Consider the following 72,089-nt stretch of genomic DNA (forward strand, 5'->3'; position numbering starts at 1 on the left):
TAAGGTTTATTTATCAATATGTAGCTGAACCCACTTTATAAGCTCCTATTTTTCATCTGGTTTCTCTTCCTTTTTTCCAAATTTCCTCTCTTTTAGTGCTGATAAAAAAGGAAAAAAGAAAGAGAGAGAGAGAGAGAGAGAGAGAGAGAGAGAGAGAGAGAGAGAGAGAGAGAGAGAGCTTGCTTGGAAGAGAGGAGCCTGCTAAGAATTGACTCAAGTATAGGCGAGTCAAAACAAAAACTATCAATGTTGTACAAGTAATCTATTTTTTTTAAATCGTAGGTACAGCATTTATATTTCGTTTCTCTATAAAACATTTCCAAACAAAAACGATATCAATGACTGATTTTAAACTTATTTACGACTATAAATGAGAACCACTACGTTAGATCATGGATTGTTTACTGTGGTCTACGCGAAGTCCAGTTACTGTCCTTAAAATATTTTATTTTTCCTTGTTTCCTTTCCTCACTGGGCTATTTTCCCTGTTGGGCCCCCTGGGCTTATAGCATCCTGCTTTTCCAAGTAGGGTTGTAGCTTAGCAATTAATAATAATAATAATAATAATAATAACAGCGAGTTGCTGGGCTGTACCGTAGAATTTTACAAATAGGCTAACACAACATTGTCTTCTTTATGAGTTTCCCGACCCAGAAGTGCTTATTCAATTGACAATTTTGTCGTGTAATTCAAGTTGAAGAATTGCATTTTATCTAATATCAATATGAAAAAAGGTTTACCATCAGTAGTGAGTTCAAAGGAGACAGAATAGTTGTAAATTTCGTCTCTGCTTCGGTATTGCACATGTAAACACCGTCACCTTCAAAGGTAAGAGGTATATGGGCCGAGTTCTTTTCTTCCATTTTCTTCATGTTGCTTACCCTTTGATAAATAATGTATACCGTATGTTGTGTATCATTGCATGCTTTGCTTATTGATTGATATTTTTGGTATTTATCATGAAGGGAGCAGAGAACACAGCAAGGTAAGGTTGCTTAGTTCATTGGGTATTTGTATACAAGACCAACCTCTTCATATGCTGCCAAATTATGCGAAGCTAGGTATATTGTTTTCCTCTATTACTTTTTCATAAGTTAAAACAATTCGCCACATGGGAAACAAGTTAAAATTATAAAAGAACTATAGTATTATATAAAAAAAAAACTGGCCTAGTTTCCTCACTAAACGACCTGGAACTAGCATAGTTAGCAAAACAGAAGTTCGTGATGCCAGCATACATTTGATATAGGCCTACAGTATACTGTATTCAAAATATATATTGAATTGAAAGTGGCGTAATTACTCAAAACTGTCGCTATTTGTGAATTGTCAATTTTATGGTCTCACAGGGCCCAGGACTTTGCTAAATACCCCTAAATCCTTATATCTGATCATCTTCAGCCCTAGACCGTCTTCTTTACCTTGGTTCCATTTATTCGTATTCTTCCTTATTGCTATTTTATCATCTTAAATTTTACTTTATGGTGCACTAGTCAGGTTTATACTCGGTTACACCACATCGCCAAATGGCCTCCTAGGTCCCCAGCGACCTAAATCCCTAAATTCATATTTCATTCACATCTAGTTATTTTTCATTCACAGTTATATTTTGGTACTATCTCACACAACTTTGATACAGTCTCCATAACAGTCAGAGTTATGTGTCATTTATAACTTTAGTTCTTTTCATACAGTTGCAATTCCATTCTATTCACATTCTGTTCCATTCCATTCCTAAGGATACTCCAAAACCAAACCATAGTTCTCTAGTCTTGGGTAGTGCCATAGCCTCTGAACTATGGTCTTCCTCTGTCTTGGATTAGAGTTATCTTGCTTGAGAGTTCCCTTGGGCACACTATTCTATCTTATTTCTCTTCCATCTTATTTCTCTTCCTCTTTTTTTGTTAGTTATAGTTTATATAGGAGATATTTATTTTGGTGGTGTTACTGTTCTTAACATATTTAATTTTTCCTTGTTTCCTTTCCTCACTGGGCTATTTTCCCCGTTGGAGCCCCTGGGCTTATAGATTTATTTTGGTGGTGTTACTGTTCTTAAAATATTTTATTTTTCCTTGTTTCCTTTCCTCACTGGGCTATTTTCCCTGTTGGAGCTCCTGGGCTTATAGCATCATACTTTTCCAACTGTGGCTTTAGCTTAAAGCAAATAATAATAATAATAATAATAATAATAATAATAATAATAATAATAATAATAATTCCATCTTATTCACAAGAACAATTTAGTTTCGTTCTCAATCAAGATTCCATCTCGTTTACAATTATATTTCATTCATAAACCTGATCTGGAGAGAGAGAGAGAGAGAGAGAGAGAGAGAGAGAGAGAGAGAGAGAGAGAGAGAGAGAGAGAGAGAGAGAGAGAGAGAGAGACTTTTATCTCGTCAACCGTCTTATAAATTTTGTATAGAATGGCATGCGAATTTTTGTATGGCGAAGATCATCCTCATCTATTATATATTTCTTTTGTTCTTCTCAACGTCTCCATCCAAGACTTACACATTCCTGAACACCAAAATTATCAAACGAAACTAAGATATGAAAGGTACAGTGGTGCAGGGTTGCCAGTTTGGCCTTTTTAGGCCAAAAAATCGTTTGGCCTTTTTTAAAAATTGGCTGACCTTCAGTAATATGAAAAAATGCTGGTCTTAAATACTATATATTTGGCCTTTTTCTACTAATGGGATGGCCTTTTAAATCTTCTGTTTATTAGAAATTGGCCGTTTTCATTTAGAAAACCTGGCTGGCAACCCTGCAGTGGTGTAGAGGTAAAATATTCGCTAGCTTTTCCTACTCGCTCGCGATCTCGCTGAACCGGATTGTTCTTCAATATGAGTCTAGGAATGTAGCAATAGACTAAGAGAAGAGAGAAAGAGGAGGCACATAGGAGAGGGAATATGCGAAGAAAGGGATAAGGCATAGGAAGAGAACATTGGCCCATTAGAAATCAAATATTAACGGAACTAAATCACAGGTTGTTTACACGACATTCAGGAAAGCGTTTGCTCAGTAAACCTTGACTCTGAAGATATTTATAGCTTTGCTTTGTAAATTTATTGCATCCATTTAGTTCTCAGATTTCTAAAGTATAGCATTCCTTTACGACTATTTATTTAGCTTTATGATAGAGTAAATAGGAGAGAAAACTTATAATACCTCTTGTGTGAGATCTCAGTAACTCAAAAATAAATATCTTGAGTAAGATTGACATGAACAATATTTATGTAGCGCTATTAACAAACTCCTGGCTATATACAATAAAAATGTTAGATTTTAACTACCTAACGAAAAATAAACATCAGTGTATAATACAATGTATTATATGCATGCATAAATACTCACATACACACACACACACACACACACACATATATATATATATATATATATATATATATATATATATATATATATATATATATATATATATATATATATATATATATATATATATATATATATATATACATACAGTATGTCATCATTATTAGTCGTGACTAGTCCATTGCAGGACAAAGGCCTCAGCCATTTCCTTCCACTCGCATCTGTTTATGGTCTTCTATGCCAGGCTATACGCACAAATTTTCCCAGCCCGTCAGTCTATTGTACTGCACGTGTTTCATACATGCTCGTACACTATAATGGTTTTGCTTTTTATCTTATCACTCGCTCTTCCTTATACTTAATAAACCAGCCTATATAAACCTGATACCTCATATTTAATTTTGTTTTAATTTTTGTGACATTCTTACTCGCAAGTCCTGGTATTTAAGTTGGATGTCTGTTTAATAAAGTTTAGTATCATTCACCTTGCCTCTCAGCTATCACTTAACTAGCGCCTCGCACATCAGTGACCATCAGAGAGTCCAGTTCCCTCCTGATTTCCCCCCTCACTGTTTGATGATGCCGCCCTCCAACCCTGACTCATCTGTCAATGCCTCACCCATAGAACTATTACCCTTAACCAGTACAGAGGCATTTTTCTGGTTTTAGCGTGCCGAGATCCAGTTTCACGTGAAGGGCATGACTTGCCCTAGCAATAAAGCATACTATGTTCTCACGGCGATCCCTGAAGACACTTTCCCGGAGATCTCAGATTGGCTACTGCGACTAAGGATACACCACAATAGCGTACAACACTCTCAAAACATACCCCCTGGACCAGTACTTACCATCATCAGCCACCAAAATTTTCAGCTCAACAACTGTTGAGGGACCAAAAGGTTCCGCACACCCTCGGGAAAATGACCAGTATCACTCGCCTACAACCTGCCGCAGACGGCTCTCCTCGTAAAGTGAATCTACTTAGTGCCCTTTGGGTACGGTGACTACCCGAACCTGTACACACTGCCATACCGATGTTGATATTTTGCCTATGGAGGACCTGATGACCAAAGTTGACGCTCTTATGGACATCCACTTCACCACCTTCGGGACCTCCATCAATGCCACCACTCCTGATAAAAAAAAAACTATTCAACATTGACTGAAGCTGACGTGAATGCGGTGTGACACAGACGCCCATCCCGTGATGTATCGGAGCAGCGACAAAGCCACCCACCACTCACATATGCCACCTCTCTAGCCACTTAATGATGCACATTGGCGGCAGTTATGCTACTACCACTCCAGATTCAAGGCTGCTGCAAAGAAATGTGCAAATGGTTGTCAGCGTCTATAAAATGTGTAAATAGGTCATCGCTTGTGGCGACGGCCTCCCCTGTTACTAACCTTTTCTTTTTGCATGATGCAGGTACAGGCGTGCGATTTTTAGTAGACACGGGTGCTTGGCGTTCTCTTCTACCAAGGCCACTCTCTAGGACATGACATAGTCTTTCTAAGTCTGCAGTCTGCCAACATCCACCTTATAGCTGCTAACAGATCTGCGATACCCACCCATGGTTATGAAACCCTCACATTATTGTTTGGAAGCGCCAAATATAATTGGAAGTTTCTTGTAACACACGTCACATTGCCAATCTTTGGTGAGAATTTCCTCTCACATTTCCACCTCCTGGTTAATGGTCCTCATAGACAATTAGTTAATGCGGACTCTTACTCCTCGACACTTCTCAAACTCGTCCCATCTGTCCCTGCTCTCCAAATCAGCACAACCACGGATCCCTACGCCCACCTCCTCACATTGTACCCAAAAGTTTTCCGTACAAAACTTTGTCAAAGACCCAACTAGCATGATCAACTATTATCACTGTTTCCTACCAGTTATTACCGCCACTCTTAACCCCCTCTACACCTCCCTCAATGGCAAGCCAAAAGACCTGAAGTGGGGTCCCCTTCAAGGAGCGGCCTTCTGCAACACAAAAAAATGCCCGATCAACTGCTGCTGCTCTCACTTTTCCCAGGCCACATGCACCTCTCCTTCTCTCCACTGATGCCAGCTACGTTGCTATTGGTGCAGTACTCGAGCAGGTGGTCAACAGCTCGCTCCTCCCGTTGGCCTTCTTCAGTAGAAAACCATACAAGGCAGAATCGAGCTACTTTAAATTCAACCACGAATTGCTGGCAGTGCACTTGGTAGTCTGCCGTTTTTACCACTTCTTAAAAGATACGTCCTTCGTCATTTGCACGGACCACATACCTCTTCACTTGTTAGTCCAACGCCTGAAATGCCCGTCATTGCCAAAAAATCTCTCAGCCGTGGCTGAATACAATTACACCCCTCAACACGTCCCTGGGAAAATTAATCCTGTTGCCGATGCCCGTGTTGAGAAACACATTGACTGCCAATCACCTGGGATTGGATTACAATGGCTTGGCAGAAGCCCAACAAAAAAGATCCAGAGTACTGAGCATGTAGGACATCCTGCACATCCTTCCGCTGGGAAGGCGTCCCCCTCGACAACTCCAATGCCACCCTCCTGTGTGACGTCAGTACTTGTAGACCTAGACTGTAGATACCTGGTCCCATATGTTGACAGGTGTTTGATTTCATTCATGGCCTTTCACATCCCTCACACCGATCTACTGCATAGCTACTGAAGACGAAGTTCATTTGGCACGGCATTACTAAGGATGTACTTCATGTCGAACTTCAAAAGTACATCGAGACATGGATTCAGGAGAGGACACTTTTCCTCAACCTCACTGTTTTCCCCACATTCACGTCGATGTAGTAGGTCCCCTACCCACATCACAAGGACATCATTACCTGTTTATCGTCATCGACCGCTTCTCTCATTCGCCTGAAGCCATTCCCATAGAAAGTGCAACATCCGCCTCTTATACATCTGCCTTATTCATTGGATGGATAGTGAGTTTTGGTATCCCTGAGCATATTACTTTTGACAGGGGTACCAATTTCACCTCTCAATTGTAGACATCATTAGCAAATCTCCTGGAAATCGCCCTACATCAGACAACCACCTACAACCCTGCTGCCAACCTAAGTAATAAACATTTTCATCGCACCCTCAAAGTAGCTTTGATGTTCTGCTGCAATGACTCGAACTGGTTTACCCAGCTTCCCTGGCTCCTCATGGGACTAAATATCACTCCTGAAGATACCCTGGATGTCTCGGCAGCTGAAATAGTGTATGGCAAACTGTTGGTCGTCCCCGCCGATTGTTTCCTATCAGCAACCTCCTCCGACAATCTCTGGTGCTTATGCCATGTTATGGGAAATTTACTCCATACCGCCACACTTACAAGCCCCCAGCTAAGCAACACATACCGAGAGATCTGCACTTGGCAACGCACGTTTTCCTGTGCAGTGACATTAGCAAGCCACCGCTAACGCCCCCTTATACGGGCCCTTTCCTCGTGATTTGTCATACGCCGAAGGCTTTCTTCATCAACATTCAGGACAAAGAAGACTGGGTCTCCATTGATTGCCCAAAATCTGCATATCTCCCACCAGATGACCCACCTACAGTATGCTTTTCAAGAGCAGGGTGCTCTATTTCACATATATGTAATGTTATTTTTAGGGGGGAGCCATGCACCGCATATGTTTCATACACATTTGTACACTGTAACTGTTTTGCTTTTTATCTTATCACTCGCTCTTCCTTGCATTGTTAATAAACCAACCTGTATAAACTTGATAGCTCATGTTTAATTTTGTTTGAATTTTTGTGACGTTCTTGCCCACAAGTCCTGGTATTTAAGCTCCATGTCTGTTTAGTAAAGTTTAGTTGCGTTCACCTCGCCTCTCAGTTATCACCTAACTGGTCCCTTGCACACCATCGTCTTCTCTTCCTTCCCCTGCTTTTTGTACAATCTCTTAGGAACCCATTCTGTTACTGTATTCTTAATGTCCATCTGTAATCTGTCATTCTCATTATATGTCCTGCCCATGTTCATTTCTTTTTCTTACATGTTGTTAGAATACCCTCAACTTTAATTTCCTCTCATATCCATGTTGCTCTTTTTCTGTCTTTTGCTGTTATTCCCACCATTGTTCTTTCCATAGCTCTCTTATGTTCTAAGGCTTTAGTAAGGCTCCAAGTTTCTAATGCATAAGTTAATACTGTAAGGACCATCTCATTAAATACTTTTCTTTTTAGAGAAAGGGGCTTTTTAGTTTTCATAATATTTTAGTTACCGAAGGCTCTCCATCCCATGCTTATCCTTCTTTTAATTTTGGTATCATGGCCTGGGGAAACACTTGCTGTCTCTCCTAATTACATATATTCATTAACAATGCCTGGAGGTTCACCCATATCCATTATTTGTTTCCCCCTTCCTTTTCATCGAACATTATCTTAGTTTTACTCATATTCATTTTCAGTCCTATATTTCTGCTTACTCTATTCAAATCTTCTATCACCTTTTGCAGTTCCTCCCATGATTCACTTATTAGACCTATTTCATCTGTAAATATTCAATAACTTATATGATATATATACAATATGTATATGTACGTGGGCAGGACATATAATGAGAATGACAGATAATAGATGGACATTAAGAATAACAGAACGAGTCTGTAGTGATTATAAAAGGAGCAGGGGTAGGGAAAGAAAACGATGGATTGACGAACTAAGAAAGTTTGCGGGTGTGAAATGGCATAGAAAGACCACAAACAGACGCAAGGGGAAGGACATGTCTGAGGCCTTTGTTCTGCAGTAAACTAGTAATACTGTAGTTGATTATATATATATATATATATATATATATATATATATATATATATATATATATACATACACTTATAAACAATGATATAACACACACACACTTATATATATATATATATATATATATATATATATATATATATATATATATATATATATATATATATATATATATATATATATATATATATATCATATACATATAATATAATATAAATAATATATATAGATTTTATATATATGTATATATATATATATATATATATATATATATATATATATATATATATATATATATATATATATGTATGTATATGTATGTATGTATGTATATGTGTGTATGTATGTATGTATTAGAATATGAACTTTGCAAAATAAATGGGGTTATTTCTTTCATAAATACATATTTACAGATGTTAATACACGTAAATCAGAGAAAAATCAACATTAAAGAAGGTAAACAAAGAGCCATTGTTTCTGAAAAGAATGTTTGTCCATCCACACATGGCAATGATGAATGACATTTGCTAACAATAAACATATCAGAATGTATGTATAGGTAATAACTGGATAAACACTATACTACATTTTCCAGGTGTATGATTAATGGCAAAGTGTTTTATTTTTGATGGGGGAGTCCATTTATTCCTGCCCAGTCGCAGTTCTTAGTCTGCTCCAGACCATCTGATGATGCAGTACCACTCTGGACTGATGAGCTAGCTCACTCTCTCCTGACAAGTTCCAATAGAACGTTGCTTAAGAAGGCCTCTCCTTTTCAGTATCAAGGTAGTAAAGCTAGTTTCTTATCTGTGTAAATACTTATATTACTGTTTATAAGAAATATACTTATTACTGACTTACAGAATTGGAAATTCTTTGTCTTTTTTACTTTTTTCTGATGCAGTACCACTCTGGACTGATGAGCTAGCTCACTCTCTCCTGACAAGTTCCAATAGAACGTTGCTTAAGAGGGCCTCTTCTTTTCAGTATCAAGGTAATAAGGCTAGGTTCTTATCTGTGTAAATACTTATATTACTGTATATAAGAAATATACTTATTACTGACTTACAGAATAGGAAATTCTTTGTCTTTCTTACTTTTTTTCTGATGCAGTACCACTCTGGACTGATGAGCTAGCTCACTCTCTCCTGACAAGTTCCAATAGAACGTTGCTTAAGAAGGCCTCTTCTTTTCAGTATCAAGGTAATAAGGCTAGGTTCTTATCTGTGTAAATACTTATATTACTTTATATAAGAAATATACTTATTACTGACTTACAGAATAGGAAATTCTTTGTCTTTCTTACTTTTTTTCTGATGCAGTACCACTCTGGACTGATGAGCTAGCTCACTCTCTCCTGACAAGTTCCAATAGAACGTTGCTTAAGAGGGCCTCTTCTTTTCAGTATCAAGGTAATAAGGCTAGTTTCTTATCTGTGTAAATACTTATTACTGTTTATAAGAAATTTACTTATTACTGACGTACAGAATTGGAAATTCTTTGTCTTTCTTACTTTTCTGAAATATCTAGTTGGCCCATCTCAGTCTCCACATTATGGAAAAGATACGGTTTAGAACAGCAGTTGATCTTCAAAAAGATTAATTTTAAAATCAAGATATAATTTGAGAGAAGTTTTAATCCTGGTTTTAAAGGTATACAGTATCTTACCTGTATGAAATTGAATGTGTCTGTATATAGCTTCTCTGTATTTGTAACAGAGATAGAGCCAAAATAATTTGTCTTCATGTACCATTCTGAGAGTAAGAAGTCTGAAGAAAGGTACTATTTTTAAATCTTTGATTATTAACTTAACAATTCCTAGCGACTCCTGGATTTCCGTAATTTTATCCAATCATTGGTATGTGAGTACAAAGGTAAGCAGTAAAATATTTTCTGTAAAAATTGTATGATAACTATATAAGCACAAATTTTCCATAGACCCTCACCTCAAACAAAAGGTCAGTACAGTATACTCAATTCTATCTTTTTAATCAATTTATATTACATGCAATAAGAAATTATAATGATACTGTTATCATTTATTGCCAGTTGGGGCATCCATTTGAAATCAGGCGCCCTCCCCTATCGTCCATTTCTCGTTGCGATGAGTACAGTGTTATTACTCCCCTACTGTCAGACTTTGCTATTAGTTTTCTGTTTCAGTTTTCTTTGAACCTTGTAACATACCTTTATTTGAGAGGACAGTCTACTGCTCCCCTTTAGGGCTCGGCCAGACCAAGCGCGGCTAGCAGCGAGGTTAGCGGCAAGAAGTTATGGCGGCAAATTGAAACCTTAGGAATCTTATGTAGGTGGCCAGATAGGAGGTGCGGGAAGCCTCGCGTCTCCTATCTGGCCACCTACATAAGATACCTAAGGTTTCAATTTGCCGCCATAACCTCTTGCCGCTAACCTCGCCGCTAGCCGCGCTTGGTCTGGCCGGGCCCTTAGGTCTAGCATTACATTTTCTTTCTTCTATTTTTCCCAGCCTTGAGCTAGCAAAGATTGCCAGTCTGAAGAGTCTATGCTTTAAGAATACTACTAATAAGTGCACTGATAGAAATTTGCATTAAAAAGCGGTCAATGCCTGGCAACATTTATTCCAGTATTTTTACCATTTTAAAAACGGTTATATTGACGTAAAGGAGTGATATTACGGTCACCAACCCGTAAAACTTAATAAAAAAGTCTGGTAAGATTACGATCGCCTGTACTTTACTGGAATACGGCTGAGCGCAATATATTTTTACGGAGAATTTCAGATTAGAATTACGGTTTTTCTAACAGTGTATCATATTTTTCTTTTTAGCCAACGGCACTTTTGGAGTCCCAATATTCCTCATTCAAGACTGCCAAAAGTTCAGCAGTCCTCTTAACTACCAACTGTAGCACTTACAGTAGTACTGTTGGAGTCCCAATATTCCTCATCCAAGACTGCCAACAGTTCAGCAGTCCTCTGAACTACGAACTGTAGCCCATACCCAGCGCAGTAGTACTATTGGAGTCCCAATATTCATCATTCAAGACTGCCAAAAGTTCAGCAGTCCTCCGAACTACCAACTGTAGCCCATACCCAGCGCAGTAGCACTGTTGGAGTCTCAATATTTCTCATTCAAGACTGCCAAACGTTCAGCAGTCCTCTGAACTACCAACTGTAGCCCATACCCAGCGCAGTAGCACTGTTGGAGTCCCAATATTCCTCACTCAAGACTGCCAAAAGTTCAGCAGTCCTCCGAACGACCAACTGGAAAGAGATGATGGCTGCGCTCGCTTACCTCGCGGGCCTAGGTGCCTTAACCATGACTGTGATCCTGGAGACAGTCCGTCCAGCGAACGGCCTCTACGGAGTGACTGCCAACTGTATGCCGAGCTTCATATCTTCCCCCTTGACTGACGTAATAGAGTTGCCTTTATTCCCAGCTGATGATTATGTCGAGGTCAAAGTTTCCTCCAAGATCACGTGCGCTTCTGTGGCTAATGCAGAGGCGGCAGTTGCCTTCTCTTTCAAAGGTAAGTCTATATGATAGATGTGATTCCTCCATAGACACTTCATTTCTATTCGATGACATTTTTTTTTTCTTTTTTAGTTTTTTCTTCTTCTTTTTAGTTTCTTCTTCTTCTTCTTCTTCTTCTTCGTCTTCTTCTTCTTCTTCTTATTATTATTATTATTATTATTATTATTATTATTATTATTATTATTATCATTATTATTATTATTAATATCATTATCATTATCATTACCATTATATTATTATTATTATTATTATTATTATTATTATTATTATTATTATTATTATTATTATTATTCCCATATGTCGTTAGTTATCAAGTTTACAAAAATTAGTGTTGATATACATTAAAAGGTATACAAAGCTTAGTTTTAATATACATTAAAAGGTATACAAAGCTTAGTGTTGATATACATTAAAAGGTATACAAACCTTAGTTTTAATATACATTAAAAGGTATACAAAGCTTAGTTTTAATATACATTAAAAGGTATACAAAGCTTAGTTTTAATATACATTAAAAGGCAAACAAAGCTTAGTGTTAATATACATAAAAAAATTCAACAAAGCTCAGTATTAATATACATTAAAGATACACGAAACCATGTTTGCGTAACACCACCTTCTAGAATTAGTCCCTTATAAAGACATCTCCCTCCAGGTGGCAGCTGTGTTGTGTTCGCTTTAGGGAGTGGAACCTCTGCCCAGCATTCTTACTATCGCCTTATAAGTTTTCCACCTCTCGCCGACTTTGAAGAAGTGGCTCGGGGAAAGCCAACAATTGCAACGCCGCATTATGTAAAGTAAGTAGCCAAATTTACTCCATGTCATGTTTTTAACTCTATGGGTAGTGCCATAGCCTCTGTACCATGGTCTTCCACTGTCTCGGGTTAGAGATCTCTTGCTTGAGGGTACACTCGGATACACTATTTTGGCTTAGTTTTTATCTCTATGGGTAGTGCCATAGCCTCTGTACCATGGTCTTCCACTGTCTTGGGTTAGAGATCTCTTGCTTGAGGGTACACTCGGATACACTATTTTGGCTTAGTTTTTATCTCTATGGGTAGTGCCATAGCCTCTGTACCATGGTCTTCCACTGTCTTGGGTTAGAGATCTCTTGCTTGAGGGTACACTCGGATACACTATTTTGGCTTAGTTTTTATCTCTATGGGTAGTGCCATAGCCTCTGTACCATGGTCTTCCACTGTCTTGGGTTAGAGATCTCTTGCTTAAGGGTACACTCGGGCACACTGTTCTGTCTAATTGCTCTTCCTCTTGTTGTGTTAAAGTATTTATAGCTTATATAGGAAATATTTTAATGCTACTGTTCTTAAAATATTTTATTTTTCCTTTTTTCCTTTCCTCTCTGGGCTATTTTCCCTGTTTGGGGCCCCTGGGCTTAGAGCACCCTGCTTTTCCAACTATGGTTGCAGCTTAGCAAGTAATAATAATAATAATAATAATAATAATAATAATAATAATAATAATAATAAATGCAGTCGCATTTTGGATGTTCTTGTACCACTTGTGTTTCATACACACTCATACACTAAAATACTGTTGCTATTCTAAATTTCTTTCTCTCTCCTGTAATGATACTAGAAAAACCTGCTTCAGCTTGCCATTGCATGTTTTACATTGAAGTTTTTTGACATTGTTCACCTCAACTGTTTGTATATAAGCTGTTTGTTGAATAAGCCACAGTTAAATTCCCCTCGCCTTTCTCTTAGTACATAACAATATGTTGCCCCATTGCAGAAGAGAGCGAGACATAAAAAAGCAATAGCATTACAATGTATTAGCGTGTATGAAATACATACGGTACACTCTGTAGGGAAACAGGATCCTCATATGCAAAATCTCTGTTAAGGCCTAGTGTGTTCAGTGCACGTGATACAGTGTGTTGTGTGCATTACTGAAGGGTCTATACAGAGTTCCTTTGGCCCCTAGCTGCACCCTTTATATTCTTCTACTTCTCAGTTTTGAATTCCATCTTGCTGTCCAACTTCTAACTTTTACCCCATAGTGTAACTCTAGTTGTTTACCTTTAGGTGCACTTGATTGCTGATTAGCCTCACAGGCCCCAGTGCCAGGCTTTATAGCCTAAGTCCATAAATCTAAATCGACTAACAAAACTACCAAATGAAAAACGAGTTCTTAGTCAATATATAGGGTCAGAATTTACTTGTTAAACACAGTTCCCTTTTATTGTGAAACCTATTCTAAACTTCCTTTCCACAGCCAGTATCTTGCACTAGTAATGATAAAGTGACCTTTTTTTTTTTTTTAAATTAATCACCGTTTTTATCCTGCAGCCAGACTTCTAACTTGGCAGTTGATGGAAACTTAACGGATGAAACCATGTATCACTCCGCACTTGCTGTTAAACCTTGGTGGCAAGTTGATCTCACTGAGGACAGAATAATTTACCAAGTTCAGATCTTCCCGAGGCAACATCGAAGATATTTTAAAAGATTCGAGAATATGGAGGTAAGGTGTTGAAGTCTAATTTATTTAATCATTAGGAATGATAATCAGTTGATAGTTAAGAATGAATGAAATTTCCAAAATAAAGGAGTGTTATTGTGATAAACACCAGATTCCATGCACTACATGGTGTGAATTTTATTATCTTTTTAAGGACTATGATTTTGATCAATTCTTTGACCATTCCTACCCCATTTTTTGTGGATACTATAATATGAGGTTTGATTAGTCTGTGTTTGGATAGTAAAATAGTAATGTATTGGTTAGAATGATAAGTTTTTCATGATATTTCTTAAAACTTACTTTTTAGGGGCTGTCAATACATCTGGCAAGGATTTATTATTGCATACTAAGTAAGTCCATTAGTTCTGAGTAATAGAAATAATGCCAAAACTTAACTAGGGCCTATACCAACAAAGTTTGACTCCGTAAAATTTTCTGTAAATCAGGACATTTAACTAGATCTTGGATAAAAATACGTGCTTGTGTAAGATAAAGTTGGAATTAGAATGTACTCCCTGGATATTTACCTTTGCATGGTGTTGAAGGCATGTTGTAGAGAGACGAGCACACTAGGAGTAGGATTGTTGAGCAGGGTTGCAGACTCTTTTCTCCCTCCATCTTAGTGGAACTGTCAATAACTCAGTCTGTGGGCCTTAAATTCAAGTTGTGCTCATGGCTTGATATATTTTACTGGCTCACAATTCTAAATCAATACCTTACTAACTCTATAAGCTAGAAGTGGGAATTTAGGAGCCCTTAGATTTATCTGTTGAACCGTCAACAGAGTTTTCCTGGTACACCTTGGACCTGGAGAAGGAGCTTTGTTGCTTATCACGATAATCTGTCCCTTGTCTCAGAGATTCATTCTTCTTCTTCTTCTTTGTTTTATTCCCATTTATGGAGTCGCCGTTTTGAATGAGCCGTTTCAATCTATTTCCATCTTGCACCTCTGCTTCATCAATTCCCTTCTCTCTCAAGTCCCCCCACTACACATTCCCTCCATCTCCTTCTTGGTCTTCCCCTTCTTCTTCTACCTTGAACTTCCATAGTATGCCTCCCCCCACAATCCTCCTCCTTCCTTACTACATGTCCATACCATCTCAATCTTCCTTCCTGCACTCTCCTTGATATTTCTCTCCGATTCAATAGTTCTTCTTCTACCTTGAACTTCCATAGTACGCCTCCCCACACAATCCTCCTCCCTCCTCCCTACATGTCCATACCATCTTAATCTTCCATCCTGGACTCTCCCTGATATTTCTCTCCGATTCATTAATTCTTCTACCTTGAACTTCCATTGTACGCCTCCTCACACAATCCTCCTCCCTCCTCACTACATGTCCATACCATCTCAATCTTCCTTCTTGCACTCTCCTTATTATAGTACGCCTCCCCACACAATCCTCCTCCCACCTCACTACATGTCCATACCATCTCAATCTTCCTTCTTGCACTCTCCTTATTATAGTATGCCTCCCCACACAATCCTCCTCCCTCCTCACTACATGTCCATACCATCTCAATCTTCCTTCCTGCACTCTTATTGATATTTCTCTCCGATTCGTTAGCGACATTTAAAAACTTTAATCGTAACATCCATTTAGAGCCGGGTCAGCCAAATGAGCGGCATATTCCCGGGGAGGAATGGTAATGCGACAATCTCCATTCCTATTCCAGATTCGGGTTGGAGTGGCCTTCAAGGGCGATGGGGATCTATCATCCTACACTCTCCTCTGCTCCTACCTGAAGAAATACGACCCAGCAGAAGGTCACATTTTATGCTCGAGTTACAGTGGCATTGTTGGTAGATACATCAGCGTGCAGAAAGTTTTCCCTAATGCCACCTACATGGAGTTTAATGATATGAATGTGTTTGTCCTTAAGAAGTGATGGAAATCGAATGAACATATCTTTAAACACATACACACATAATTAAACACACACACACACACATATATATATATATATGTGTAGATATATAGATAGAACACACAGATATATATATATATATATATATATATATATATATATATATATATATATATATATATATACATACATATATATATATATATATATATATATATATATATATATATATATATATATATTTATTATATATATGTATACACACACATATATATATAGATATATATATATATATATATATATATATATATATATATATATATATGTATACACATATTAAATATATATATGTATACACATATTATATATATATATATATATATATATATATATATATATATATATATATATATATATAAACATACATACATATGTGTAATATACATACATACATAAATATGTCTCTGTCTATGTTGTGTTTATTTAAGAAGCTATAGCAATCTTTTATCTTGAATAAATGTAATAACATTTAGTACATTGAGTTATGAATATTAGTATAAAAGAGACTATCTCACAGACCACGTCAAGTTCCAAGTATTATAATAGAGATTCTCATTTTCCTTATTTTTGGAAAATTCAATTCAAATATGATCATCTTATGCCATTAAGCAAGCAAATGGATATTTGTATTCTGGATTTTTAAAATTATTATTTTCATCCCAAGCAACAATGATTCGCTAATGTATCATCACTTATTTCGTTAATTGTCTTTATGATGAAAAAATTAATTTTCTCTCGTGATTGAGGCACTGAGCACTGTATTTTCTTCTTCTTCTTCTTCTTCTTCTTCTTCTCTGTCCACATGTTTTCCCACTTCTGTGTGTGGTCGATGTTTCTGGTCAGCTTTCTCCATCTACCTCTGTCCCCCACTTCATCACCGGTTAATCCCTTTGATCGAAGGGCATCCTTGATACAGTCCATCCACCTTTGCTTTGGTCTCCCTCTCCTTCTCGTTCCCTGTACCTCCATTTCCATTACTCTCCTCCCATTATACTGTTCATCTCTTCTCGTGACATGACCATACCACCTCAGGCTACTGTATTTTAGTAACTTCAAAACATTTTTTTTCTTCATGTCAAGTTTGTAACAAAGATTTCTGCCTTATTTGCAAGTCTTTAATAAATTATTTAATGATTAGCTGGTTCTCAATTTTACTTTCAATAGTAAACTCCTGCAATTAAGTACAATGAAGTACAAGTACTGAAGCTGGTGGATACTGAATAATCAACTGTTTTGTAATATTAACTAAAGATAGGTACAACCTACCTACGAAATCAAACTAAATTCAATTTGTATTCCATATGAATTCATTTGTATAACCTTTAATATATAGAAATTAAGAATATTTTTAATATATACTAAATGTCTGTCTATACTCTATTTTATATTCCTTTGTATAACCTTCATTATATACTGTAGATGGGAACAATATTGTTTTAATATGTACTTAAATGTCTGTATATACTTTTTTTTTTTTTTTTTTTTTTTTTTTTTTTTTTTTTTTTTTTGCATAACTCAATTACAATGTAAATGTGAACAATATTACTGTATTACCATGTACTCAAATGTCTGACGTCAATGGGCCCAATAAATTGATTAAAACAAATATTGAAGCTGGGAGTCTTTACTAGCATGTTTGTTTCATGAAAATAATTACTATGATAAATATTGTGTAATTTAAATCCTGTGAAATAATTGGATACTTTCCTGTTATTGCCCCACCATTAATTACCAATATAACCCCAATATAATTTTTTAGGTTGGGCTAGGCTAGATTGGGTTAGGTTAGGTTAGGTTTGAATTTTATCCACCTACAAATTAAATAATAACCTACAAATAGTATTTGGGTTATATCGGAAATTAGTGGTGGGACAATTACAGGAAAGTATCAATAATCTTATGAAGTTTGTGTAAATTCGCTTTGTGTAATTTCGAAATTGTTTACTTAGAAAGTGTTTTCATTTGTAAAAAGTAGTTGTAACTTTTTTATTATTATTATTACCGGGGTTTTACTTTTGTTCTTAGGTTTTGTTCATCCTTTTGACGCATTTTTACATCAATAAATTGTTTGAATTTGAATTTTCAATTATAAAAACTAGAAACTTTTTTTTTTTTTTTTTTTTTTTTTTTTTTTTTTTTAAATTATCACTGGGGTTTTACTTTTGTACTTACGTTTTGTTCATCTATGTAAATTGTAGATTGAGTGGGCTGTCTTGCAAAACTAACAGCTCCTTTTGACGCATTTTTACATCAATAAATTGTTTCAATTTAAATTTGGAGGCTACATCCCATTGTTGCCAGATGGGATAGTATAAAAATCCCTAAAATTCGTGATAAAAAATCCTTAAAAGAACCTAAAAATATATATTCTCTTCTGTCTTAATCATGTAGGCTTTACTAATATAAAAATTACTCAATATACTTCATATAAGCGCAAGCAAACTAATTGCAACAATATAAAGGTTTACTCATCTTTGAGTCTTCATAGAAATTTTTACAATATCCCCGTCAGACACCCAAAATCCCCAAATCTAGGGACAAATCCCCATACCTGACAACACAGAGCTGAGTCAAAGTGGCAACCCTGCACTGAGTCAGAGACATGCATAACAAAGTTAGGTTAGACCGTTAGATGTCTTCTTCCGTCATGTCTAAGAAAAAGTACTCGTTCAGATTTGCCTTTACAACATTTAGAATGCATCCAGGAAGCTAAAATCACAGGCTGCATTATCTCTTGCACTTAGGGCACAGCTTGTACAACGTTTAAATCGTCAAGTAGCTACAATGTCCCATATTGATCAATATCTGCAATATATAGAAAAAATTTGCCAATGCAAGGTATAAGAATAAAACTGAAGCCCCGTCTTCACTGTATCTAGATTTCATTAAACATTCCTGTGAACCAAAGATCTAGGTAAGAAACAGAAATCTTGAGATTTTAGCAAAATAATTTACAGAATGATTTTCATGAATAGGCCTACTGTTGTTGCCTTTTTTATAGAATGATTTATTGTTAATTTGTTCTCTTCATTTATTTATTTCCTTATTTCCTTTCCTCACTGGGCTATTTTTCCCTATTGGGGCCCCTGGGCTTATACCATCTTGCTTTTCCAACTAGGGTTGTAGCTTGTATAATAATAATAATAATAATAATAATTAAGATATGAAAAGCGAAGCTGATCTTCGCAGATGTTTAGAAAATTGTGCAGAAATTGATACTTTTTAAACAGATATATTCATATTTTTTTTCTATATCAGTTAGAATATTATTTATAATTGAGTACCACTATATTTCTGGTATGGGGCGTTTACAGTACCTCATTTTCAATGTGTATTATTTAGAAAACTCAAATATAGATGGCGCCATTTGTCTTACAAGGACGTCAAAGTAAATATTCAAATCCTCCAAAAATACTTCACTTGTTCCAGTGTCCTTGAATCTTGAAAAACTCAAATATAGATGGCGCCATTTATTTTACAAGGACGTCAAAGTAAATATTCAAATCCTCCTAAAATACTTCACTTGTTCCAGTGTTCTTGAATCTTGAGAAACTCAAATATAGATGGCGCCACAAATTTCATAAGGGAACAAAATTTAATATTCAAATCCCAAAATTACGTCACTCCTTCCAATGTCTCTGAAACTTGAAATCCCCAAACATAGATGGCGCCACCTATTCTACAAGGACGCCAGAGAAAGTATTCGAGTCTCCAAAAATATTTCACTTGTTCCATCGTCCTTGAATATTATATTTTCCTTCAGCAAAGAAATTCCTTTGTCTCCATTTCTTCGCCATTTACTCACAGGATTGGATGGTGGCAGACTGGTTTTCCCATTTATTGAAAGGTAATTGTTTTATTTACGTATTTTTTATTTGGCGTTCATGGAAGTTTGTAATACTGTTTTACCGAAGTGATTAGAAAATTTGATCTATTCCTAGGTAGGCTTAGTGCATTTTAGTTGCAGTGATAGTCCTACTTTTGAAAGTTACTGGTTTACTAATGCGTAGTAGTGATTTTATATGTTAAACTATTCGAAGGAAGGATTACAGTGCATTTTATATTTTAGTAGCTGTGGTACTTTTGAAATAGTTGTTTACTTATTCTAATTGACTGCTTTTGTCGAATTAAAAAGGTTTTATTCAAGTGAAGGCTTAATGCATTTTGACCTTGGCTGCAGTGGTACTTCTGAAATATTGACTGGGTTACTAATGCCATAGACCAACGTAGGTCTGATTATCGGTTTTTGTCAGAATTATAAAGGTTAAAATATTCCAAGGGAGGATAGTGTATTTTGAAGATGTAACATTGGGATTAATGTTCCTATTCAGTTCTTAATTTGACCTCCAAAGTTTATCCAGATATACTGTTTTGTATTTTCCTCCGATTATTATAATTTCAAGAAGGTAATGTATAGAGAAGAAAAGGCTTGTTTTACGTTTATATATCGATTCCCCAGTATGTTTTCCCCACCCAAAACCCCGAGTTCCCACTGGGGGTCCCTCATTATCGGAAGATATAGATTTATATATATATTTCTTGAAACTATTCATTTGCGACGGGAACGAGTCATTTTCGAAGAGCGTAATTTTGTATATAAGAAAAAGTAGTTGTTTTCCTAGGTTGCATTGCCCTGTAATACACTACAATGAAACCCTTAATTTTAGTCATGCTTTAAGTAGAACTTTAAACGCATGTAAGTTTCTTTCCCGTTTCTTTCCCTTGTGAAATTAATTTGCCGCTAGTAAAAAATTATCATGCGCTTTTCTAAAGTTTTTGGAAGCAATCCATGTTAAAAAATTCATTAGTTCTAACAAACGTCTATAATCTTAAAATAACCTGAACTTCGTGGTTTGTAATTTTATAATTAAGGCAATGGTGGACTTTTGAAGTTTTCATTAATCTCTGGTAAAGGTTTCTACTAGCGAATCTAAGGTGTCATTATAGTAGTGTAATATGGAAGGATCTTGTGATTCCAATTTGACTTTATCTTTGCAAATGCAATATTTTGAATCCCATATACTAACAGAAACCTATCAACCGTTAGATATATATTAAAAAAAAATTGCTCCTTTTAGCACAGTCCATAGGAGCCTCCCTCCACATCGTAGTAATTTACTTATTCGAACAGAAGGGCTCAAGGTTTTATATTCTTTATTTGTTTACCATATTGGAATATATAATATAATTATAGCTCTTATTTTATTTAAATTTGGGAAGAAAAATTTTGATATACTTAGTCTGATCATTGGAAATTAAAGCCAAAGTTCATCTTCGAACATAGGCTAGAACACGAAGCTTCGACTCTCCTATTATAAGTCTTTATTCGCCCACTTTGTTTGTATAATTGATAATTAACACTGAAATACTAGTCCACAAGGCTAACGCCATTAGCGAAACTGGTTCCGCTTGCCAGAACGTAGGAACAATGAGATTTGATCGCGAGCGAAGAGATATTGCAGAGTAAAAACCAGCAAATTTTCTCAAGTATTAATAATAAGACTCCATAGAAAATATGAAAAGCATCCCGTTTTCTATGCCTCCGGAACTGGCCTTGCAAGCAGTGCTCTCATTCACAAGGTAATTTCTTCAAATTGAGTAATTTTGTTTGATTTAAGGAAATTTCTTTAGGCAGTTTCAAGATAATCTGGACGTAGGTGCTAAATTTTAAAGAACTTGTCAATCTTTTTAAAGAATTTCTCTCGATTAACACCTTGTGAACAATGCTTAAATTTTTAAATTTACATACTACGCAGGCAGGGTCACAAAATTGACAAATTCATACCTTCAAAATCCCTTCCTTCCCAACTATCTCGTTTTCAAGCAAAAGGGTTTTTGTTAATCATACTACATATTTTAGTATTTAAGGTAATTTTCGAAATTTTGTGTAATTTGAGATAATCTTTTGAAAGTCTCATGCAATGCTCATTCTAAAGGTAATTGCTGCTTTAATTTTGGTTGATTCAAGGAAATTTCTTGAGTAATTGTAGGTAATTCTAAGGTAATTTTTTTCATCGGGTAATCAATTGATCATAGACTTTTAAGTGTATAAAAATGTCTTCCAGATTTTTAACAAAATAGTTTGTTAGTCATATTTTTTTGAGTTTTGAGCTTTAAGGTAATTTTTCAGAAATTTTAGGTAATATCTGGGGTAAATTGGGTAATCCCTTGAAAGTCATGGGAGCCCTGGTCGAGTGACTTATGCATTATTGTTACTCTTTGATAACGCATATTTTTCAATGACCAGTCTTATGGCGATGACTGGCAGGAACAATTTTAAAGATAATTTAAACGAAATTAATATTTTTAGGATTTTCAAACGTATTTGATTGTGGTTTGTTCGGTGGTTTGGAGTGTCGGTCGTGTTTTTTTTTTTTTTTGGGGGGGGGGGGGACGTGTTGTGGTGGAGAGGTGAGGCCGGAGGGTGGAGAGCACTGCAGGGCTGCCATGCGTACGATAATTATCATACATGTACGATTATTTTAGGTCCAGTACAATGTACGATACATACCATAGGTATATACAAATGTGTTTAATTAAACAATTATACTAAAATATTTTCAAATAAGTCAATCATGTAACTCCCTAATAATTATATTGAAACTGTGTACGATTATTTAGTTGAAAAACGACAATTTTAAGGCTCATGTACGATAATCCAGTCGAGATACTGTCAACCCTAGAGAGCACTCAGAGCAGGTGCCTGACCAAAGTTGCCATGTTTTCTAAATGAGAAAAGGCCAAGTTTTAAACAACGGAAGCTTTAAAAGGCCAAACCACTAATAGAAAAAAGGCAAAAAATAAAGCATTTATGGCCAATAAATTTCAAAAAGGCCAAATTAAGATATTTGGCACGAAAAAAGGCCAAAATCGAGGAGTTTTGGCCTGAAAAAGGCCAAACTGGCAACCTTGTGCCTGATGCCAGGTGGTCGGACCAGGTCGGTTAGTCGGTCACTCGTTATCGTTGAACAAGGTTTCACACCGGGAGCTCTCCCAGGACAGGTCGACCAGCAATGTATCATGTACTGTGAGTATACCCTCAATGGTAGCAGAGCAACGTTCGACCACGGGATAGCCCGATGAAAAAATTCAGTGCTTTATCTATAGCATTATTTTCTGTGTAGGATTATTTCATGAAGTGGACCATTGTGGGAATAGTATATAGCCTAATTATTTAAAGTGTGTACATTTGTTTTTTTGGTGCTAGCCTTGCAGACCTGAACTGATGTCTTTAATGTCGATTTCATAGTTGAGGTAGAGTTGCCAGGTAGGCCTTTTCAGGCCCAAAGCCTCCAATTTTGGTATTTTGAAATTGGTTGGCCTTGAGTAACATCATGAAAAAAAGGTTGGCCTTAAATGCTATACTTATGGCCTTTTCCCACCAATAAGTTAGCCTTTTAAAACTGTATTTGATTAGAACTTGGCCTTTTCTATATTTAGCAAACCTGGCAACTCTGGGTTGAGGTCAGGCTGGGCTACCTCTGGTTGTGACTTGTGTTGTTGTGGGGTTGTTTGCTGTAGTGTTGCGGTGTTAAGTGAACAGATTATTTTTTTATGATTTAGGTGACCTAAGCTTAACTATGTTGAGATGGCGACTGGTAAAATTCCACTAACACAAATTAAGAGATAAAAGTTGTTAAGAAAGTAGAGGCTTGGCAAGTGGTGACACATGTTAGAGGAGAAACTGGGTATTGTGTTGGCTTCGAGTTTGCCTGAAACTTATTATTTTAATTTGAGGGAGTTTTTGAGAATCTAAGCTTGGATACGCTAAAGGGTGTTGATGGTGTTAGGGATTTGATTACATTTCTAGATAAACAGTTTGGGAAGGATGAGTTGGAGTATAATTTTCAAAAATTTTGAAGATTTCGAGGACTATTGCAGAGGTTCTAGTGAGGATATTGATCGATTTATTACTAATTTTCATCTCGAGTACTATAGAATTGAAACTGACTTAAATTACCATCTGAAATTCTTGCATTCAAATTGCCGAGGAAGGCAAGGTTGAACAAAGCAAGAGAAATTGCTAGTCATCTCTGGTATGAATTATCAAGAGAAAAGCACATTGTATGAGCAGGTCAAGAGATCTCTTAAAGAAAATTCATAGAGGGAATATGTGGGGGGGAATAGGCTTAGCCAGGATTCGGAGGTTATTAAGTTAGAACCGACCTATATAGCTTCTGAACAGAAGAATTTTAGACCATGGCATGGTGAGACAAAGACTGGGCGTGGCAGGGGTGTAGGTAGATACTCTGGTTTTGGCAAGCGTGGGGAGAAACCTGTGAACCCAACTGGACCAGATGGTTGACCTTTAACTTGCAAAAGGTTGCGGTTCTTTTAGACATTTTGTGAAAGTCTGCCCAGATAGTTGGGAAAGATTAAACAGTGTACACAACTAGTCAGGGTGAAGGGTCTGATGAAGTTAGTAATGAGTGTGGAGTGGGTGCTAGTGCTGATGAGAGTATAGTGTTATTCACGGGATTTGATAAGTTAGTGATTGCTAGATTTTGGATTGAGGCGGGTAAAGGTTAAAGGTGTCTGGTTTCAGTTCCAGTTCCATCAGAATAGATACTCACCAGAACGTCAGCCGGGCAAGCCCAACCCCCCACTGTTGTGCCCTACCACAGCAGTAGCCTCCCCAGTAAACAGCTTAAACTCACGGCCCTGGGCGGGGATCGATCTCTTGCCACACGAATGCGAGGCAAACACGTTACCGCTGTACTAGCCAGGAGGTAGCTGTGCTGTTTTAGACAGTGCATGTTCAAGTACCGTTTGTGGAAAAACGTGGCTTCAGGGTTATTTGAGTACATTGAGTGAGGAGGATAGGTTGTTAGTCGAGACCACAGATAGTAATACTCCGGATAGCAAGGTTGGTAGCGTTGCGGATTTCTATTGCAGAGGTCCCGAGTTCGGTCCCCGCCAGGGACGCGAATACCGTGAGACCTTCTACCGAGGGGTACTCCAGGGTGGTGCCTGGGGGGGGAGGTTGCCCGAGGAGAACTATATAAATCGTCTCAGTGGAGACCTAAAACCCGCGACTTTAAGTTTTAATAGGGTGTTCAAATTTGGGGGGGGGGGTACTCAGTTGAAGTCTCTTGGGGAGTGTAGTCTACCGGCTTCCTTAGTTGCGAATAAGGTAACCATTAAAACTGACATTGTTGATTCTGACATTACTATGTTGCTATCAAGGCAGGCTATGAAAACTGCCAAGGTAAAGATGGATATTGAAAACGACACTGCGGAGATTTTAGGCAAACCAGTAGTTTTGAATAATACCTCTTGTGGACATAATTGTATATCTCTTGATAATGTCAATGTTGAGTATGTAAACTCGGTAAAATTTGAGCTTTCAGATTCTGAAAGATTAAAGACCCTATTAAAGTTGCATAGACAGTTTGCTCACCCAAGGCAGAGCAAGCTGGAAGCTTTGTAGAGTGATGCTGGGATTGGTCTGGAACAGTATGCCCATGATTTGGAGAGAATTGAGAATAACTTGTTTTGTGTAAGCAATTTAAGAGAACTCCTAGACCAGTGGCATGGCAAAATAATTTAATCTGGTTGGTGCTATGGATTTGAAATATAGGCAGGAGGGAAAATGGATTCTTTATCTTATAGATATGTGGTCTCGATACACAGTCGGCTTTCATAGATAGGAAGAAAGCCACTAATGTGATTGATCAAATATTGAAACTTTGGGTGGGAACTTTTGGGGTTATGGAGGGGGTATTGCATGATAATGGTGGGGAATTCAGTTCAGATGAGATAAGGGATGTAGCTAAAGTTTTAGATGTAAGGCTTAACACAACAGCTGCGGAAAGTCAGTTTCAGAATGGGGTGTGAGCGAATAAATGCAGTCACTGACATGCTTGTTAAATTAAGTTCAATATCCTTGAACTCCTATAAATGTGTACAAGTGGTCAAATATGGCAAGAAATTCCCTCCAGATAAGGAATGGCTTTAGCAGCCACCAGTTGGTTTTTGGGGAAAACCCTAACCTTCCAAACTTTATGACTAAGAAGGTTCCTGTATTGGAGGGCAAGACCACCAGTGAGGTATTTGCTAGGCATCTAGTGCTTTACATTCATCTAGGCAGGCCTTCATACAGACAGAAGCCGAGGAGAGAGTGAGGAGGGCTCTGAGGAGTAAGGTTAGGGTGGCGGAGCAAATTTTCCAGCTTGGTGATTGTGTTATAAACGGGAGGGTCATGATCGTTGGCTTGGGGCTGGGAAGGTCATTTGTCAGGATGGTAGGTTGATCTTTGTAATGCATAGGGGTGCAATTGTTAGAGTATCACCCAATAGACTTATTAAGCAGGGGTTGGAGTTCAGTAATTTAAATCTGATAGTGCTGGGAACATAGGTAATAAAGCTGAAGGATTAGAGGGTGATGTGGAGTGGGACTTGACATAGTCTGCTCAGTCAGATTTAAGGGAAGCCGCTGCCACTGATAATGGGGTTGAAAGCAGTGAGGTAAAATGAAAGTGAGAATCTTTCAGTTCCTAAGATTAGACTTCGAAGGCAAGAGATTGATTGTTGGAAAATATATGCTACAACTCTTACCAAAGCCGAACAGAACACGTCTGAGTGTCAGGAAGCAAAACAAGTGGAGTTGAAAAGACTGTGACTTTGGCTCTTATGAGGAGGTACCTTTTTGGGGTCAGAAGTATATTTCAACCAGGTGGGTTCTGACTAGGAAAGATTCTGGGATAAAAGCACGTTTGGTGGCGAGGGTTGAGGAAGAAAGTACTTTAAGGAGCGATTCCCCAACAGTGGGTAAGAGTGCCCTCAGATTATTTTTGACAGTGGTAGCTAGTTTGGGGTGGGAAATAAGAACTACGGATATTAAATCCGCTTTCCTTCAGGGAAGGGACCTTGAGAGGGATGTGGTGTGGAAACTAAAAAAGTGCCTCTAAGGGTTGGGAGATGCATCCAGACAATTTTGTGTTAGGGAGGAGATGCAAGGATTAGGATGTCAACAGTGTTATTGAGCCAAGTTTATTTTACAAATTGTCCAGAAAGGGAAAACTTGAGGGCATTTTGGTTACTCACATAGATGACATTTGGCATGCAGGTAAGAGTGTTTTCAGGGAGGAAGTTATGGAACCATTGAGAGAGAGAGAGAGAGAGAGAGAGGTAGGTTTCTTGACGGTAGGGTTGAGGGAGGTAATTTTTCTTATGTGGGTTTTAGAATAGTGCAAAGTAAACAGGGTATTTTGCTTGATCAAAGTAGTTATATAGTGTGGAGATGGAACAATTAGATCAAGAAAGGCTTTCGCAAAGGGGTTCGGAACTTTCAGCAATTGAGAAGACAAGTTATCGGTCTATTGTAGGTGCAATCAATTGGATTGTGTTGGGTTCAAGACCTGATGTGGCTTTCGATATGGTGGAGCTTTCAACTAGAGTAAATCATGCAACCGTGGAGGATTTAGTTAAGGCTAGAAAGGTTTTGAGAAGGCTACAAGAGTGTGAGTCTTGTATTCTGTTTCCATGCATAGATAATCCTTGGTCTTTGTATGTTTTTACTGATGCATCATCAGCTAATTTACCTGATGGGGTTAGTAGTTCTTTGGGTAGTGTTATTTTTATTACTGATGGGAATAGATCAAGCTCTCTTACCTGGCATGTAAACAAGATAGAGGGTAGTTAGATCGACCTTGGCGGCTGAGACTTTAGCATTGTTGGAAGGATTAGAGGAGGCACTTAACCTTAGATCATTGTTGATGAAAATTGACACCAGTGCCGTAGTTCCGGTTGTTGGTTATGTGGATAATAAGAGTTTGGTGGAGGCTATTTATTCTACCAAACTGGTGAGTGATAGAAGATTGAGAACTGATCTTGGGGCAATAAAGATGTTAAAAAATGACATAAAGCAAGTTAAATACTTACCAGGATCATCCCAGCTTGCTAATTGCCTGACAAAAAGGGAGGTATCTGGTGAACAGTTGCTTACTGTATTTCGGACAGGTCGCTTTGGGAATATTGAGATCTATATGTTGTTGCTTGGTTGAGTGTTGTCTTGTTGGTGTGTTCACTCACATGTTTTATGATTGATGGATCTTTATTTTAGATGTCTTGTGTGAACAAGAAAGTCTAGGTTTTAAACGTGGCTGATTTTCAGTCTTGAAATTTTATGGAATTGTAGCTATAAAGGTTTTGGTTTTAGATATTGCTGGTTTTGAGTGACCTTTTTAACCCTTTTACCCCAAAGGACGTACTGGTACGTTTCACAAAAGCCACCCCTTTACCCCCATGGACGCACCGGTACGTCCTTGCAAAAAAAATGTGATAAAAAATAGTTTTTTCATATTTTTTATCAGTATTTTTTTTTAGAAAATTCAGGCATTTTCCAAGAGAATGAGACCAACCTGACCTCTCTATGACAAAAATTAAGGCTGTTAGAGTAATTAAAAAAATATATACTGCAAAATGTGCTGGGAAAAAAATAACCCCCTGCGGGTTAAGGGTTGGAAATTTCCAAATAGCCTGGGGGTAAACGGGTTAATATGGCATTGTATCTCTTATTGGAAGAAAAGAAGAGAGGGGAATGTTTGTGGGTTGTTTGTTCAGTGGTTTTTAAGTGTCGGTCATGTGGTGGTGGTGGAGAGGTGAGGGTGGAGAGCAGGTGGTCACTGATTAGCGTGGATCAAGGTGTCACAGTGGGAGCTCTCCCGGGACAGGTCGACCAGCAATGTACTGCAAGTATACCCTTGATCGGTCTTAGTACCTATCAGGTTAAATACAGCATCGGTTGTTTTATTATAACCAGGGTTAACTTATTTGTACGCTAATCCAGTTTTTGGAAAGAAGCTTTTACCTTAACTTTTGTACTGTTTTGACTTGACCCTTTTCTCATGATCCTTAAATGTTGACTGGATTAAAGTTGTATAAATTAGAGGATCTATTCAGAAATATCTAAACTACTGCTAGAACTTGACTGCCACCGGTGAGTCTGGCATTCACTGACCTGTAGGAGTATTAGGGAAATCAAAATATCTTATCTGAAGGAGGTTTAAAGTCTTGTTTTAGTGGCATTTTGCATTTGTGTATGAAGCAATTTATGGCTTTTAATGTTTATAAAGGCTAGGAATTAATCTTAACTATCATTTTTTTATTTATTTTTTAATTATTATTGGGAAAGAATTTCAAAACATTTAATTATACCAATTTATTCAACAGCACAAGTCCCAAACGCACCAAGAGTCCAAGACAACGGCATCAAAATGATCTGCTCAGACGTTGCCAAATTATTCTAATGGGAAGTAGACTCGTAGTAGCCCTCCCTTACCACCTTCACCAGCTACAGAGAACATCAGCCTTCAATCTCCTAGACCTAAGGTAAGGAATAGTGGGAGCCTTTGTAGTTTATGGGGACACGCCGAGAAAAATTTAAAACTATCCCAAACTTCCCCCCCCCCAACCTGACCTACAAGCCATGTCCTTACCTTCCTAATGACCTAACGGGGGCTAACGTCCCCCTGCAACCCCCCAACCACTGTCGCTATCATACAAACCCAACCTAACCGAACCTAGTAGTTCCCAGGTCACAACCCCTAGCCAGAGTGAGCCCCCGGACCGCTTTCTTGGGCTGAACTTAAGAAAATATAAAATAACTTCATATTATGGTATATCTGATCATAGTAAAGCACATCTTCCCCATAAGGAAAAAAGATTGGGCTAGTAAGAAAGATATGGCCCTGTCACGATAAACTACATTCACCTCGAATAGTGTTACATTGACAGAAGAGTTATTAAAGGTTTAACAGAAGCCATTGTTACCTATCAGAGAGAGTGAGAGCATAGGTGAAGCCCCACCCCTGTTAGGTTGGTGTTAGGATAGAAAACTCCTTATTTTCCAGTGCAATTCTCCCTACATAGGAAAACTGATTACTAATATCTATTAAAATAATTTGGTGATTTATGCGATTTATGCAAGACTTAATAAAGCTTAGTGCAATGTTTATTTCCAACAGCATAAAACTTTTACGCACAAAATGCGGTATAAACTTAACGCCACATCCTCAGTTTAATTTTTCCTCCAGATTATTGTAAAATAACCTAAAACTTGTAAAAGCTAAGCGTTTTTGCTTATAATTACCAATGGGCACACGTGGGGATTTGAATTTGGCAAATTGCTTACCTTTGTTGTGGCACACACTACATTGGGCTGGGTCATATTCCTGTCAATTTCCCTGATGAATTATGGTTTGCCAGGTATCGATGTGCATCTTGATTCACGAATAGCTTCCAGGTTCCATTGCTAAGGGAAAATGTGAAATCAATTAAGAGGGAAATACTGCTACAAAAGTTATGTATAGGGTAATTTAGCAAGAAGTCTGATATGAATAAAATAATAATTGTGTGGGTTGTGTTAATATTTACTCTGGGGAGGGGTCCCCTAAATTTTTATTAAAGGGAGTGGAGGAAATTTTTGTCGTCCTACACGTATACAAACCATTCTCCTCTAATGGGAGTAAGGCTTCAGTGAAGATTGTATGGCCATTCAAAACTTTTAACTCTGGTGTGGTTGCTGGCAGATAGAGCAACCCTAACTTTCTTTGTCCACAGTTAAGTTCACACTGTACTGCTGCCTCTTAAATTTGACTGTTTGATTGGGGCTAGTCTAGACAGTAGACCTTACAGCACCAGGCTCAGGTACCATGTCACTGGAAGATGAATCCAAGGTCATTGGAAGTTACCATGGCTTCCATCAAAGGCAGGATGACTACCACTGATACTCTTGACACCCTCCAAGGGTGTACACCCAACCTAATCATTGTGGTCAGTTTTTGATAGGGTGAATTCCCAAATCTTGACTAGGAGGAATTCTCTACCCCCAGTTGCTCAACTAAGATCCTGCTCCCAGCCTTTTCCAGCAACCAATATTCTATTTGCTGGAAGAAAGAGATCAGTCACCTCCAACAATTGATCCTGCAGTAGCAGTAATAACAGAATGGCCAGAAGACACTCAAGCATGAGGGCTTTTTTCTCAATGCTTGTCTTGTATCATGTAGTTTCAATGGCTAGCCTTGTCACATCCTGGATCAACCAATTGTTGGTTGATGCACAATTTTCCAGGACTAATTTGGCAAGTTCTTATATGACTGAAAAATACTTTCTCGGGGTACCAAGGCAGGGACGTACTTGAAGCGTCAATTGGTAAATCAGTGCTAATTGGGTCATGAAAAGTCATAAAGTGGCTTCCCACTTTACCAGACAGTTAGGGAAAGACAAGCAGGTGCTCGCACTGCATAAGGAATACCCTATTAAGAGTCTGCAGCGCACTTCCTACCCTGTAGGAGGACATGGGGCTACAATGGAAATATTAAGTAAGGGGAGTCATGACTCTGCTCCATCAAGTAGGTATGTTAAGAGCCCAAGACTTGAGGGTAATGACGGTGAAAGCTTCCAAGTACCCCATCTTCAACTTAAGCCTCCAGAGCTTGATCTGCTCCTCTAGCTGCTTATCTAGGAAAGGCAGGGACAATGTTTTCCCTTTCACTGCTGAACTGGAAGAGCCAGGAAGGTAGGAAGGAAACAGGTGCTGAAATCCACATTCCCCTTCTAAAGGGAAGGGGAGGTCTCTTGGGCCATTGGTCAAAGTGGTACACAATTGTTTTTTGAAGTCTTCTGGGACAGATACCACTATCAGGAAAGAAAACTAAATGCCTGCTGTTGATCTGAAGGATTTTCAATTAGAGCTCTTCCTTTGTTGTTGAGAATTTTGTACCAATTTAAAGCTGTACTTAGACTATAGACCGATCTCTAAATGTTCACACTTAAGTGGCCTAAAGATGACAAGTGACTGTCTTAAACCCACAACTGGATTGGTAGGCTAAGGTATCTCAATGATTGGCTTATCCTGTCATCCTCCAGGAGGTAGTGTACTTACTCCAGAATAAAGACCAATTCCCTTTGGTTTCAATCTCGATAGTGATCAATAGAGTAGTTCTATGCTGATAAACATAAGAACAGTGAGTGTCTTCTATCAGACTATCATATCAGCAGACTCAGGGAGGTAATGCAACAGTTTCTGAATGATCTAGAACTTCTGGCTTCACAGCAGCAATGTCTTCTGGGACATCTTTAAATTTGGCGAAGCTATTTCCTCACGGGCACCTCCACCAGCTATCTGTTCAGTGATCTGAAGCATCGCTGATTACGGGCATCTCTACCAGTGAAGGGTACAGTGGGGTCTGTAGCATCACTGGATAGCCACTACAGACATCCCTACCTTTCGGTTCCTAAGGAAAAAGTTCTGGATGACCTAGCTGGGTGGTTGAAAGATTGAAACCATCACCAAGGGAGTTCCGCTAGACTCCGTGCCTCTGGAGATCATGCTGTAAAGGGCCTTCTAAGGACATGTGGCATGTACATCTGAGGAAACCTGAGTCTCAGGAATGTTGTACATGGAATAAAGCTCCTGCATATCAACCAGCTGTTGATAAGTATCTAGCGTATTGTCACATGTTTAATAGAGCCCTCGGTAGTGTTGATGAGCAACACTAGTGGTGGCCTAGGTTAACAAGCAGGGGGACACTTTGTCCCTCGAGTGAATGAGACACTTGGTTATTCGATAACTCCGTAGATTTGTCTGTGAAGTTCATTCAAGGCAATAAGAATGTACTAGTGGACAGTTGCCAGGGAAAGGTGCCATGGCCAGTGATCTTTCTGCATGGCAGCCAAGTTTCTTGCTCTTTGGGGTTAGTCATCAATAGACTTGTTTGCAACTTGAATAAAAAAGTTACCAATGCAGCTTCCAATGCTCTGTTCTCCAGTTCTGGATTAGCTTATGGCATTGGAGGATGTATTTCAAAATCCTGGGACAAGAATGCATATGCCTTTTTGCCCTTCTGCCCTATTTTTTGGTTGCTGAACAGATAGTTGAAGAATTATAACCTAGGATAACCATGGTGGCTCCCAAGTGGCCACACTTAGAATGGTATTCAGACCTACTGATGCATCTTGTCGAGGTACCAAGGGAACTACCTCAATAGCCCAAACTTTCAGAGGTACCACGACTGGTATTCCTGTAGTCTCAATGAGGCGGAAGCCACTTGCAACATCTTATCAGTATCTGTGAGGCGCACTATCGGAGATATCTAGGTATTGCGAAGATCCTCTGCAACTTTTTACTTGGTTAGTGGGCCATCTATTGCCATTTATGGTGATAGGATAATTCTGCTGTCTGAGCCTCTGGAGTTGATTGTCCTGGTGTACCTTCGTTGAAAGATGCTCCTGTCTCCGTGGTGAAAAGCTATTGCCTGGACTTCAGCCAGGTTCCAAGGGTTAAGTTCTTAGACCTTTCCTTTAAGTGGGAATTGTCTGCTTATGAGCAGCTTCAAACACCTGTCCTCTCAAAACTCCAGCTCCTGGAATGGGAAATCGCTTGGATTCTCAGCTCATAATCTCTGACCCCTCGAAAGTAGTCTTATATGGATCAAGCTTTTTCTTCAGGCTGGGACCTCAGCAATAAATTGGTTAGTTACATAGCTTTTCGTATGTTGCTCATCATTAAAGAGTGATGGAACAAGGTTTCCTTCACTTTAGTCAGTTCATAGGCAAAACCCAGGATCCAGCCATCCACTACTAAAGGTTAGACCTTTCCATCTTGATGCGACATTACTCAAGGGATCAGGATGACTTGTTTGTCCTGCGGGGGAACGACAGTAGGGTGAAGAAATTATCAAAACTAACATTATGGCCTTGTGAAATGATTGGCTAATTTTGAAATTTCATAAGGTGCATGCTTGTCATAGGAAGTTTAGAGTCTACATACTTTTGATATTTGTTGATACTTTGAAAAGTTTTTTAGATTGGTCACTTTCCTTGGCAAGTATGACTTGCTTTACTTCAGATTTATTTTTTAATTAAAATTCACATGGAAGATACTGAAGGCTGTGTATGGTTGTAGGCATCAATATTAATCCTCGGGTTCAATGAGCTGTCGTGCTTTGTGCAAAACTGTGCTTAGTGGACAAATTTATTGGTTTTAATCTACCGTGAAATTTCTTGGCAAATAGTGCAATGTTATTTTTATAGTAATTGTGGTCCTAAAATTTTTTGAAACTACTGTTAATTTGAAAATTAGTAAACATGGTAATTCAAATATTAGTAAGCAACAGGAATTACACATTAAAGGTGTTTTTTCTTCAAAGTTTTTTTTTTCTTTATATATATATAAATGCCTCTTAAATATTTTTACGTTAATGATGCTACACCTGAATAACAAAAACATTAATGCAATTTCTTAGGTTATTGCATATGAATTTATTAAAATGGAAAAAACCTAGTAAATGTATGACTTTCTTTAAATGTATGACTTTCTTTGTGTACGTTTTAGTGCATATCCATTAATACATTAGTTACTACTGTACAGACTACCTGTATGCAAATATTTACAGTTTGTGCATTTTATATTTCAGATAAGCGTTCTGTTAAGAATTATTCAGTGGTCTACATCAAGAAATGTTTCTTCCGGAATTTCCTGGTTTGAAAGGCTGATGTTGGAGTTCTAGCAAGTCTTTATTGCTGATGTAAGAAATTTTAACTTATCTGGTTTATATTTGATACTAGTAAACTTTATTATTAATCATTTAATGTATCTGGTTTATATTTGATACTAGTAAACTTTATTATTAATCATTTAATGTTTTAACCTTTAACCTTTTGACCCTCCACTTGTTGGACATCCTGGTGGTGGTGGACTGAACCGAAATTGTAACCTATTGTGGTAAAGACTTGTATTAAAATTGGTGCTTAAGGGATTAAAAGCCTCAAGTTTGACACTTTGGAAACTATATGGGGTAGCTGATTCAACTTTTTCTTGCTTAAATAACAGGGTTGGATGAGGGTAGCTTTAATAAGCTTGGTGTACTAGAAAGTTAAGATCTTGATACCCAATGAAAGTAGATAAGAATATTTCTTCCATGGAATGGGTTAGTTACAGTAACTTAGATTTGACACTGAAAGTAGATAAGAATATTTCTTCCATGGAATGGGTTAGTTACAGTAACTTAGATTTGACACTGAAAGTAGATAAGAATATTTCTTCCATGGAATGGGTTAGTTACAGTAACTTAGATTTGACACTGAAAGTAGATAAGAATATTTCTTCCATGGAATGGGTTAGTTACAGTAACTTAGATTTGACACTGAAGATCTGTTAAACCTAATCTTTGTATGCCCAATATCTGTTTGATAGGTAGAATTCTATAGCTTAATTGTTGAATTAATAATTTTGATTGTTTTACCTAACAATGGTTCACCTGAAAGCATAGCACCAAGGAAATAATTGTTGGAATTTAATCTGAAAATATTGCACATGTAAGCTGTACACTGATGCTGACCTTGCTGGTCTAAGTGCGTACCTAGCATTTGGAGGGAACAAATGATATGGAAAATCCTGAATCAGCTACAAAAATGTAGTGGAACAGTAATTTTTGAGACAACCGTTGTTGCTATTCTTTTTTCAATCACATGATACAATTTCTAATATTTAAACTTTTAATGTAATTAGCCTATGTATTTAGGGATTTTAAAAACAAATTCAGTTGCTGAGCAAAAAAACTCAAGTTCTGTTATTAAATTCACTCAATATAGAGCAAAGGTGCAGTCAGAAGAATCTAAGAGTTGGCACCCACACATTAAATCCATGAGATGTCTGATGGTTTTACTCCTTGTTAGTATTAACCTGAAACTTTGTTCCTACACTAATACAAATCAGTCGTAACTCTGTTATTTAAGCAAAGCTGAAACAGAAATTACTTTTAGAGGTGGTTGTAATTGCTGGTGGGGTTAGGGTAAGCCACTCCCACCTAGGTTTCTGCCTAGCTCCCAGCCCAGTTTTTATTTCGGCTGAGAGTTGTACATCTTTGCTACTTTCAACCTAGTTTGGCTGTAACTTTTATTATTGTTTTAGTGAATAAACTTGAAGCCATATGTTAGGGGAATGCCATGTTTTCAAGGAAGATAGGCTATGCAGTAATGTGGATAAATTGTATGACTTAGTTTTCACAACATGGTTGTTCCTGTTGGGTAGCTTCTGTCATGTCCTCTAGTGTGGCCATTCGAAAACGTGAACTAAAGGAATTTGGTATTCCTTTGATATCACTAGTCCCATTTGAGGAAGGTGGTTTTGTCGAAGGGGGACCTCTGTTTATTTTGGCCTAAGTTTTTACTAAGCAGTTTTTGTTTTACATTCTGGTCATGCTAGGAACACAGTTGAATGCTTTCTCACTTTGCTCTCTTGATTGGTCTACTAGTCCCTAGCATTGGAAAGCCATTTCCTTCTCCAAAACTTGATTCATACATTAGACAATCAGATTGAGATAGAACTGCAGTGGATCTTTCTTTTGGATAGAGGCATCTTCAGTAAATTTCAATTTTGAACATTTACAGTACTGTTAGAGTATTTTGAACCCTTTCGCCCTTCGCCCCAAAAGGACGTACCGGTACATTCTTGCAAAACTGTTATTTACATGTTTTTGCATGTATTTGATAACTTTGAGAAACTTCAGGCATTTTCCAAAAGAATGAGACCAACCTGACCTCTCTATGACAAAAACTAAGGCTGGTAGAGCAATTTGAAAAAAAATATATAGCAAAATGTGCTCGAAATTTAACCTTATGGTGGGGGTAAAAGGGTTAATGAAGATTACTGCAGTCCTGGGGGTAGTGAGGAGGTTGGATGTATATTTGATGGATACCCATTTTCAGTAACCCAATTATCTCGATTTTGGGAAAGCCCCTACTCTTTATGAACGATATGAAGTTTAGCCCATTCAAATGCCTGTGTTTTGGCCTAAGGCCATATCCTCGGATATTCATAGGGTGATACGAAACTATAATCATGGTATCTTTCCTGTGGGTATAGTACTTCTGTTCTTGGAGGACTTTTTTAAATTTCTAGAAAAGTGTCAAGCATGCCATAGTTGCTCAACTCGTTGATGGGTATGGTAGTCCTGGTTAATATGAAGTCTCGCTCCTTTCTAAATGATGGGTGATTTGAAACCTGAAAAATCTGTTGGTGCATACATTGATGAGGCTCCGCGAACTATGGCCTCTTTGTTGTCACTGGGGCATTTTAGGACTATACAGTTGTGGATACAGGCTCTGAGTTGAACAAAACTGGCATTATCCCTATTCAAAATCAGTTTGAATTGATTGAATGATCATAGAACCCTAGTTTGTCTAGTTTCATTGGGAGTTCAGCATTCTAGACCCTTCTTACCTGATGTATTCCGGGGAGGGTGGGAAGCTATCATGGATTATCTGCACCTGTCGGGGATTTGGGTGGAGAAAGTCTTACCTATTGTCTAAATTGTATGGCACTTTGGTTTCTAGATAGATTTATAACATTTGGTGAAATTGTCATTCACTACTGAGTACCTGGTACAGGACAAGTTGAGGAACTAGGAAATTCATCTGTTACATTTCTGGGTACTGTATCAGTTAAGTTACTGTCTGCCAGTATCCATTTTTAATCTTAAACCCAAGGCACTGTAAATTATTACTCTAAATTAGATACTTAAAATCTATAGGCATATAAGTTTCAAGAAATTTAATGATTGAATATTCTCAGCAAAGCAACTCTTGTTGAATAGAGCCTGTGGCTATGGTGTTAGCATTTGGACAGTAAAATACTTCATCTTTCTGGTGATTTAGAACAGTTTTTATAGCTAAATCATTAGCTGCTTGGCCACTGCAAGCCATATTATTTATCTTTTCTCACTTAGCTTTGTAGCTAGAAACCTCAAAGAAAAAACTGCTTGGTTCTGGGACTCCTTAGGACCTTATTATTCTGAAAAGCGTGGTAGATCGCTAGAGACAAGGTGCTCTTGTATTTCAGAATTGTAGTAAAAAATTGTCAGATAGGAACAGGGTAAGGAACACTTTCATAGGGCAAGGAACACTTTCACATGTGAAGTCTAGCAGCACATTCAAGAATGAGAAATACAGTAACGTGTGTGTATTATGTTGAAACCATTGCCTGAGCAGATGCTGTTAAATCTTTATTAAAAACTTTGTTGCTGTTGGTTAGGTATATATTTACTTAAGTCGCAAGTCATCTCAAGTTACATCGATAATGTTAGAGTAGGCTAGGATATCTGGCAACATACTATTAAATATATACTGTACAGTATTCGGAAATATTTGCACATATAAATAGATGCCTTGAACTGCGGCCTGACTCATTATAATGCTCCAAAAGCTGTTCAATTGCTACCAGGAGATATTCTTGGCTTATTTTTATCCTTGTAGTAGCTCCAACATAAATATGGCCATTGTAAAATAGATGTGGCAAAACTTACACATGGTATTAAGCCACTGCTACCTGGTTCATGATGCAACGGTTTTTCAACTTGATCAGAGACTTCTAAATGATTTTTGAATTGGTGCTCTTTGATCCTTATGAACAACCTAAGCCAACTTATAAACCAAAAGATTTGCAGAGTGCAGACCTCTGCCACGGTAGCTTATTTCTCAAAACCATCTTGCCTATCACAATAGATTTAAACAGCTCAAATTTCAAAGCCATGTGACAACCACATGTGAACTTGGGGTTCGGGATATTTCGTTTGACCTTTAGCTCGACCTTGGCCTATTGACCTAGGACTTCCCATATTGAATCACTTCCATGTCTCAACATAATTAATCCCTGAAAGTTTCATCACTGAGTAAAATTGTGGCCAGGAAGGTGTTCACAAATCAAGCATAACCACCTCCCAACTTCGTTGGCAGAGGTAGGTAAAAAGTACTGAGCACTTATTTAACAGGTAAGATACTAGGATCCTAACTATTAACCTGGTCCTCTCTTGCATAATCCGGAGGTTGTAAAGAGCAGACATGATTGTGGAAATACTAAGGTTTAGCTATAGATGGGCCTGAATCAATGAGCGAGGCAAACAATAAGGCTTTTGAATCTGTGTACCATCAGAAACTTTACTAACTGGTACATAGAGCCCAAAGAAGTTAGCCTATCATATGGATTAAGGCAGAGTAGGTTCTTATTAATGCCTCTGCCCCAGAGCACATAATCCTTCTTGGATTGTGCGCAAAAGTGGATTATAGCTTAGGGGACTTGCTTCCCTTACCTGCAAGAATAGATTGCTAGCCTGATTGCTACTTTCTACTGCCTTCTTAATCCACTAGTTTAGTCTTTAACCTGGATTCTCCCCCATTCTTGTCTTGGTTAAAATTTTAGAATGTTATACATTAACAACCTAAATTCTGGTTAATTTCTCATTAAACTTTAATAAATGACTAGTGAGCTACCATATTTGTTCGTTATTTGAGTGCAGTGTTTTAAAAATATATCTAGATAATAAAAATCATGTTACTGACTTGGGTCGAAAAGGTACAACTTTCTTTTAGTAAAATTGACTTATTAATACCATCCAGATGGATTATATAATTCATTATGGTGATGCTTCTGTGTAACTTACTGTTTAAATTATTTCTAATTGATCCTCTCACACTTAATGTTTATCGGTTAAGATTTACTGTATATTACATCATAGAACTTGAAAATTTGAATTTTTCAATTCTCTATGGGGTCTTCTAAGCATATCTCAACATGGAAAACATTTCAGATGAACCTTGTAAATTTAGGTTAGCAGTTTGATCCCAAAATGTCTCCTGATGGGTATTTTGCTGCAGGAAGCTCCACCCAATGCCTTACTGAAATGACCTATGTGATTGTGATTTGTCATTAGCCATAAAAACCTAGCATCTGTTTCAGTATGTCTATTGGTGGTTCTTTAATTATTGAGATGAAATACATACATACATACATACATACATACATATACCAAGGCACTTCCCCCAATTTTGGGGGGTTGCCGACATCAACAAATGAAACAAAAAAAAAAAAAAAAAGGGGGACCTCTACTCTCTACGTTCCTCCCAGCCTAACAAGGGACTCAACAGAGTTCAGCTGGTACTGCTAGATGAAATGCTGGTGATAATTTTGTGTTAAATAAAGCATGTGATATACTTGAGCAGTTCTGGCTGAGTAATGGTATAGAATTGGGGTAATGGTCATCCAGCATGCGCTAGGATTACTGGAATTGAAAGGCAATAAGCTCTCACTTTATTAGGTCACTGGTGGGCAAGGAGCATAGCTTCCTTCCTGTACAATATAGTGAAATATGGAAGCTAGGTAGCTTTCTATCCACGGTGGGGTACTGTACTGGTGATCAGTATCCTATAATTGGTCTAAATTCCACTCATAGTATTAGCATGATGTCAACATCTCTTTTTGATGTCCTTAGTTCCCTCAATTGCCTATGAAATTTTGCATTGATTCTGTCAATGTGAGTAGACCACCTTACGATAACTCAGTTTTATTTTTTTTCTAATGACATTTGTATAGATATTGTAGAATAATTGTGATTGGTAACCAGATATGAGGGCTAGAATTATTTCTCAACAGTTGATCTGGTTATTATAGTATGTAGGTCATTTTGAAGCTCATCAGTTTTTTAGTTCAGTATGGCTTAAGATGTGGATATATACAGTATAGCAAATGGCAATTCATACATTGATTTTGAGGAGGACCAAGAACTGATCCTTGGGAGACACCTGATATGATGGGCTTGGATGATGATCCATTAGCTGTGATACCAGAAGATTACTTTAGAAGGGTTTCATGTAGCCAAGCTTCTGTAGGACCATGCTCAATTAGCTATGATACTGTACCAGAAATGATTGCCTTTTGGAAGGGTTTTTTGTAGCCAGGCTTCTGCAGGTCCATCTGTTTGTTTTCTTAGCGTTTATGGCATAGTATAAATGATAGTGTTCATCCTAAGGCCCTGTCCACACTACCGGGCAGTCCCCGACAGGCAAACATTGATACCAGGCCACAATAGTTAGTGAAAATGAGGGTTGATGACGTCAGAAGCGGGAAAACTAAAGGCAGGGATCTGGCAACACTTTATGATGCCAGATCCCTGTCTGTGGTTTTCCCGCTTCTGATGTAATTAACCCTCAACCTTACTAACTATTGTGGTCTGGTATCACTGTTTGCCCGTCGAGGACTGCCCGGTAGTGTAGACAGGGCCTAAGACTTGGCAAAACAAAGATAATAGGTGTCAATTTTTTACTCCCTGATTCAACAATTGTGATCATTGACCATGGTAGTTAGCTGTGATATTGTTGTCCATTGTATAAAGCCAAGCTGGTAGATCATCATTAGTTGAATGTGACAATTGCTTTATATATGATTTTCCCAAAGATCTCAAGAGAAGATGCAAGTATTGATAATATAGGTTGCATAATTGAAGCAGCTTTTGCTGGAAGACACTGCTGCTGGAGAAGTTATAGCATGTTAGGGAATTTATTTCCCATTGTCATTATTTGCTAGGGATTGTAAGTCATAGAAAGTAAGTCAGTTTCTTTAGTTCTTGTTTATATTATTTCAATATTCTAGTGAGGTGGTTAGGACCAGCAGAAATTTTATTTCTTGGGTTAAAGACACTTTCCTATCTCCCCTTAAATGTTATGTCTCCTCCTTAGGGTTACTAGATCATTGCTCCTTAGGCTGAAGCATGTAGGCCTGGTAGAATCATCTATCTTGTAACTTAAATCGAGAGTAATTCTATATATATATCGCTATACAGTAGTGCACAATTGGGAAATGTGGTAAGTATTCAAAGCCACTTACTTCAAAGGGACTTAATGTTACTTTTTAGTTTTTAATGTTCATGTGCATCATAATGAAGAGGAAATTTTTGGATTTTTTTAATATTCTTCACTTTGATTTCTATTTAACCCCTTTTACCCCCAGGGTACTTGGAAATTTCCAACCCTTAACCCCCTGGGATTTTTTTTTCCATCACATTTTGCAGTATATTTTTTTAAAATTGCTCTAACAGCTTTAATTTTTGTCATAGAGAGGTCGGGTTAGTCTCATTCTCTTGGAAAATGCCTGAATTTTCTCAAAATTATAAAAAATATGCCAAAAAAATTTTAAACAGCATTTTTTTGCAAGGACGTACCGGTACGTCCATGGGGGTAAAGGGATGAGTTTTGTGAAACGTACCAGTACGTCCTTTGGGGGTAAAAGGGTTAATGGGCTTCTGCATTAATGAATTAGTTTTCTTTTTTTATGGTAATTCTAAGGGCATGAATCGAGTTAGTGTTAATCATGGACTTTTTTTTATTAGTTAATTTTCATTTAATTCAACAGGATTTGTCTGTTCTTTGGAGTTATATAGCTTGTCTTGCTTTGCTTGATTTTTAGGAACTTATTTTTTCAGTATATTTTGAACTCCTGATATAAGCTAATAATGAGGAGAATTTCAAAGTTTTTGTTAATACCTCATCCTTAAGTGACAAGAAGAATATTTTAAATCCAAAATAGTTTGGTTAGCAGCTATCCGTCTAGATTCATTAGAAAGCCTATTGTACCCTGTGTAAAAATGCCCTGATTAGAACTACGCTCTGGTTACCACTCATTTTTTTTACACATTCTCCTTGTTCTTCATACAACTGACAACACTAAGATAACCAAAGAAATTCTTCACCCGTTAGGTTAACTACTCTATTATAATTGTTTAGCTGCTACTTTCCACTTGGTAAGAGCGAAAGACTTTACTTATGGTAAGCAGCTCTTCTAGAAGAAAGGTACTCCAAAATCACATTTTTTTTTTCTAGTCTTGGGTAGTGCTATAGCCTCTGTACCATGGTTTTCCACTGTCTTGGATTAGAATTCTCTTGCTTGAGGGTACACTGAAGGACACTATTTTTTTTCTTTATTTTCTTTCCTCACTGAGCTATTGTCCCTGTTGGAGCCCTTGGGATTTAGCATCCTTCTTTTCCAACTGGGCTTGTAGCTTATCTAGTAATAATAATAATGATAATAGCACAATAATACTAATAATATAAGATTAATATATATTGTGATAATGGGAGAAATTATAATAATGATGATTAGGATCTTGTAAATGTATGGAACTTTAAAATGATATGTCAATATTGCACTTTTGAGTAAATATCTTTTGACATTTATGTAAATTCATTAGAGGTTCTTGGAAAATAATTCATATTAAGTGGTATGAAGGTTCTTAATTTAAATCAAATACTAAATAAACAACTTCATTTCAGGTTCTTGGTGCAGACATCCTTTGTCCACAAGATAAACCAGATAGCCTAGCAACGGCTGAAACGATGTGCATCCTTCTCCAAAGGGACAGTTGACCTCGGGCTGCTATTTGGACGGTTCCTAGCATCCCTAGTTTATGAGATATTTGAATGAGTAATTTTCCAATAGGGCTGACTAAACAAACATGTGATGTTAAGTTGAATACCTTTTCACCTTTAAAGTGTTTTTTGCGAGTCAAAGCACCTGTTGTTATTTACACCATTTCTTGAATTCAGTTCAAAGAACCAAAACAATCACTTTCATCTTTGCCCTTCTTGTTGTGCATTCATTAGTCACTTAGCATTTTGTTGGTTCCTACACATATACTGTACAAACCGCTTAGCTCTTTACCATGGGTATGTTGTTTCAATGTAGCTGGAAACTAGCCATAAATTTTTACGCGAGGTGTAACAACCCACCGCTAGTTAGTGTGTGTAGACCGACAAATCCCGCTCACACACTCGCCCAGTGTATTACTGTACGTCACTTTTGCTTATGGCTTGAAGCTTTTCGGACATACAGTCTCTCTCCCAGGAGATTGGTTTGGTAGGTGATGGAAATAGTAGTTTGAAATATTCTTTTCCCCAAGGACGAAGAACTCCCGATGTCTTTCCGCGCCTTTTTCCCTCCCCATGGGCTCTGCTCGTTCAGTCTTCCTTTCCCCAAGGGCGAAGAACTCCCGATGTCTTTCCGCGCCTTTTTCCCTCCCCATGGGCTCTGCTCGTTCAGTCTTCCAGAGGAAGAACAAGTAATAGTGATGCCTGATTGACTCCTGGATAACCCTTAGTTTCAGAGGGCCTGGTCAATTTTTTTAGCAAAGCGGCGGCTCCGACTGTAGGGCTCTCGTTTTTGTATGACATCACCATCTCTGACCTTCCATGGGGTTTTCCGGTCCCCCCTTTAAAGAACGGCTCTTGGAGGTGATGCAGCTTGGGGCACAGTGGGAGTGCACATCTGTTTCAGCAGGGGTTGGCCACAGCCTCCCCCCCCCATCCTCTGGAGGGGTGTTCCCTCCAGCAGGTCTCGTGCCCCACTGAAGCGTTCTCCTCGGAATCCCTGCCAGGCCTGCGATCAATCCCGGGTGAGTGTTCTGGTAGAGCTTGCTCAGCACTCCTGAGTCTGCTCATCAGGAGAAATTTTGTTCCTCCCACCCTCCGTAGGGCTGGCCTTGGCCTTCCCTCTGGAGCCTCTGGAGTGACATTCCTTCAAGGTGGTCTTGTGCCCCTTAGAGGCACCCTTTCTAAATCCCCACCTCCAGAGGAGTTAGTTACTGCTGGTTCGCCTTGGAGTCCTGCCGGACCCGCATTTCCTCTGGGGTGAGCATGCTGGCTTAGATTGCTCAACCAGCTGGGGTTACTCAGCAGGAGAAACTTGAATTTAGTTCGTCCATCCTACCTCCGTAGGGGACTGGCTTAGGCCTTCCACCCTGAGCCTTTGGAGTGGCGTTTCCTCCAGATTATTTCATGCTCTTTGTTTTAACGCCCTCAGTGACTTTTCTCCCACAGTTTAGTTGCAGGCAGGTTCTCCTTGTATGCCTTGACAGGCTTCAGCATGTTGAGTCTACTCAGCAGGAGGGACTTGGTTCTTTCGCCCTCTGTGGTAGGGTGTCCTTGCCAATGTAAGAGCTTCCTCACTTGAGTGGTCTTCCTTTCGAGTGCCTCGGAGGCGGATACCTGATTCGTCAGTGTCTCCCCCCAGCCCTTCGAAGCTGAGCACTACAAAGCACCCTGTTTATGGCGGTTGCCATCTCCCTGTAATCGTAGCCTCCCCACCGTGCCTCTATAGCACAAAGTCTTTGCATGCAGCCCTCCTGGGTCCTTACCCCAGATGTCTACCCCTTTGAGGTAAACTTGACTGTTTCTGCTTTTCACGAGTACGCATCACAAACAAACCTCTGTACTTTGCTCGTATCCACTCAAGCATACGTGGCCTGCTTCAGGAGTATGAAAGGCAATTCAAAAACCTCTTGTAAGTTCTCTAGCAAATGTTGGCATGCATGTTCACTATACTGTACTATAGTCACTATACTGGGATAGTGGGAGATATGCGCTTCGACACACACTTGCTAATCCCGCCTGCAAGGTGGGCAGGGTTGGGGGGGCAAACTCCTACTGCTGCTGATCTGATTGCTTCTCCAGCTGCATGCTTTACCTCGGTGGTGGACATGCATGCCTAGGTGCTCTTGCAAAAGAAGAAAGGTCTTGTGATTGCCCCATAGAGAACCTACAGCTGTCCTTCATTCTCAAAGCACGCACCTTGGTTTATGAAAGACGCACCTTGATCCACAAAGGATGCACCTTGATCCACAAAGGATGCACCTTGATCCACAAAGGATGCACTTTGGTTCACGAAGGATGCACCTTGGTTCACGAAGGATGCACCTTGGTTCACAAAAGATACACTTTGGTTACAACTTGTAAGAGCCATGAATCTGGCAGTTATCATCCCTGTTCTAACACCATCTCCATTGGCCCCTTTTTTGCCAATAGCCGTACCCCTCTGGATGTCAGGTTTAATGAGGAGCCCCTGCCCACCTGTAGAACCCAGGCATAGGAGGGATGCCTTCAAGTGTGCTGCTCCTCCATTCTCCTCAGGTCCTCCTCCGACTTCTGATCGAGGGCAAGTCTGTTCACTTGGAGAAACAACTGGAACTTATCTCGGTTGAAACAATCAAGAATGGAGAGATCCGAAAACAGGATATTCCTCTTCTAGGGGATACCTTTCACCCGAGAGTGGGCATGGGTTTTGGGTCTTGAGGGTGGTCTCATTTATGGATAACTACCAGCTATAGCTGGTTGAGTTCATGCATAACAGATCAACCATTCTACTCCCAGAGCTACTATCTACTCTGCTGGGACCCACCACAGGCTTTGCCTCCTGGGAAGGCTCCTCGGGAGGAGATGCCCTGTCTTCTTGACTCCTTCATGGCTGAGCCCCAAAAGCAAAAGGTGACGGGAACTCTTCTGGAAGGCTTAGGAACTCTTCTGGAAGGCTTAGGAACTCTTCTGGAAGGCTTAGGAACTCTTCTGGAAGGCTTTGCTTCCAAGGCTTGAGGCCCCGGGACATCGTAAGGGCGCCTTTGGTTTGGTTCTTGTCTCGGGAACCCTGTCTCGTGCCCCTACTGGGAACTTGTTGATTTTACTTTAAGAGATTTGTTTTACTGTTGACTCTTGCATCTTGAGCAGTTGTTTTTCTGATGTTGGAGACTTTGCAACAGAGTCTCAAGACTCCATTAACCATTAACTCTGTAGGTTCATAGTCGGGGGCATGCTTTCATCCTAGCAAGTACGGTTAAAGCAACGTTTCAACCTCACTTTTCGAAAGCAGTTACACTGTAACAGATAGTCTGCTTTGTAGCGATAAACTTGGGAGGTTCGTTTTAATATCATAAATCCTCTAAAGAGATAATCTGTTCCATCAGTGTTTACCGTTCTGTGGAGAGAGACAGACAACTTCCATCCTAACGAGTACATTTGAGGCAACGTTTCAACCTCGCTTTTTAGAAGCAGTTGCTTTGTGACATTGCCTGACGTGATAGTGATCAATTTGAGAAGTTTGCTTTTTAAGCTACCTTAGGTTAGGCAGGGAATGTTGGGCTTTTGTCAGTGCGTATGGGCCAGGTTGTGAGAAAATTGAAGAAGATTGGAATGAGTTCTGGAATGAATTAACTAGGTGTGTAGAAGGATTGGGTAGAATGAATTATGTAGTTGTCATGGGTGACTTAAATGCTAGTGGGCGCTGGAGAGGTAGGTGTCGTCATTGGGAAGTATGGCGTACCAGGTGAAAATGAGAGTGGTGAGAGACTGGTAGATATGTGTTGAGCAAGAGATGGTGATAAGTTGTAGCTTTTTCAAAAAGAAAGATAAAAACAAGTATACATGGGTAAGAGTGGCAAATGGTAGAGTGGAAGAAAGGGTGTTAATGGTTTATGTGTTGATAACTAAAAGAATGTTTGGAAGATTGAAAGACGTGCACGTGTTTAGGGGTATGGCTAACGGTATGTCTGATCATTTTTTGGTGGAAGGAAAATTAATTGTAGCAAAAGAGTGGGGGAATAGAGTAGGGGGGTGTAAAAAGAGCTAGTGAGGGTTGAAGAGCTAATAAAACCTGGGGTAAAAAGTAAATATCAAGAAAGGTTGAAAATGGCTTATGACGAAGTGGAAGAAAGAGAAACTGGTAATTTAGAGGAGGAGTGGAAGTTAGTAAAAGAAAATTTTGTTGGGATTGCAAATGGTGTGTGGGGCAAGAAGTTTGTTGGAGGCAGCATGAGGAAGGGCAGTGAATAGTGGAATGAAGGAGTGAAGGTAAAAGAGGAAGAGAAAAAGAGGGCATTTGAAGAATGACTGCAGAGTAATAGTGTAGAGAAGTATGAAAAATAGAGAGAAAAATGTGGAAGTAAAGCGCAAGGTAAGTGAGGCATAGAGGGCAGCTGACCTGAGGTGGGGTCAGGGATTGGGTCGTTCATATGAAGAGAATTAGTAGTAGTTTTGGAAAGAAGTGAAGAGAGTAAGGAAGGCTGGTTCAAGAATTGAGGAGACGGTGAAAGGTGGAAATGGAAGGTTGTTAAAAGGAGAGGAGGCAAGGAAAAGGTGGGTGGAATATTTTGAAAGTTTATTGAATGTTACGGGTAATAGTGAGGCAGATGTAATTGCTGTTGCAGGTGTTGAGGTGCCAGTGATGGGAGATGAGAATGAGAGAGATTGCAAGAGAGGAAGTGAGGAGAGCACTAGATGAAACGAGAGTAGGAAAAGCATCTGGAATGGATGGTGTGAGCTGAGATGTTGAAGGAAGGGGGTGTGACTATACTTGAATGGTTGGTGAGATTGTTTAATGTGTGTTTAGTGTTGTCAATGGTACCAGTAGATGTACCACTTTATAAGGGTAAGGGAGATGTGCATGAGTGTTGTAATTCAAGGGGTATTAGTGTGTTGAGTGTAGTTGGAAAAGTATGGTAGAGTACTGATTAATAGGATTAAGGATAAAACAGAGAAGGCAATCTTAGAAGTACAGGGTGATTTTAGAAGAGGTAGTGGTTGTATGAATCAGATTTTTATAGTTAGGCAGATATGCGAGAAATATTTAGCAAATGTAAGGTGGTGTATGTTGCGTTTATGAATCTGGAGAAAGCGTATGATAGTTGATAGGGAAGCAGTGTGGAATGTGATGAGGTTATATGAAGTTGGTGGAAGGTTGTTGCAAGCAGTGAAAAGTTTTTACAAAGTTAGTAAAGCATGTATTAGGATAGGAAATGAAGTGAGCGATTGGTTTCTGGTGAGAGGGGGGCTGAGACAGGGATGTGTGGTGTCCCAATGGTTGTTTAACTTGTATGTAGATGGAATGGTGAGAGAGGTGAATGCTCAAGTGCTTGGATGAGGATTGAAACTGGTAGATGAGAATGACCATGAATCGGAGGTAAATCAGTTGTTGTTTGCAGATGATACTGTGCTGGTTGCAGATGCGGAAGAGAAGCTTGGCCAATTAGTGACAGAATTTGGAAGAGTGTGTGAGAGAAGGAAGTTGAGAGTTAATGTGGGTAAGAGTAAGGTTATGAGATGTACGAGAAGGGAAGGTGGTGCGAGGTTGAGTGTCATGTTGAATGAAGAGTTATTTGAGGAGGTGGATCAGTTTAAGTACTGTACTTGGGGTCTATTGTTGCAGCAAATGGTCGATTGGAAGCAGATGTACGTCAGAGAGTGAATGAAGGACACAAAGTATTGGGGGCAGTTAACCCTGGATAGGTACGGTCCTCGGACACCCCTTTAAGGGTATACTCGGACGCGAACGACCCCGACGCCAAAAAAAATTCTTGAAAAATCAGATTTTGCAGTAACCTCCTTTTTTCTTTTGCCAAAAAAAACTTCAATGAATGCTTAAAACAACTGTAAAGATAAATACTACTCATCTGCAGAAAAACTATTTATTATAAATATTTTAAAAAATTAAGTAGAAAAAAAAAGACCTGACATAAAAATTCATAAAAAAAAAGTTTATACATATATACACAAATCCTTTTAGGAATTGATTCTTGAATGTTTAGGACACATCTTGATGTATTTTGGATGAAGTCAGACCCATGGAGGTGAAGATCTGAAATGAGAAAAAAAGGGTAACTTTTTTTGGCCAAAAAAAATTGTCCAAATTTCATGAATTTTTTTGGGTACCCAAATGAAATAGGAAGTGGCTAATTTTTTTAGGGAATAAACATATGTTATCCTAAAATAGAAATATGTAAAAAAATCTTCATTATTTTGTAAATTACATTTATATCAGGGGCCATATCTAAAGGTAATTTTTTGAGTACTTGGAAATTTCGTAAAAAAATACATATATTTAATATATAATATGATATTTATGCAGGTAAAAATATACCAAAATATCACAAATTCTATAGGGAACAAGAATATATATAGATAGGGCAGCTTACGCTTCGGATATGTCCACAAAATGGCCGCCAACCACACTGACTCAGACTCCCTAATCTGCCACTTGAAATGTAGGAAGGGTATGTCAATTTCAAGGTGTTATTTACTAATCTAATTATTATTGGATATGCATAAAAATTGTATGGTGGGTTGCTGGATAATTGTCGATTATTTTACGACTATAAAATTAAAATTCTGACCCAAAAAATTTTTTTTGAAGGGAAATAAAATCGAAAAAAAAAAATGTAAAACAATATTTTAGCTAAAAAAATTTGATGATATTCAATCAAAAAAAAAGTAAACAAAATTTTCCGACAAATAAACATCTAGAGGAATCATTACTCTGTGATAGTTCCTTAGTACGTAGTAATTTTGAAAGAATTGGGAAAAAACGAAAAAATGGCAATCACCGGAAAATCGAACACATGCCTATATATACGCCATATCTGGCTAAAAAAAAGATAGGCATGGGTAGCCAGATCATCTAGAAACACTTTCCAACACTATAAAAATATAAGTTTTGCGACACTACTTGCCAATTCCTTACGGTAACATGACTAAGCAAAAAAATGCAAAACAAATAAAAAGGGGCACTCGTGGAAAAATGGCCATTCTAATATACGGCATTTCAGAAAAAAAAATTTCAGCCACGTGCTAGGCAAACCATCAAGGCATATTTTCCGACAAATAAACATATAAATGAAATATTACTCTGTGATAGTTCCTTAGTACGTAGTAATTTTGAAAGAAATGGGAAAAAACGAAAAAATGGCAATCACAGGAAAATCGAACACATACTTATATATACGCCATATCTGGCTAAAAAAAAAATAGGCATGGGTAGCCAGATCATCTAGAAACACTTTCCAACACTATAAAAATATAAGTTTTGCGACACTACTTGCCAATTCCTTACGGTAACATGACTAAGCAAAAAAATGCAAAACAAATAAAAAGGGGCACTCGCGGAAAAATGCCCAACATTCTAATATACGGCATCTCAGATAAAAAAAAAAGACATGCACGTGTTAGCCCAACCATCAAGGCACACTTTCTAACACATAAACATGAAAAAAAAATCAATAATATACGGCAATTCCTTACTACGTAGTAAATTTTTACAAATATTGAAAAAAAAACAGAAATTGGCAACCGCAGTTAAATACCCAATATACCAATAACTACGTCGTATCTGACAAAAACAAAATCACGCATGGGTAGCCAGATCATCTAGACACACTTTCCAACATTAAAAAAGCAAAAGTTTTACGACACTATTTCGCAATATCTTACGGAAAAATGACTTGGCAAAAAAATTAAAAAAAATTAAAAAGGGACACTCGCGGTAAAATGCCCGACATTCTAATATACGACATCTCAGATAAAAAAAAAGACATGCACGTGTTAGCCCAACCATCAAGGCACACTTTCTAACACATAAACATGAAAAAAAAAAGAATAATATACGGCAATTCCTTACTACGTAGTAATTTTTACAAATATTGAAAAAAAAACAGAAATTGGTAACCGCAGTTAAATACCCAATATACCAATAACTACGTCGTATCTGACAAAAACAAAGTCATGCATGGGTAGCCAGATCATCTAGACACACTTTCCAACACTAAACAAGCAAAAGTTTTACGACACTATTTGGCAATATCTTACGGAAAAATGACTTGGCAAAAAAATGAAAAAAAATGAAAAAGGGGCACTCGCGGTAAAATGGTCCTCGTGGTGATGAACGACATTTTAACTAAAAAAAAAAACATGCACATGGTAGCCAAACAATCCACCAAGACTTTCCACAACTGATAACCTATACAAGTTGCACCATTCTACGACAATTTCATAATACGTAATAACTTTGATAATTATGCAAACTACCTCAGAAGGGTAAACTCGGACGCGAACGACCCCGACGCGTCTCAGAAATCGGGGAAGGAGTACAGCTACAGCAATGCACATCTGGACACTACTAGAGCGTGTAGGGGAGACACCTCCTGCAGGTCGATCACCCACAAATTCAGTCACAGGGGTGAGTCACGTGAGAAAAACCTGTTTTTTTTTTACGCTCGGGGTCGCAAACGACCCACCGTACCTATCCAGGGTTAAGGGAGTGGTAAAAAATAGGGGATTGGGCATAAGTGTAAAGAGGGTTCTGTATGAGAAAGTGATTGTACCAACTGTGATGTATGGATCGGAGCTGTGGGGAATGAAAGTGACGGAGAGACAGAAATTGAATGTGCTTGAGATATGAAGTGTCTAAAGAGTATGGCTGGTGTATCTCGAGTAAATAGGGTTAGGAACGAAGTAGTGATGGTGAGAACGGGTGTAAGAAATGAGTTGGCAGCTAGAGTGGATATGAATGTGTTGAGGTGGTTTGGCCATGTTGAAAGAATGGAAAATGGCTCTGCTATAGAAGGTGATGAATGCAAGAGTTGATGGGAGAAGTAACAAGAGGAAGGCCAAGGTTTGGGTGGATGGATGGAGTGAAGAAAGCTCTGGGTGATAGGAGGATAGATGTGAGAGAGGCAAGAGAGCGTGCTAGAAATAGGAATGAATGGCGATCGATTGTGACACTGTTCCGGTAGGCCCTGCAGTTTCCTCTGGTGCCTTGGATGACCGTGGAGGTAGCAGCAGTAGGTGATTTAGCGTTATGAAGCTTCATCTGTGGTGGGTAACGGGGAAGGGTGGGCTGTGGCCCCCTAGCAGTACCAGCTGAACTCGGTTGAGTCCCTTGTCAGGCTGGAAGGAATGTAGAGAGGAAAGGTCCCCCCCCCCTTTTTTTTTAATTTGTTTGATGTCGGCTAACCCCCAAAATTGGGGGGAGTGCCTTAGTATATGTATGTATAGCACCCTTGGGCACTCGGTTGGAAATTCTTTCATTTGAGAGATATGCTTGCCTCTTTCTCTCGCTGAGCTCGCCAACACTTCTGGGGTTTTAGCAGATGCAGTCACTGGGTTCGACCAGCTGTCCTAGTAGAGCAGTTTTTTACCCAGATAGCTCTGAATCACTCATGTTCCGATGTGAGAGCTCTCTGCCTCTTTAGAGTTACTAGAAGAACCTTTTGTCTGTGATTGGCTGATGGCATCAGAGGACAAAGTTAGTTTTTCACCGGGGAGGTTTGCTTGTGCAAACTATTTCTCCATTCTTTGCACCACAATGCGGGCTCTAGAATGCCTGGATTGCTGCACCAGAGGGGAAAGTCAACGGCGCCACCTGCATTGAGGGCCTCTCTTCATAGACAAGGTCATAAGAAAGAAGGCCTTAAACAGGAATGTTGATAGAAGCATAGTGGGAGATGTGGTAGCTCCTGCTAAGGAGGGCTATTCCTCCCACTCAGGCTACCAATGGAAAGATACCTGAAGCACAGGGTATAAAGTTGAGTGTCTTTGGGGCAAACCTCGGTCAGCGTCGGTTCTCTGCATGGGGTACTACATCCCGTCCTCTCTCTCTCTCTCTCTCTCTCTCTCTCTCTCTCTCTCTCTCTCTCTCTCTCTCTCTCTCTCTCTCTCTCTCTCTCTCTCTCTCTCTTTCATTGACTTTACGTTCTGTGATACCCTGTCACTTTGTGAAGGGATTAGCAAAGGTCCTCACCCTTTCTGGTTGTATTGGTCAGCAAAGGTCCTTGCCTTTTGGGTGGTAATGGTCATGCTGGTCGCCAGACTAATGGACTTCTTAATAACACTGGCTCTCAAAACATCAATAAAGTACCTAGATTTGTCCTTCGAGAGAAGATTTACCAGTACAAGGGCTGTGCTTCAGCCAGTCTACAACCCCTCAATTGTTCACAGAAGTGTTCACTCTGGTTTCAACCTGGATCCATGCCAGTGGTATTTTCCCTCCTCGCTACCTAGATGAGTTATTGATTCTAGCAGACTCGGGAGACTCTTCTCTTATACCGGGATTATTATTCTTTTTTTTTTGATCGGGGATGACCATAAACCGCTAGTAGTCCTCTCTGCTGCCTTCATGAGAACTCACATTTCTATAAATACAAATAAACACCTTAAGAGGCAAAGATTTGTTCTGTCCCAATACACGAAAGAGAGACTGGAAGCGGCATCTCTTCCTCAAGTGAGACTTGTTACAATGACACCTGTGGCTGTGCCTGTTAGGTTACCTGACCTCCCTGAATCGTCTGGTCCCCAACGGCTGTCTACGCATTCATTCTCTACAGTGGCAACTGAAAACCTTTTGGTCTTCTGCACTTCCAAGTTTCTATAGGATTTAAGCAAGAGACCTGAATTGGTGGGTAGAGCATACTAACCTCCTTAGGGGAGTAGACATTTTCTCTCCTCCCCCAGATTTGATGCTCTTCATGGAGAAATCAAAAGAAAGGGAGGCCTTACTTGTTGCAACACATGATCTCCTATGGTCAGATTCCAACGGGCAATGCCACATGAACCTCCTAGAATTAAGAGCAGAACTTCTGGCTCTCATGCACTTCCAACAACTCCTTTTAGGAGACACTATAGTGTTTATGATTGATAGCATGAAGGTAGTGGAATATCTAAACAAATAGGTTGCTTTTTCCTTGAGCCTGTCAACTAGTTCAAGAATACTATGATGGATAGAAGACAATTTGATTGCCCTGTTCAGCCTGATTCATTCCTTTAGGACAATCTGAGCGTGAAGATTTAGTTTGCTCCGAGGAGTCTTGCCTTCCCCAGTTAGCCATCAAAATCCTGACCTTGGGGTGAGGTCGCCGATGATAGATCTGTTCGGGACATCTCTGAACCGGAAACTTCTAGGGTACTCTTCACTATTATGGGATCCTCCGGCATCTCTGCAAGGTGCCTATCAGCATCCTGGAAGTTATGCATTCCCCCCTTTGTGACTGATAAGGAGACACATCAATAAGGTATGGACATCATAAGACCTGTCTATGACCATGATAGCTCTGCTGTGGTAGCCAACAGATTAGTACCCAGATCTACAACTGCCCACAGAGGTACCAAGAGAACTTCCTCCCCTTCCCAACCTTCTCAAACAACCTCCTGCAGAGGTAGCCACGAGGCAGTCACTTTTTACTTCAGTCCTGGAGGTTTTCCAGTATTTTTCAGACTTTTCGCAAGCTGCGGCGAAAAGCCAGTCTGGGTATCTCTGTATGTTGTCTTTTGCTGTCTATCAGGTGGGGTTGTCATGGGAAAAGACTTAGCTTCCCTCGATACCACTATCTCCATGATAGCAGAGTTCTTACTGTACCTCAGAGGAAAGACTGCTCAGTCTCGGTGGGGTAAGGCTAATGCTCGAACTTCCACCTCATTTTTAGATTGAACCGAGTTAACATTAACTCCTCAATGGAATTCTCTCTCCTCATACAAGTCTTGGAGCCTACTTGCTCGTTAGAAATTAGACTACCTCCTTGGAGAGTAGCTCATATTCTACACACACTGAAAGGAACTCCTTACGAACCCTTTGTCAGTCCTCCAATAATGACTTGACTCTTAAGATGATGCTTTTTCCTTCTTGCTCTGCCCTCTGCTGAAAGAGTGTGAATGTTCTTGGTCTCTCTTACAACATGGCCCAGTCAAGGGGATGGGGGTAGGTAATGCTCAACTTTGTCCACAAGTTCATTGCTAAGACGTGGAATCTGACTGTAGTGGATTCTACCTTTGGGCCTTTCTGAATTTCGAGTCTCTGTCATGTAACCGCCGACCTTGTTCTGTAGTTACGATGTCAGGCAAGAGCATTGAGGCATGGTCTCAAACAACTGGAGCTTGCCTTTGTGTCGAAAGGCTGTTTGTTAGCACAGACAAGGTTAAGAGTTGCTGAAAGATAATCTCAGTGGGGATTCACCAGGTCATTGACCGGGCATTGAACCCCAACTCTCCTCAACATGAGCGTAGACACAGACCTCACAAAAGTACTGTATGTTAAAGGCTGTATGCATGCCCATAGCATTTAAACAAAACTTCTGTGATGCAGGTCCTTTGGGTGGGTCTCTGGTATCACCAGAACACTTTTACAGCCCATTACCTGCAAGACATAATCCACAGGAGTCTGGATGCTTAATCCATAGGTCCGTGGCGGTAGTACAAGTGTCAGCTACTTCAGCTCCCATTCAGGAAAAGTAGCAGTTAGCCGAGGGCAGACATTATCAAGTGTTAGTCTGGGATGAATGGATAAATGACTGGCCTTTCCTTCCTCCATCTTCCCCTCTCTTGGGGGAACAGCATCTTGAGGACTGCAAGCTAGCCTACCTCCAATTGCAGGTAACAACCATTTCCCTTGTGTGGCCTGAAATATTTGATATTTTCATGCCCCTGTCCTCCCTGGGAAGGGGAGTCGGGCAGTGGCCAGGTTAAGTAAGATGAGTGCTTTCACTCCAATATTCTTACTTGGGCAGGTCACAGTGATTAGTTTCCAGTAGTTTACTGAGATTGCCTGAGCTGTTAGCTTTCTAGCTTATCAGACCAAGAGTTCACGAGGTGCCAGGGTACCCCTCTCAAGCTTGCCCAAGCTCAGAGTAGTAACCCATGTCAAGTTCCCTGCCAGTTTAAGGCCCTGACTCCCACCCACTTGAGGATGAGGAGAGAGAGTAGTAAAAAGCGAAGGGTTTGTATGTGTAGGAATAAATGACAAATTAGGAAGCTCTTTACCTCTCCTTGGCCCACCATCACCTATCCCCGGGTAAGTCCTACCTACAATCAGTGACATAATACACTTGGTGAGAGTGCGAGCGGGACCCCTGGTCTAACCCTCACTAACTAGCAGTGGGTTGTTACACCTCTCATAAAGTTTATGGCTAGATTCCAGCTATGCCAGTACAATATGTACATAGTTACGAGCTCAGGTTTGTATAGTTAGGAAAATTACAAATTACTTTTAAATTTTTAATTTTGCCTACATTGATTTTTAATTCTCCTATCTCCATTCCACTCCTCTAGAAAAGTACTGTAGTACTGTCAGTGCACTTTCAGTGGTGCTTTGTAGACTCAACTTAAAAAGATTTTGTTGTAACTCTTAGGGTGCACTAACTACAACCACTTTATAACCACATACTGAAGCAATGTCCCCGCTTCCTTTCTTCCATCTTCTGTCCAACCCCACAACTGTAAGGTTTCCCCTGAGTACTGGATCTGTCCATCCACATGCCAAAGTCATAAGTCAGAACTTGTCTCCATTCTGTTCTTGAACATTTAAAAAGTTTTCACTTCCTAATTTATTTGTCAATGTATATCTTTTCCCACTGTACTCTGGCTATGACATATATTTTTTTTCATTCTCTAAACATTTACTTGTTAGTGCCACTTATGTTTGTTTTTTGTAGGGTAGTGCAAACCTTATGTGCTTATTGTAAGTCTGTTTACTCATCTGATGGGTCTTTTTTATTTTCTTGTAATCTAGAAATCTTGATCCATTTCATCCTGGTGCAGCTACTCTCTTCTACCCTCACACCCACCTCTAGCCTCTCAGTCCCGTGTATCCTAAAGATAACATAAGCTACCTTTTCTAAGATCTATCCATCTATTACAATACTTTTCTCCCTTTCCCTCTTTTCACCATCTTTTTAAAAAAAATTTGGCTTTAGGAATATCTTGATCTTTTTAGATTTGAAATAGTGCTTTGGGTAAATGACACGATTTTCAGCTTTATTTGTTAAAACAGTTCAACCACATGGCCATTGACCTAACAGTGTCTTTCGCTTTTATTCCATTTGGCATGAGCAAAATTCTTCTGATACCTCTTTGAGTAACATTAGTATCCCAAATAATGGTATCTTCTGCATTTGTAATTCACATCAAATATTTTGTCGTGAAATTTCATTTCAAGACACTGAAATACAGTACTTATATTGTTGTCCCCTTTGTCTGGCCTTATCTTGTTTTTGTAACTGCTTCATTATGAAAAAAAAGAAATTAGTTTTCTATCTCTTCTGTTATTTATTTCAGCAGTTTTTCTGCTTTTTGGCTCTTGCATATTTTTCAATATTTTTATACCATGATCATGCAGCCTTAATTTTTTCTATTGTATACAAATGCATTGAGTTTTTTTTATTATCGTTTTTTTTTTTACCAAGTTTTGTGTATTCATGTAATCGCATAACACTCTCTGCTACTCTTCTTTGAATTTGATTGTTATTCCAGATAGACCCCAATTATTCTCTCAAGATCCCTTTTGACATTTTCAGCTTTTATAATTTACTGTATATTAGTTACTCTTCTTTTGGCAACTTTCCTCTCTCTAAGGGTAGAAGAGAGACTTTAGCTATGGTAAGCAGCTCTTCTAGGAGAAGGTCACTCCAAAATCAAACCATTGTTCTCTAGTCTTGGATAGTGCCCTAGCCTCTGTACCATGGTCTTCCACTGTATTGGGTTAGAGTTCTCTTGCTTGAGGGTATACTCGGGCACACTTTTCTATCTAATTTCTCTTCCTCTTGTTTTTTTTAAAGTTTTTATAGTTTATGTAGGAAATGTTTATTTTAATGTTGTTACTGATTTTAATCTTTCATTTTTCCTTGTTTCCTTTCCTCACTGGGCTATTTTCCCTGTTGGGGCCCCTTGGCTTATAGCATCTTGCTTTTCCAACTAGGGTTTTAGCTTAGTTATTATTATTATTATTATTATTATTATTATTATTTGCTGTCTCCAGTTCCTTTTCATCTCTCTGTTCAGAAAATTTCCAAAGTTACGCCTTGATTGATCCAATACATATATTTATTCTACCTTTTCATCTTTGATATACTGAACTGCCATGATAGTTTACTGTATATTTTGTGTATTTTCCAAAATTTGGGCACTAATTCATCCTTTTCGGTAGTATTGCACATTTTCAAAATCTGTCTTTATCATAGTAATTGTCTTAGTTATATAGTGTACAGTAGTACAGACCCTAAGTGTAGGTCTTCTTGCTTCACAGTAGTAGTCTAGCGTGTTCTCAATATATCAGAAATGCTCTACCCTTCTCAATAGTATTTTTCTTTCTATAACAGCAGTTATAAACTGCACTCGCTTTCTTTCACATATGCTCTTGAATAGGGGCTCAAGGAATCTTATTCTGCATGTTTTGTAATTCTAAATACACCTTGATAATCTTTGACCTTTAGTACACAGTACAGTTCAAAGTTACAGCCCCAAACATATTCTGTACCAATTTGTCACCACATTTAGTACTGGGCCCACATTCATTTTCAGTCATCTTTACTATCATCATGATAAACAACATTGGTGTATATACTTAGATCCTTCTCTCTCCCTTTATAGGATTTTCTTTGGCCTTTGTACAAGTCTTTGTCCTGCCAATTCTTATATAGTGCTACTGTATTCTCACCACATGTTCTTTACTACTTATAACATGTCGAGAAGCACTCTCAAGTCTTGAGTTATCGGCGTTTATTCAGCTTCTTACTACATATTTCCACTGGGTCCTCGTTTATAGTATTCCAGCCAGCAATCATGATATTTCCATTGCTACTTTGACCAATTGTTCTTCGTCTCTTCTCATTACATGTCCAAACCATTGAAATCTTTGAAATCTATTTTCCAGCCTCTTTTGATACCATATGTCTTGTACTTTTTCATCTTCCACGTAACTCTGACCCCCTTCATCTTGTCATTGCCAATGTCTCTTCTACATGAAATAGAACAGATGTTGACCTCTCAACTAATGGGGAATTTTGATTTTTCGGTAGTCCAGCTATCTCTTTCATCCATGCAACTGCTTTATTCTCCCTTCCTGCCTCACTGTCCAGTGTGTCCCCTAAGTAACAAATGCTCTACCTCTATAAAGACTTCCCCTCTCCTCATAATAAGGTTGTCAACTTTTTTCCAGGCATAAGGGAATATTACTCTGTATTTTGATAATCCTAAGCACATCTTCATGTGTTTACTTTTTACAATAGTACAAAGCTTACATCTCGCAACTTTAATCAGGTCAACTATCATAGTTACTTTCAGGCTTAAACCTTTTTTCTGTTTTTCCTTTCTAGTTATTTTAAGCTTTGTTTTATATACCTTGATATTCAATCCCCTTCTCATCCATTTGCTTTATCAAACGTTTTTATAACCTCTTCATCAGATTTTCTAATTATGGAGCAATTTTGTGTTACTTCACAGTAAAACCACTTATGTTTGAATTTTTGCTTCTCGTGTTTTCTTTTATACTTTATATTTTGCATATTGACTCTTCAGATGTCTTTACATGATCCACAAGCTTGTAGCATATTCTCTTACTTGTTTTTATAATTGCTTCTTTGCAAAGACTAATTCTGTTATTGATGTCTAGCCATTAAAACTAAACTGAGTGTTATTACTCTCTCTATCATTACTATTTATACTTGGCCAGTCTTGCTCCTCCCTAATTTCTGAATGTCGGTGCATTGCCTTCATCCTTTAGGCCTAAATTCCATTATCCATTTCTATCATCATTCCCTTTGTATATAATTATATTTTCTATCTCTGCCTTTGTCAGGTTTTCATATACAGTAATTCCCCTACATAACAAGAAGACATTCTAAAAGTGGGTGGTTTTCCAGTTGAGATGTTCTTAAATCAAATATTATTTAACTTGTAACTCCATAACCCACTTTAGCTTTACACTGCTTTCAGTTAGCTTCTCTCGCTAATATTAATGAGCTAGATTCCTACATGTGTATCAAAGATTCCTTCTGCTATTTCTACATAATAATAGTTCATAGAGTTGAATATCTTTACATTTGGGACTTATTCTATTCCATTTCTATTCTTCCTTCCAGAATTTTAAAAGACGCTCAAACATTTTCATTTATTTCATGCACATCGTGTGATAATTCTTGAATGAAATTTTCTGTATTTTATGAAATTACTTAATTGAAGATGATCCAGGATTCCTTTATCATCTTGGGGACTATTTTAACCTTTTGCTGTTAATGTTTCCTATTGATCCTTTCATAATGCAAATGTCCAGTTATATTCTTATCCTATATCCAAAAGTATTTTCAAAATACTGGCTCTATTGTTCCATGACATCTCCCTTTTCCTCTTTCATTTCTCCATATTTACCTTTTATTTACTTATACATTGCCTTTTTTGGGCTCAAGCCATGGCGTCCTGATGGAAGGTTCCTGTTTGGTAGCTTCCTTGGGTATAAGACTACTAAGATATTCCCAGAGAATTTAACCACAGGTTATCACAGAATTCTAACTTCTGGAGCGAGTATCTCAAAGGTTTCCCTTTAAGACATCGTAATACAACAGGGGACACGCATGTCTGGTCGTGCCACATAGCTATCTCCACCCCGAACAGAGTTAACGCTTCGGTGTGTAAGGGCTGAGAATATCTGGGAGCCGTTCCACAGCTAATCTCACTCGTGGCTACTACTGATACTCGAGACGTAAACAAACGGACGCCATTGCTCTAATGACGTCACGAGCGTCTTCATCCTTTGTTTAGTAGCTGCCCTACTGAGACGGATTTTCCCTTGTGTGAACTTTATCGTTTTGCATCTTCGCTATGTCGTTACCTTCAGCCTCGCCTTCTTCTGGAAAGTTGAGTACAAGGTTCCAGTATTGTTTAATTAAGCTCTGGCCGTAAAGTAAATATTATTTTGCGAAATAATTGATGTTTTGTGGCAGAGCTGTGCCTCTACCGGACCCGCCATTTTATGGCGTCGTTGTTGTTTTGCATGTCTTATTTAGTTAGCCACAACAACGCTTCCGGCTTTATATACTAATCGAATACATTAGTTTATTTAGTCTTCATAGCTAGGAACTTTTATTTCGTGTTTAGACGCTTTTTATCGGTCATCGATTGACCTCATACCAGTCGGCTACTATAGCCCCCAGGCCAGGAGCCTATATACAAGTGTTCATGCATGATTTATCAGTGATCCTAGACTAAGTTATGAAGATAGTGGCATTATTATTTTACAATACTTTTGACTAGTGATGCAAATGTTTTCGCCTTCAGGGACCATATAGGGGATAGGCTAGTCAGTGATTCTTACTAGCCTAACCTAACCTTAGGACCCCTATATGCTTCCTTCATCCCCTGCCTTGGCATTCCCTCTAATTAGCCTTGATCCCTTTTCTGAGTAAAGGGATTCATTGTCTAATAGAGTATTATATCGCCTCTCAGTCCTCCCTAAAGGAATGAACCCCCTTTAGGATTGCGTCTGAGAGTGAGGTTAGGCTAGCCTACCTCTATGGCTAGGATAGTCTGCGACTTTCCTGCGATAGCGATACGTCTTCTTCCTTGCCTAGTTCAGGACTTTTAGCCCTGATCTAGGTCGGGTTAGGAAGGTTTCTCTGTTCCATGCTGAAACTGTACTCTTGCACCGTTTTAGCCGATCAGCCTAATCTTAGGTTAGGGAGTGTCCTCCCTTCCCTTTGTGGCCGCTCTGGTACAGAAACCCTTCCTGGGAAGACCCCTCTCTTCTCCCTCCCCACCTATCTCTTGTATAGCCTAGCCTATGCTTAGGTTAGTTTATACTCATCTGTCCCCTGTCCTACAACTCCTCCTTAGGGTGGATGAGTAGGGCTACCCGAGCTTCCTTGTGCAGTCCGCTCTGGTACATATACCTTCATAGTGTCCTATAAGGTTAGTTCCTAGTGTAGCTCTGCATAAGGGAGTCTCCCCCCCCCCCCATCTTGGGTGTTCCCTAGTCCTCCCTTGGGCTACCTGCTCCCGGTCCCTAGTGACCCCTGCATATGGATGATAGAGCCTGTCTCTATCATGGGTACACCCCCTCAGGGAGGGGGAGGGATGTCTGGAACCCTGAAGGTACTTCCTGCATCCTTCCCCCCCTCCCCCTGTCTCTCTATCTATCTGGGTGCCGGTCTCTTGCCGCCTCTTATGCCGGCAATACCTGCCTCTTGGTGACTTCCCTAACCTTGCCGCCAGCCCCCCGTGTTCCGAGGGACTGCCGGCTGCCGCCGGCTACTACCGGCGGCTCTCCTACTCCTATCTAATCGTCCGCTTGCCGGTCGATCTCCGGAGTGCCGGCATATACTGCCGGCAACCCGATACTACCTGTACCATCCTTACCCCAGTCACCAATCCGGCATCCTCCGGCTGCCGGAGCCGCCGCTCCCTGCCGGCGTGCCGCCGTTGTGCCGGCGGCCGCCATCCTGGTATCTAACTGACTTTTGAAAATTGTCTGTTCTAATGCCAGAATCTATGCTGGAGCGAGCTCCGGCGTGCCGGCGGCTTGCCGGATACCCCGGAGGCGTCAAGAATACTTGCACCCCCTCTCTGTAGCTATCATAAGACTAAGATAGCCCTACCTGGCAAATAGATAAGCTGCTTTGCTTCTAAGATCAGTACCTAGTACTGCTCTATTAGTGATCATGCTGTCTCTTTGCATTCTTCTATTTCCAGCATGCTATGTGCATCTTAGCACGGCTGGTTGCCAGAAGCAGTTACCCTTAATGAGACCTTCTGGCTCTTATCTGGGAACCGAATGAATTCGATCCCAACCTTGTCCTTGGCTTTCCATGGAGTTCCAATATAATGGGAATCCTAGGAAACTATATCCAATGATCTCGGTCATTTGGATTATCCCAGGACCAAGCCTATGGTAACCAGCCGGGCGAGATGCATGGAGCGTGTTCTCCTTTACTGTTTCACTCTCTATGCATCACACCTTATATAAGTTAAAATTAATGATTAATATTAACTTAATTTAAGAGCCATTCCTATGACTCCCCCATACTCATTTTCTCTTTCTTCCACAGGAGGAGCAGATGAAGTGCGATTTCGCATACTGTGCCGTGAAACGCTCCCAGTTTTACGGACATACGGCGTGCAGGACTCACGCCCCTTGCTCAGACAAGAGAGGGGATTGGAAGTTCTGGAATCCACTGGATTGTACGGTCTGCCAGGCCTACCTAGTTGAGGCCTTCCATAACCCTCCCTCAGCGGAGGTTAGAGACATTGCTCGTGAGAAACTGCGCAAGTGGGTGCGTGGTTTTCAGAGGAATGCCACTGGACCGTACCTGGCCACCGAAGAACTGAGGTCCCTGCTGTTCCCTAAGGCCTCTCCTGATTCAGTGGTTCCAAAGGAAGCAATCCCCACTGTCCAAATTACGGTGGAACCTGATGTGGTCATGGCTCAGTCCATGCACGAGTGTCGCCTAGATTCCGAAGAGGATGAACAGATCTCTGACGTCTCGGAAGACACGGAGAAGACGCTTATGGCTCAAGGAGCCGAAGAGGACGAAGACAAGGTGGAATACACCGAGTCGGAGATTGGAGCTACTCCCTCGTCCATCCCTCCGCCTACTCCTACACCGACGGATGTGTCCATTCCGTCTACCTCCTCGACCCCGGATCCTTCTTCCTCTACACAAGAACTGATCCGACTGATTAGAGCTGTCATGGACGACAGACTGAAGGAGAACCAGGAGTCCATCAGGTCTATGATTGGATCCAGAGAACCGAAGAAGATCTCGGTTAAGGATCTCCCAGCTTGCTCTCATGCCAACCCGTGGAGGTATGCAGAGCATATGGTTATTGCGACCGGCAGGATCTTTGTTAGTGACAAAATCGGCACGGTCCCGTTGGAAGATGTGGAATTCTTCCCAAGCTTCGAGGCCTACCCGGACTGTTACGTCCGGCTTCGTTCTGAACCTGCCTCGAAGGAGGAGACCGAACCTAAGGAAGAGATAGTGTTCGATCTCGCAAAGGCCCAGGCTATGCTAGCCTCCGCATTTAAGAGCAGGGGCTTTACCTGCTCTAAGCTTCCTGCCTTGAGCAAGAAGCATCCTACTTATGTCGCTCCCGACACTGCGATTCTTCCATTTTTGGAAAAGGCCTTGGCTGCATGCCTTAAGGCGGCGGAAGAAGGGAAACCCTGCCCTGCACTGGAGGAGTGCAGACCCTTCTCCATCGTAACGCCCCCTGACACTAGACAATGGAAAGATGTCCAACATACTTTCGTTGTGGGTAGGCTTGATCCTGACGTTGCCGGACGTCAGTTTAATGAAGACCTCCCTAAGCTCAATGATCACCTCCTTCGCCGGGAACAAGACACGAAGGAGAGGCTTGCAGCGTCTCTTTCTCATCAAGTCCAACTTGAAGTTATGGCCTGTGACACAGCAGTACCCGATCACTACATGGTACTGGCCAAATCCCACTTACTGACGGTAATGAAGGACTTGTACCATTTCATAAAGGCTCGTAGAGCCTGTCGTGAATTCATGTTTGTCGGTGCCACCGTGAAACACGAACCCCGGAGGCTGATTTCCTCCAACATCTGGGGAAAGCACCTGTTTCCTTCGGACCTTGTCAAGGAAATAACGGACAGAGCCGCCACGGAGAATAGGAACCTTCTCCACAAGTGGGGCATGTCCAGGAAAAGGAAAACCTCTCAGGACGATGGACCTCAGCCTAAGAGGAAACCTCAGAAACCGAAACCCCAGCAACGTCAACAAAGACGTCAGTTTCCGGGACCCGCTACCTCCCAAGTGGTTGCCCAACCACAACAGACCTTTCAATTGGTCCCCCAACCGGTGTTGTCACAGTCACCGGTCTTCACCCCTGCCTTTGAACAGCCATCCACTACCTTTCATGCCAGAGGTAGAGGCTCGTCCAGGGGTGCAAGCAGAGACGCCTCTCGTCGTCCCTCCAGAGGTAGAGGAGGAAAGGGAGCTAGCGGCCGAGGCAACAAGTCCTCGGGACACCAGAAGCAATGAAGTGCTTCCGGTGGGAGGAAGACTCCGCCAATTCCAGGATCGTTGGACCTTCGATCCTTGGGCACACAGCATCATCAAGAACGGTCTAGGCTGGAGTTGGGTGCAACCACCCCCAATCTTCCAGCGGTTCTTCCAACAATCGACCCCCATTCTGGAAGAATATGTTCTAGACCTCTTGAACAAGAAGGTGATAAGGAAGGTAAAGTCCACCAGGTTCCAAGGGAGACTGTTTTGCGTTCCCAAGAAGGACTCAGACAAGCTCAGAGTCATTCTGGACTTATCCCCCCTCAACAAGTTCATAGAGAACAACAAATTCAAGATGCTGACGCTTCAACAAATAAGGACCCTTCTGCCTCAAGGTTCCTACACGGTCTCTATAGACCTGGCGGATGCCTATTGGCACATTCCAATGAACCATCACGCTTCCTCCTACCTAGGATTTCGACTCCAAAGGAAAAGCTACGCCTTCCGGGCCATGCCATTCGGCCTCAATGTGGCCCCTCGGATCTTCACAAAGCTGGCGGATGCCATAGTACAACAGCTCCGCCTAAGAAACGTCCAGGTGATGGCCTACCTCGACGACTGGCTAGTCTGGGCTCCATCGCCCGAAGAGTGTACAAAGTCTTGCGACGAAGTTACCCAGTACCTAGAACACCTGGGATTCAAGATCAACGAGAAGAAATCTCGCCTCTCTCCAGCTCAGAAGTTTCAGTGGCTGGGAATCCACTGGAATCTTCAGTCACACCGCCTTTCCATCCCCCAGAAGAAAAGGAAGGAAATAGCAGGGTCTGTCAAGCGACTACTGAAATCCAAACGCATTTCAAGACGACAGCAGGAACGAGTTCTAGGCTCTCTACAATTCGCCTCAGTGACAAACCCAGTGCTTCGTGCACAGCTAAAGGATGCCGCGGGAGTCTGGAGACGATCGGCATCCATCGCTCGAAGAGACCTCAAGAGACGGCTTCCAAACAGACTTCGACGCCTCCTAAAGCCGTGGTCGGAAGCAATGGCCCTGAAAAGGTCCATTCCTCTCCAACACCCTCCTCCATCACTCAACATCCACACGGATGCCTCACTGGAGGGCTGGGGAGGTCACTCCCACCTGAAACAAGCTCAAGGGACCTGGTCTCCACTATTCAAGACGTTCCACATAAACATCTTGGAGGCCATGGCGGTCCTTCTTACTCTGAAGAAGCTATCCCCGCCGCCCTCGATCCACATCCGTCTAACCCTAGACAACTCGGTGGTAGTTCGTTGTCTCAATCGCCAGGGCTCAAGATCGCCCCAGATAAATCAGGTGCTTCTCCCAATCTTCCGTCTGGCGGAGAAGAAGAAGTGGCACCTGTCTGCAGTTCACCTACAAGGATTCCGCAACGTGACAGCGGATGCTCTATCTCGGACAAACCCGATAGAGTCGGAATGGTCTCTAGACGCAAGATCATTCTCCTTCATCTCTCATCAAGTCCCAGAACTTCAGATAGATCTCTTTGCAACGAGCGACAACAATCAACTTCCTCTGTACGTAGCCCCGTACGAGGACCCCAAAGCAGAAGCGGTGGACGCCATGTCACTGGACTGGAACAGATGGTCGAAGATATACCTGTTCCCTCCCACCAACCTTCTGTTGAAAGTCCTCTCCAAACTGAGAACCTTCAAAGGGACAGCGGCCCTAGTGGCTCCCAAGTGGCCCAGGAGCAACTGGTACCCCCTGGTCCTGGAGCTGCAGCCCAAGCTGATCCCTCTCCCGGGCCCAGTTCTCTCTCAACAAGTACAGAAGTCGACTGTCTTCGCTTCATCATCGAAAATCAAGGACCTTCATCTCATGATTTTCTCTCCCTTGCCGCAAAGAAGAGGTTTGGGATCTCGAAGAAAAGTCTAGACTTCCTAGAGGAATACAAGACCGAATCCACGAGACGGCAATATGAATCATCCTGGAGGAAATGGGTCTCCTTTGTTAAAGCAAAAAATCCTAAAGAAATCACCATTGATTTCTGTATGTCCTTCTTCATTCACCTTCATGGACAAGGATTAGCAGCCAATACGATTTCAACCTGCAAATCGGCTTTGACTAGACCAATTCTATATGCTTTCCAAATTGATCTGTCCAACGACATCTTTAACAAACTGCCGAAAGCATGTGCTCGCCTACGCCCAGCACCCCCTCCGAAACCGATCTCCTGGTCACTAGACAAGGTGCTCCATTTCGCCTCCAACTTGGACAACGATTCATGCCCCCTCAAGGATCTGACTCAGAAAGTTATATTTTTATTTGCTCTCGCCTCGGGAGCTCGAGTCAGCGAAATAGTGGCATTATCAAGAGAAGAGGGACACATCCTGTTTGCTGATTCAGGAGAAGTGACCCTCTCCCCTGATCCGACGTTTCTCGCCAAAAATGAATTACCCACCAAAAGATGGGGCCCTTGGAGAATATGCCCCCTGAAGGAGGATGTCTCTCTATGTCCAGTAGAGAGCCTCAAGGTCTATCTTCGCAGAACTTCAAACTTTGGTGGAGGCCAACTCTTCAAAGGAGAAACATCGGGCAGCGACCTGTCACTGAAACAATTAAGAGCGAAAATCACCTACTTCATTCGCAGAGCGGATCCGAACAGTACACCCGCTGGTCATGATCCTAGAAAAGTGGCATCTTCTCTGAACTTCTTTCAGAGCATGGACTTTGAGAGCCTTAAAAACTTTACGGGCTGGAAGTCCTCGCGAGTTTTCTTTAAACATTATGCGAAACAAGTGCACGAAATCAAACATTTTGTGGTAGCCGCAGGTAGTGTTATGAAACCTGCACCTAACTCTGCGTAGAACAGTGAGTTATTTGGGACTCTAACTCTTCGGGTGCCTATGTTGACCCTCGAGTGATTCATAGTGATGTCTAAAAACACTTAGTGCTTTTATAACTGTTCTTATCCCAGGTGAAATGTCATAGTGTTACACAAGTGCCGCATGCCTTGAGCATGATGTGTTATTTAAAGACTTGCGTTCCTCGAGAACGAGTACCTACTAATCCTGAAATTCCCTTTCAGATTCAAGAGCAAGCCTTTATTTCTATGTACATTATTATTACTGTAAATGAACTTTACTTTTGCTGTAAATTATTTAATTTCTGCATTGTGAAATAAAATTTCTATTTTATTACTTATGCGTCTCTTTCAGCTCCTACTTACTATGAAATACATACTGTCATAGTTTTATTTATTCCTCCTTTCTTATGGTCATGAAGAATTTAAGATGTCTATCCTTAAATTATATTCACCTTGTCTCAGTAAGGTTCCTACTCGAATACTTACTTCTGATAATCAGGAGATGAATCCTACACACAGTGCCCAACCACCACTGACCTACTCAGAATGTTCCTATACAAATATCAAACATTCTGCTTCATCTCTAAGCTCTTAAAAAGCTCTTCTGTCAAGATGAATAGTCCTTCAATACCACTTTGACGTCGGCATAGCCCATGGGAACTTCCTACCAATGGGGGGCAGGATACTTCGTTCCTATGGTTCTTATCTAAGATTACTTTGCTATTTTGTCAATGCCTAGGCACTTAACTCTGGGGGGAAAATCTACCACGATACATTGATTCTCTGGTACTCTTCCATCAGGACGCCATGGCTTGAGCCCAAAAAACGGATTTTGAGCGAAGCGAAAAATCTATTTTTGGGTGAGATAGCCATGGCGTCCTGATGGACCCTCCCTACTACTTCGTCAGTTTGTTCCCACCCTACACAATTGTATCATGGTGATGGGCAGCAACTGGCGCCAGGATAAAGACGCTCGTGACGTCATTAGAGCAATGGCGTCCGTTTGTTTACGTCTCGAGTATCAGTAGTAGCCACGAGTGAGATTAGCTGTGGAACGGCTCCCAGATATTCTCAGCCCTTACACACCGAAGCGTTAACTCTGTTCGGGGTGGAGATAGCTATGTGGCACGACCAGACATGCGTGTCCCCTGTTGTATTACGATGTCTTAAAGGGAAACCTTTGAGATACTCGCTCCAGAAGTTAGAATTCTGTGATAACCTGTGGTTAAATTCTCTGGGAATATCTTAGTAGTCTTATACCCAAGGAAGCTACCAAACAGGAACCTTCCATCAGGACGCCATGGCTATCTCACCCAAAAATAGATTTTTCGCTTCGCTCAAAATCCGTTTTTTAAAACTTTTTTACTATCACACATACTTGGAACAGTGTGCGAGACTCACAAAACACAGACGTATTTATTAAATTGAGGTATTTAAGGAACAAATCTGTTTACTGTATATAAAAATTATATTTATTGAATTATTTCAAACCATGATCTATTTTAATTATGATTTTTGAGATAAAAAAGCTTGTTTCATAAGGTATATTATATGTACAAGAACTTCATTTGTGGAGAAAAACTTTTTGTTAATTACATATTTATATATATTTGAATTTTCTTTGAAAATAAAGATGTTTCATGTGTTTTACTCACTGATTATAGAGTAAAGTATATTCAAAATGATAACTTAGACGATAGAAGCTTAAATAGATTTACAAGGGCAAATATGAGGTGGGGTTGGGTTTGGTTGTAAACCAACAGAATTTAAATGATAGCATAAAGTAGTATTTTTTTCGCATTAATTACTAAAATGTTGGTTAAATGAGTCTTGTGTTAATGATTAAAGTCGTGGGATAATTAATATTGATTAAAATGGGTAAATTTTGTATTAGTATTAAAGTAATGAGTTATAGATTTGCATTATGATTGAAGTAATGGGTTATATTTGTATCAGGATTAAAATAATGGGTAAAGTTTGTATTATGGTTAATTAAATGTTAATGGTGTAAGTTTGTATTTGGGTTAATTAAATGTTAATGGTTAAAGTTTGTATTTGGGTTAATTAAATGTTAATGGTTAAAGTTTGTATTTGGGTTAAGTATTTGGGTTGATTAAATGTTAATGGTTAAAGTTTGTATTTGGGTCAATTAAATGTTAATGGTTAAAGTTGGTATTTGGGTCAATTAAATGTTGATGGTTAAAGTTTGTGGTTGGGTTAATTAAATGTTAATGGTTAAAGTTTGTATTTGGGTTAATTAAATGTTAATGGTTAAAATTTGTATTTGGGTTAATTAAATGTTAATGGTGTAAGTTTGTATTTGGGTTATAGTAATGGGTAAAATTTGTGTTAGAATTAAAGTAATGGGTTATAAATTTATATTAGGATCAAAGTAATGACAAATTTATATTAGCATGAAATTAATGACATAAATTTGTATTGGGATCAAAGTAATGGGTTATAACTTTATATTAGGATCAGATTAATGACTTAAATTTGTATTGGGATCAAAGTATTGACTTAAATTTATATTAGGATCAAATTAATTACATAAATTTATATTAGTAGGAACAAAGTAATGACCTGTAAATTTGTAGGGGGATCAAAGTATTGAGTTGTAAATTTATAGTAGGATCAAAATAACGAGTTATGTTTATATTAAGATCAAATTAAAGACTAAAGACACAAATTTGTAATGGGTTATAAATTTAATATCAAATTAATGACTTAAAAATTTGTATTGGGATCAAAGTAATGAGTTATAAATTTATTGTGTTCAAAGTAATGGTTTATAAATATATATTAGGAAAAAATTAATGGATTATAAATTTGTATTAGGATCAAAGTAATGACGTATACATTTTTAATAGGATCAAAGTAATGCGTTATAAATTTATATTAGGATCAAAGTAATGACAAATTTATATTAGGATCAAGGTAATGACTTATAAATTTATATATCAAGGTAATGGTATAAATTTTGTATTATGTTCAAAGTAATGGGTTATAAATTTAGTGGTATTAGAGTAATGGGTTATAAATTTGTATTAGGATCAAATGACTTATAAATTAGTAGTGTGATAAAAATTATTGGTTATAAATTTGTATTGGAATAAGTGATGGGTTATACATTTGTTAGGATTAAATGGTGGGTTATAGATTTGTATTAGTATCAAAGTGATGTGTTATAGATGTGGGTTGTCATTAGAGTAGTTATAAATTTGCATTAAGATTAAAGTAGCTAGTTATACATTCATTTTAGGATTCGAGAATGGTTGATAAAGTTGTAAGATTAAATTAATGAGGTATTAATCTATATTAGGATTCATGGATTATAAATTTGTATTAGGGTCAAAATGAAGGGTTATAATTTGTATTTGTGTTAAAATGAAGGGTTATAAATTTGTATTAGGGTCCAAATGAAAGCTTATAATTTGTATTATGGTCAAAATGAAGGGTTATAAAATATTAGGGTCAAAAAGTTATAAATTTATATTAGCGTCAAAATAAAGGGTTATAAATTTATATTAGGGCTAAAGTAAAGGATTGTAGATTTGTATTCGGGTCAAAATAAGGGTTATAAATTTGTATTAGGGTCAAAATAAAGGGTTATAAATTTCTATTAATATTTAAATTTTTAAAATTATATTAGTACCAAAGTAAGGGGTTATAGATTTGTAATAGATTTAAAGCAAAGGGTTGTGAATATATAGTAGGATCAAAGTGACGTGAATATATAGTAGGATCAAAGTGACGGGTTATAAAATTATAATAGGATTAAGTGGGCTATAAATCTGTAATAGTATTCAATTAAAGTTATAAACGTATATAAGGATTCGAGTATAGGATTTAATGGGTTATAAATTTGTATTAGGATCAAAGTAATGGGTAAATTTTTTTGTTATCAACACAGGTTTTAAAGTAATGGGTTAAATTTAAAGTAAAGATAAAAAAAAAGTTGAAAAATTTCCAATACTTTAAAAATTAAAAACTAATTTTAAGAGGGTTTGAGAATTTGCCAAATGTAACTCGTAAAATTTCTGATTAGGTGAAATGACGT

General features: G+C 39.2%; 1 protein-coding gene and 1 long non-coding RNA gene across 3 annotated transcripts; both read left to right on the plus strand.

The window, feature by feature from the left end:
• Positions 1 to 11,041: 11,041 nt before the first annotated feature.
• LOC137656062 (uncharacterized) lies at positions 11,042 to 16,046 on the plus strand. Its single transcript, XM_068390238.1, has 4 exons — positions 11,042 to 11,621; positions 12,282 to 12,423; positions 13,936 to 14,110; positions 15,788 to 16,046. Exons 1-4 carry the CDS (start codon positions 11,366 to 11,368, stop codon positions 15,998 to 16,000), a joined length of 786 nt encoding a protein of 261 aa, XP_068246339.1. The 5' UTR covers positions 11,042 to 11,365; the 3' UTR covers positions 16,001 to 16,046.
• A 13,241-nt stretch (positions 16,047 to 29,287) lies between these two features.
• On the plus strand, positions 29,288 to 43,615 carry LOC137656063 (uncharacterized). Of its 2 annotated transcripts, XR_011046927.1 has the most exons (3): positions 29,288 to 29,370; positions 34,458 to 34,568; positions 43,141 to 43,615. It is a non-coding gene; the product is annotated as an uncharacterized lncRNA (long non-coding RNA). The 2 variants fall into 2 exon arrangements; XR_011046926.1 differs by lacking the exon at positions 43,141 to 43,615 and having other exon boundaries at positions 34,458 to 34,627.
• The last annotated feature ends 28,474 nt before the right edge of the window (positions 43,616 to 72,089 follow it).

The sequence above is a fragment of the Palaemon carinicauda genome, chromosome 17 (genome assembly GCF_036898095.1).
Source record: "Palaemon carinicauda isolate YSFRI2023 chromosome 17, ASM3689809v2, whole genome shotgun sequence".
Lineage (NCBI taxonomy): Eukaryota > Metazoa > Arthropoda > Malacostraca > Decapoda > Palaemonidae > Palaemon > Palaemon carinicauda.

Bases quoted from the DNA above. Each gene is read 5' to 3' on its own strand.
- LOC137656062 (XM_068390238.1), top strand. From the start codon at position 11,366: ATGATGGCTGCGCTCGCTTACCTCGCGGGCCTAGGTGCCTTAACCATG. The intron at 11,622-12,281 runs GTAAGTCTATAT...ATCTCCCTCCAG, and splicing joins AGTTGCCTTCTCTTTCAAAG to GTGGCAGCTGTGTTGTGTTC. The intron at 14,111-15,787 runs GTAAGGTGTTGA...TTCCTATTCCAG, and splicing joins AAAGATTCGAGAATATGGAG to ATTCGGGTTGGAGTGGCCTT.